This window comes from Amblyomma americanum, chromosome 6 (genome assembly GCF_052857255.1).
Source record: "Amblyomma americanum isolate KBUSLIRL-KWMA chromosome 6, ASM5285725v1, whole genome shotgun sequence".
Lineage (NCBI taxonomy): Eukaryota > Metazoa > Arthropoda > Arachnida > Ixodida > Ixodidae > Amblyomma > Amblyomma americanum.
The window spans coordinates 120,342,592-120,407,397 of NC_135502.1; the positions used below are offsets into that span (position 1 = coordinate 120,342,592).

Below are 64,806 nucleotides of genomic sequence, written 5' to 3' on the forward strand. Positions count from 1 at the left end.
CTAGATTTTCACAATGAAAGTATGAAGGCACCGAATATATAGAAAGTTGTTAAAAACAATTCAGAAATAAGTAAAGCAATGAGTGACGTGCATTCAAAACAGTGCGTCCCCTGTGCTCTTGCATGTACATCACTTCTGTGTCAAAGCTGGGCACAGAGGTTAACACTTTATCTTCTTGAGTAGCAGACACAACATAGACGTGAAAGTGCTCATCAAAGTAAATGGTTTCAAGCAGTCTCCCCAACAGCAGCAATACCTTGTTGATGTAAAATATTTCACGGAGTTGAACAAAACTTGGCAGGGAATCATTACGGACATATTCCACAACAACACATCCGGCCTCGTCTGTCTTCCCATCCATACAAACTGAGCTTACAGTGTATGAATGAGTAGTTTCAAGGTTATGCTCAGAAATGAACTGCTTGATTTTTTCAGGGAGGTTTGCAGAAATGACAGGCAAACATTTGGTCGTGTCTGGCGCTGTTTTGCTGGCCTCCACTGCCAATGAGAAACACTGAAAATATTGGTGCCTTACAGCCAAGCTATAGGCGAGGTTCTTAGAATTGTGTATTCTGCGAGCAATGTCCTTAAAATATTGATGCTTTGCTTCAAATCGCATTGCCCAAAGCCGAGTCAAAGGCCCAAAAATTTCAATCCAAGATGGATAATGAATCATATAATGCATCTTACAAGGAAAAGTCACGGCTGGAAACAAGGCCTTGAAGTCCAGAAGAAAGAAGTGAATCTTCCTCTGCAAGTAAGCAATCAATGAAACAGAAATTTCTGGGCACATTATTATGTCCATGGTTTCGCGGAGAAGCAAGTAGAGATGCCAAATTTCATTGTCCAATGGCACACACTCTCCAACAAAAAAGGCTAGGTGGCGAAAGAGGCAGAAATTCTCTGAAGCTGAGCCTTTCATGGTGGCCTTTCCTTGCAAAAACTGCTTTTGGATGGCTCCTGGCTTATTTCGCGTTTCCCTTGGATCATACGTCCAATGAGCAATTGATTTGTTCAACTGGTCAAGAGAAAAGGAACCTTGTGAAATTAAAGAAGAAATGTGTTTAAGTACAAACGGTATGACACCCTCATGCATATCATGCATAACATCAGTGGGAAAGTGCTGCGTTGGATTGAATCCCTGACTAGTGATAGAACACGCTTGCTTAACTCCGTACAGTGGCCCAGTTGGCAGGCCGGCATTCAACATATTTATGTGGTGTTGATGTCCTGGTGGAGTGCGAAGTGAAAAATCACTCTCCAGATATTTGTACGTAATTTCATGGTGAAGTGCCATGCAAAACCTACAAATTCTACCATGACTGAAACTTTGCTGAAAGCCACCAATCCTATGGGTAGAAAGGTTGTCATCGGTAAAGACAAAGATGGACCCTTTCACACGGCTTTCATTAACAAATACGCCATCACTTTCCAAACTGTGAATATCTTCAAGCAGTGGTGCAAGAATTGCAGCCATGCCATATGTTTTCACATGTTTGTCTTCAACTAAAAGAGCCAAGTGAATGTGCGACAAAGTTGATCGTAAACGTTTGCTGAAATTAAGCAGTGAGAAGTACACTGCCATTATCTTATGCTTTCCTCGTTTGCTGCCCAGAGGGTTCCAGACTTCAAATTCATCACTGTACAGTTGTATGCAAATCTTAGTGTCATCACGAGCAAAGAATGTATGTTCACGAAAAGCCTTTCCATCAAACACAGAGCACAAGTGGGTAGTATGTTTCAAGTAACCATTGAAATTGTCTGAAAATGAAGGCTTTTCAAGAAGAATTTGGAGGACTTTGCACAAGGGCACAAACTGCATGCTATCAATCTTCCCATTTTTCCTTCCTAGCACCACAGTACGGGGTTCAACAAGTGACAGATGCATTTTCCAGTACATAAACCTGCCATGCCGTGTCAAGAGCTGCTCAGTTTCAGGGCTGCATAAGAGCTGTTTAACATTTGCGATCTCTTCTGTGGTGGAGTACCCATCTTCAATAACAGATTTAAGAAAAGAAATCACGTCATTTGCTATTTCATCCACGGTCGACTCTGTCAGCCTCCTTCCTTCTTTTCACTTAATTAGCAGCATTGCCAGTTGCTTCACATATTCACTTCTCTCACTCTGCGCCTTGTCCTGGTCTCCATCCTTTGGGGGCGTTTCTTCAATGTCTTCCAATGGAGCACACTCACTTTGTCCTTGGTCCAGAGGAAGTTGTGGTGCAACCATCGCTGCTGTTTCTCTTTTAATTATTTCAGCATGATTCCTGTATACATGTCACTTGTATGAAGTGAAGACTTTGAAAGTATTCATGCAGCCATTTAGGCCACACACCCAGTTTGCCTCGTGTCCATGCATTAGCCACAGGTGCCTGAAAAGGCATCTCAAGGAAAACCTCTGGCAGTCACACCTACGGCAACGAAAAAAGCGGATGCCTGGCATCTGCAAAGCAAACAAAGCACATGTTTTGATTAGTATTGGTTTTACTCAGCTCTTTGTATGAAGCTATGCAAAGTAAGAGGTATTATAAGAAATATATCATGTGCTAGGCAAAAAAATTTAAGTTAACATAACTTCCGGCCTCACCACCGCCATTCTCGCAAGACGAAGCCACCGAACCTTTTCGTCTACTGCAACTCGCTGAACCTCGCACAAAGAAGACAACCACAACGAGCCACGACCTGCCTCGAGGCGAGCGCGTGCTTTCCGCTCCTCGAGCCCGGCCATGAACGGGCATTTTCGGCTACGGCAACTCGCACAAAGAAGACAACCACAAAGAGCCATGACCTGTCTCGAGGCGAGCGCGCGCTTTCCGCTCCTCGAGCCTGGCCGTGAACGGACGTTTTCGGCTACTGTTTCACTTAAGGAGCGAAGCGTAAGTAAAAGAAAGCGGACGTCGCTCGAAAAAGTGGTGCGGATCAGATGCATGGAAAGGAGAACAGCGCTAGAGCGACATAGGAAAAAGCGTAGATGCTGCAGGATACTAACCCGTGCCCAGTATCCCCTTCACAAGAATACATCAGAGCAACCGAGAACAAGCTGTTGCGGATACTTGCAAAAGTGGAATCAACGCGTGAAGGCAGAGGAAGAGAACGGCGCGCGCTCGGAACCCGAACACGTGTTGCACCTTAAACTACAACTACACAGGTGGTGCGATGTGCTGTTTCGCGCAGCGAAGCCCTGTGCCGCGCATGAACGCGCAACTGATGTTCAGCGCTGTCACTGAGCGGATTTCAAAACCACGCTATAACCGCTATTGCCTTTCGCGCGGCCCCATAACAAATGATATGGCTTTACAATTTCTATGAAAGCCAGACAAGCTACATTTCTCTATACATGCCTATAGAAGGCTACATGCCTACGAAAGGTTACATGTCTCGTTAGCTGAGCAAAGCTCTGCCTCTGGACTTTGGCAGCTGTACCAGCTTAACTAGTGAGCTTGTATTCCTCCGAGTGCATTGTAAACAGCGCTCTCTTCAGCATTTTGCCTCGGAATTCCGGAAGGCGCTATCCTCTGGTGTAAAAACTAATACGTGAAGAATAACGCATTCAGGATGCGAACCACTGTAATACCCAATCGAAAGCAGAATGCTAACACATTGCCCCACACACACACACAAAAAAAGAGGCTGAAATCTGTTGGCCGCGCTCCTCGTCGCTCTTACAAGCAGTATTTTTAAGCAGACAGCACCAACAACGTCGCGTCGTGCGTGTATACAGTCTATATTAACATACCTTGCAATCTGTTCCAATGACAAATATGTTGCACTGGTTCCGCAGTCGTGAAATTCCTTGCTGCTTGAAGTTTGTCGCCTTCTCTTCGATTACAGCAAAAAAAAAAAAACTTGCAGTGATGCGATATGGTTTCAGGATCCTCCGTCACCGCCGATGACGCCGAAACGAACTCCACGCGCTTTCAGTGAACGACGGTCCGCCCCGAGACGCTGAGCACTACAATCACATTCTATATTGCATGCGGCTAAAATCCTTTCACTGGTGCACTTGCCGAAGAAGAAATACACGCAGCTGTTCACCGCGCCGCTTGAGGCTCGCCATTTTTTCTCTCTGCGCACCTTGTCTATTTTTTTTAGTCAGTGCCTCCTTCAGACAGTGCCTGCAGCATGAGGGATCCCAGAGGCCTCCGGTCTCTTTCCTTTCTCTCTCTCCCCCCACATTGTGTAATAATGTAGCGCTACCTCGCGTCCACCATGCCGATCTTCCCTCTGACAGACACTACTTGCTCAAATGTGGGTACTTCTGAATCTCATGATTATTTTAAAAAATAATCATAAAATACTACCTGCAACAATAAATTTGATGACTGCTGATGTTACAAAAAAAAAAAGAACTTGCGCGGTTATGTACTAGGCTAGCGTTACCTCTCGCTCCTTCAGAGAAACAGACGGACACATGAACGGACATGTGCACGGCGCTGCGGACGCAGCAGTCGTTATTCGCATCGCTGATCACGTGACGTTCTTCCCGCCCGCGGAGCCCGCGGTACGCCATTCCGTCCTTGTCGCGCTGAGTGATGCGCTTGGTGGTGTCGGACGGTGACAGCGCAAGTTTTTTGTGGTAGAGTGCTTTTGAGCCCCGTCGGACTCTTGCGGCGCAGAAATGCCTCCTATGCGCGTCATGGTTTCTGCTCCTCATGTGAATGCAAGGAGGACGTTCACAATCCGGGAAGGCTCATTTTCATGCTTGACAGAAGCAGTCACGTCATGCCCCGTGTTGGGAGGCATCATCGACCTTTCTGGAGTGAAATTTTAGGTGAGCACCCTTTCATTGTGACCGCGTTTTATCACATACTTGCGAGTATGCTTGCTAGTATGCTAACCCCAAAGCGCATATGCGAGTATGGTTTACGTGTTATAATAGTTTTTCACGGACACGCATGCGCGAGAGAGTTCGCGACGGCTCTCAACAGATAGACCAGTGGATGCGCACGACACTTTAACACTGCCAAATTACTGTCGCAGCGTGGTGAAGCTGTTGCTTTATTCGATGTGGATTTCGCGGCACTTGCGCAGCGCGCCCGCTCCTAATGTTTTGGATTTGGGTATTTCATTGTTTCTGAGCGTAGGTTAAAGCGTGCTGTAGTGTCTCGTTCCTCAGCCCATTTCTAAAGTTCCGTATTTAGGTGTTTTAATTGCTTGTGAGTGTGCAGATTATAGCGCGCTGTGGTGTCTCGGTCCTCATCGCCCCAGCTGTCTTCTGAAGTTCCGGATTAGGGTATTTATGTGCTTGTGTGCATGCAGATTAACGCGTGCTGCTGCGCCTCTTGCCTCTCTCAGCGTCTTCGTCCGATTCTAAAGTTTCGGATGGTATTTCAGTGTTTGGGAGCGCGCAGATTAACACCTGCTGCGGCGCCTCCTCCCTCTCGCAGCGCGGCCGCCGGCTTTAACAGTTTGGGAGTTGGGTACTAGAGAGCGTTTCGGCTGGTTACGAGGTGTTGCGGTTGTTGGTGAAGCTTCTTCAAAGAAAGTAGGCAGGCCCCAATGTTGCCTGGTATTATACGTACACGTATCTCAAAATTCTTTCACTCAGTATATCAGAACATTAACACACCTACGCAGCTGCATGCGCCGAAATTTCGCACTAGGGAGAATCGTAATCATCCTGCAAACTTTTTCCAACTCGCAGCGCTTTGTGGAGGTGCAGCTCGGAGAATATTAGGCGACGCCGTCGCTATACTAAGCTGCATCGCGGGACATGAGCGATTACCGCTATAGTGCGGCTGGCCGTGAAGTACAAAGGACATATTCTTCGGCGTCTTTTTCCTTCCTGGGCATTCCTGCGGGTTGTGCAAAGCTTGCAGTCCACCACTTTGACGTCATGAAATCACATTTTGTGGCTGCTGAATATGTAGAAACACCAGTTGGCGTAATCTTTACTGGAATTTTTTCGTAGATTTTGGATGGCCATTTTCAAGAATATGTTGACCTGGCAGCGGGAGATGAAATTCCTGACATGGCTAAAGTCACTGTACTAATTAATGATACTCAAGCCCCGGGTCATCCACCTGAGCCACCGCCTTTGGTATGTGACTAACAGCAAGTACCTGAATGTCATTGTGCAATATATTACACCACTTCATACTTGCTCATTTCTCGTACAATTTGCTTATTGAAATTAACAAAATTTCTAATGAAGTGCATTATACAGGGAAATATTGAGTGCATCATCGTATTTTTAAAAAAAGTGAATTTTATACTTATGTGGTGATCATTGGTATGGACCTCCTTCATGTTTACAAACAAACGAGTTGGTGTAGGTGGCGCTGCAGTCGCTAGCGACCTCGTGGTAGTCAAAAGGCTGCGAAGCTACATTCAGTTACAGTGCGACCAAGCTAGCGAGAGTGAGCTGTATGTGCTTTTTTTGTCTGCTTGATCGACCATGCTGTCGGCGAGCGATTATGTCGTGAGCCTGAGCGGTGCGGACCAAAAGCAGTACATGGAGAAGCTCCATTTATACGGTGCGCAGCGTCCGGACCCGTACACCGTACCGGAAAGCGAGTGGGTACAAGGCGCAGAAGGGAAGCGTCGGTGTCCGCCGGTGAAGATGAGCAACGTTGTTGTATATCTGCTGTTTTCGCCGAGCAAATTCACTGCGGAAAACGTTGAGAACTACAAAGCTCTGGAGGCTTACAACTACTTTGAGTCAGGTAAGTGGCTGATGTGTCTTCTCGTACGTAAACAAGCAGGGCGCGCAGACCGCTCAGCATGGCGCGAACCAAGCATTCCGCACAGTATTTCATGGTTATAGCACCATCGCATGGCACTTACGACTGCACGGCAGATAAGTGTAGGTAAGCACGGCAACGGTAGCAGCGCCAACGCGCCGTAGGGACCGTATGGCTATGTAGTCCCTCGTTTTAGACGGTTGAAATCGCCGCGTTAATTGTGTGGCGTTTGTATCTGTTTTGTGCGTTTGTGGCATCGCTGTCGGTGTTACCTACAGCATTTCAAAGAACAAAAAGAAAATTATCATATTCCCGCTAGAATACTTGTCAACTGTTTCTTCTAATTGACTCGCTGCGGTAGCGCAGTAGCGGGATGCCTTCAGCCTGCGCGAGCAGCGGCGGCAACGCACACATCGTGTGCTGCGTGATGTGTGGACACGTTAAAAATTGCGCGTGCACGAATTTAATCTGGCGCCTTCCACGGTAGCTTGCGTACTGCGGGACACCTCCTAGACGCCAAACTCTGCAGACCAACCGGTTATCAGATAAGTCTATATCTGATGTAGGTACAGCTTCATAAGTCAGAAACTACCGTTCTCCTTTAAGGCTGGATATTTTATGCATTTTAATTTTTTTCCCTCGCTGTGCCTTTGGATGGGAACATTGGGATTACAAGTACATTTTTTAATCTCCTGGTGTTCTTCACTATCCTCCGTCTGCAGGACTGGTCCGAAAGTGTCGCCTGTGGAGGCCAGGTGTTGTGCAAATAAGTTTTGTGCGCGCCGAGGTCATGCCCTCGCAAACCGCGGCTGCAAAAGGCCACGATACATGGGTGTGTGTTAACGACACATCAGGACAAATACTGGCAGGCCACTGCCAGTGCAAAGCTGGGTAAGTTGACTTCTTCCACTAAATCCTTCTTATGTCAGGGTGATCATCGAGTGCTTTGTTATGCAGGCTAGGTGAAGTGTGCAGCCATGTTGCTGCACTACTGTTTGTGCTCGAGGCAGCGGCTCGGGAGCGTGCAGATGTCTCATGCACCTCGCAGCCATGTGCTTGGCATGCAGCTGTGTCCAAAAAGGTAAATTTAACATTGACATGAGAAAGCTTTATTGAAACAACTAATACCTGCATCATGTTATTATTGTACATAATTGTGTTACATTTTAGGCCACCATGGTCCCAGTTGACCAGCTCAACTTGAGCAAGCCCGGCAGGAAGGCACGAAAACTTTCTGCGGAAGCCAATCACACTTCTGAGACCTATGACGCGAGAGACATAGAAATATTTCAGCGCTTGAGGAAGGCAAGCTCAAGTGCTGTAGTTCTGAGAAGCATTCCGAAGACAGATTCAGAGGACACAGACTCTGCTTCAGAGGATGAAGAAATGTACACGTTTTTAAGGTACATTTCTCACGTTTCAGTGCCATCAAGTGTCTTCATGAAAGCATATTTGCCCAAAAACAGGAGCTTGCATGCATTAGTATGTTTTGTTATATGTTTGCTCATTTGCAAATTCTTGTTGCCACTGTCCACAATTCAGTAATAGGTCAGGATCAACCCAGGCTGTCCATGTTCTGCTATTGCTTGCTTTTATTTTATATAGACCTCTTTCTTGATACGTGAGTTTCTGTGCTGCATCAGGCAGCTAATGCTAGCAGCAGAATTTTTAAACCAACGTACAGGGGCGTCCATTTCTAGATTGAGCGCGCGAGCGGCATGTCATGGCTGCGCTCTTAAGGACGCTAGTCTGTACATTACACGTGTGCATCAAAGCAAAGTGGTATACGATTAGAAGCACCAGCTCTAGAACCTTTTACTCTTGTTCCACTTTGCTTTGATGCATAGCCATGTTGGACGCACTGGCAATCCGAAAAGCACTGCAGCACCTCTCGCATGTTCAAGCTAGGAATGGACAACCCTGTATATACTCTTTTGGAAAAACAATGTATCCCATAATTTCTGCTGCCTTTTGTGATCATGCGAGAAGTGAGTGCATGACTCTAGATCTCAAACACTAGCACATTCATTTGCAACGCAAGCTGTACAAGAAAAGAAACATGAATAGGAGTATCTATTAAAAGCAGTAACAATAGCAGAACACACTGCAATGCTAGAAGGTGGACATTTGAAACAAGTGAAATAAATGTACATGCACTTAGCTGCAAACAGTGCAAAAAGAAATGGCAGTGAAGTTTTCTTGCCATGGCAGAGTAGGCACTTTGTTAGGCCTGCATGTCTAGCCCTGAGATTATCGGCTGGTGCATGAAAGGTAGTTGGTAAATGACATGGCTAATTATACGTCACTTAGTGTTCCATCGACATGCTTAATGAGTGCTGCACCTTTGATAATTTTTGCAAAATATTTGATTGAGGTGAAATGAGATGTTCAACTTCAAAATATAGTCAGCATGCTTTGGGTGGAAAAAAATTATGCTTAATTTTTCACCCAGGAATGCTAGAAAAGCACGAAGCACAAAGGAAGACTTCCTTGAGGATATGTTTCTTCCGCTCAGTGAAATTGAGCGAATAGAAAAAGCCACGAGGCTAACAAGCAAATCACCGTTGTGGCATGAAGCTAGGTACGGAAGGCTCACTGGCACCACTATGCACAGGGTGAGAAATCATTTTTGTACTTGTAACTATTTGCTTGTAGTGAGAGCATAGGAGTAAGTGAATTAAAATAGCTGCATCTTTTTTTTTTAGATCCGAACACTGAAGGCAGACACAAATGTCCAGGGCCTTCTGGACAGCGTCCTGCAGCGGCGGCCCCCACTCAACATTGAGGCTGTTAGATGGGGTGCAGACAAAGAGAAGGTGGCCAAGGAGCAGTACCTGGAGTTCAAGAAAGCACGTCATGCCAACTTCGAGCTCCATGAAATTGGCTTTGTGATTGATACAGATGTATGTTTCTGTTCAATTCACATTCAGTTAGCGGCTTTGTAAGGAACTTGATCATGGTCTTGTTCATTTTATGTGGTGCATGAATTTACCTCAACAATATTTTTTCCCAGGCTCCCTTCCTTGGTGCAACCCCTGACGGTCTGTGGCACTGCAGTTGCCATGGTGTGGGCCTACTGGAGATCAAATGTCCCTGGTCTCTTAAGGAGCCCCACCACCAAGTATTGGAAGCCTCATACTTGAGTGCCAGTGGGACCCTTTTGGAGACCCACACGTATTTTACACAAGTGCAGACGCAGCTGCACTTTTGTAGAAAAGCTGTGTGCCATTTTGTGGTGTGGTTGCCGCACCAATTTGGAATTGTGGAGGTGCCATATAGCAGCCACTTCTTCAAGCCTCTTTTAGAAAAAGCTCGTGCTGTTTGGGCCGAGCATGTGCTTCCTGCTCTGTTGTAAGCTGGCCTGCAAATACTACTGGTCATGTTTTATTTTCATGCATGCAGTTCATTCATTCTTATCACTTAGCAGGCTGTGCTGCAAGGCTGAAGTACCAATAGACAAATCCTTGCATAAGATGTCCGACAGCCAAAATGAAGCTTCAAAATTTTGTTAATGACTGTGTGCAGAGGATGTTTGTAACATCGAAAAGCCAGAGTTTCCAACTGTAATAATGATGAATTTTTATGGCGCAACGGCATCTCTGGCCAAAAAGTGCCATGCCACAAGGTTTTTCTTTTTCTCAAGGTGGGGTCAAAGACCTATTTCTAAAGCATTTCATCCTAAAGAAGCCGAGCACCAGGCAGGGGAAGCTTGTACCCATTGTATCACCGGTGGGTATCAGGCGGCACTGGGGATCGAACCCCATGTCTCCCGCAAGCGGATGCTCAAACGACTAGGCCGCTGCTGCGTTAAAGTTGCCAACTGAAATTGCCTGAGCTAAGGCCACAGAAACTGCAAATGTTATAGATTGGCGCTGGAGTGAAACTTCACATGCCTCCCAAACTTGATGGATGTAATCATGAACCTGAAACAAATCTGTGGTATAAAATAATTACAACATGGTAACCTTGGAATACCTCTCCGGCTAGAAGCTGAGCATTTTGTTTAACCTCAGTTGCTATGCATACATCTAGTAATTTACTGCATCCAGATTTTTTTCAACAAATTTCAATGCTTTTCCCACGTAGTAACCCAGGATAGCGTTCAGTGGCCGGTTGGCAACTAAGAACTTCACTGTACACAACCTTTGCTCACTTGGGCATGGTATTTGACATTCAGCTTCAATGGGAAAGGAAGCTCCTGACTGTGGTGCGTTACAGATGCATGCAGTGGTTGCAGGTCCATTAGCCAATTTCATGTATGTGTTCTATGTTCACGTCAAAGCTCATGTTGCTACTGTGACCTTCAGACTGTTGCGACTGTTGAGCAGTGTTTATGTTGAGACTGTGCAGGAAGAGCTTGTTCTGAAAATCAAGGAGCCCGGTTGTACTAACTGTTGCCTCACTGAGTTTGCCTACATGTACTTAGAAAATGCCTGTATTTCTTGTAGCAGGATTATTTGTGTGAGCAAGTGGAAGAGGGCCAGGAACATGGCTTGTGTGTGCATCACAAAATGAGTGATTATGTTACTGCTTCAGCTCCAGTCTGGGATGTGGAGTTCTTTATTTTTGTTTTATCTTTGCTGCTTTAGTTACTAGCATATCCAGAAGACCCACCATAATTTCTGCTGCTTTTCACATTGCAAGAACTTTGTTCGTTGATAAGGAACATTCTCAGAAATCTACTCAGTATTGCATCTCTTACAACAAAGCAGTTGCAAACAAGGGTGACCAGCCAGATTTTGCCTGCTTGCCTCTTGAGCCGTTAAAAATTCAGTAAGTGCCTGGGTTCCTTTTTGCTGCATTGAGTTAACGATAGCTGTATATTAGCATGGTTTTTCGAGCACACCAAGTTAGCACATAACTGCCCCTTTGCAGTCATGAGGCCGAAATATAGCAGCCTGGCTGTTTTTAATGTGGCCTCACGGCATAAAGTTTTTCCACTTTCCCAGTCTTACTTGCCTGGCATTCATTACTGCGTGGCTCAGGCTGTGCAGATGGTCACAGAAATGTGCCTGCCAGAAAGCAGTCGCAGTCTTCTGCCATACTTGCAGTATATTTCAGAAGCAGAAACCAGAAGTGGTGCTATTTTTTATTTATAAATACTGAAGGCCTTGACAGGCTCTTACAGGAGTTTTGTAAAAAAAAAGCATACAACCTTGAAGTCATACAAATCAAATCTTTATTTTCCATCAGGTGCTACAGATGGAGGGGCTATGGAAAAAAAGCTGCCACTTGGCAGCTTGACGAGTCCGCAGATCCATATATAAGGCAGCGTCTAGACAGCACCAGAGCATAAACAAGCGATAAACAAATCAAGGCACTTGAACAGAGCAAAATAAAAGAAAAAGTCCTGAGCCAGACCAATCAAACACCATCAGCACAAAAGAATAAACAAGCGATAAGCATATCAAGACACTTGATAATTGCAGAAGAAAAGAAAAAGTCCTGAGCTAGATAAAACAAACACCAGAATAGATGAAGTCACGTTAGTCAATGAGCAAACAGGTCTCGAAGTGTAACAGTGGAACAACTAAATAAATCAAAATTCAGTGACTGATGATAGTTTAAAAGAGATGGCAGAGAAAAACACAAACGCTCCATACCAGAATTCAAGCATGGTACAGCAACCTTCCAGTTTTCTCCACGTCTAGTATTATAACATTTCTCATTTCTTTCTAAATGTGCCAAGGCATCGAGGCTATGAATATTTTTTTTCACTTCATACTTAAACCTAGCACTCAAACGGTAGCGGTATAGCTTGTGAGCTGTAATAACATGTGCCCTGTGAAAGAATTCTGCAGTGGTTGCATTATAACCAGCATTGTACACGTGGCGTAGATACCGTTTTTGCATATGGAATATTTTTTGTGTGTTAGAGAAAGTAGTAGTGCCCCAGACAAGTTGGCAATACTTGACATGTGGATAGAAAAAAATTATAAAGCATTATTTTGGTTTTAGTAGAAAGCATGTATCGGAGACGACCGACTACACCGGTTATTCGAGCAAGTTTGGCTAATACAAAATTCACATGCGATTCCCAGGGCAGATTGGCAGTGAATATAACGCCTAGACATTTAAACTGGTCAACAATGTCAACAGGATGAGAGTTTAAAACAGTATCGGCATGAGGAGGAACAGGTTTATTTTTTGGCCGGAAGAGAACTGCTTTTGTTTTATTTTCGTTAATCTTTATGTAATTGGATAAGGACCATTGCTGCAGTTTGACTATGGTATCATTGCAATCAGTGATAAGTTTATCGATGTTATTACCAGAAAAAAATATGCTGGTATCATCTGCGAAAATAATAAATTTGGCGTTCTGATTAATGTTAACAATGTCATTTATACACAGGTTAAATAGCAAGGGGCCCAATATGCTGCCTTGTGAAACACCACAAGGCAGTGGCAGCACTCGTGATCGTGAGTTGCTTATTTGGACTACTTGACATCGATGAGATAAATATGATTGCAATAACTGTAATCCACACCCTCGTATACCGTGAAAGTCCAGCTTCAGCAGAACATCATGATTGACGAGGTCGAATGCCTTGGAAAAATCGACAAATAGGCTGAGTACTATTGCCTTGCATTCAAACTGTGTTAAAATATACCCTTTCTGGTGAAGCAGAGCTAATTCTGTAGACGTATTCTTCCTAAACCCAAACTGGTGTTTTGTTATTATCTCACAGTGATGAACAAAGTTTACAAGCCTACAGTGTATTATTTTTTCAAGGGGCTTAGAAAATATAGGTAAGACAGACACCGGATGGTAATTGCCCAATTCATTTCGGCTTCCCTTTTGAAAAAGCACTACTACTTTTGCGGTTTGCATTTGCACTGGAAATGTCGATGTCATCAGACATTTATTAAAAATATGCGTTAAGACTGGTGCAATGACATCTGCGACATACTTGACTGGTTTTATTTGAATTTCGTTGATATCCCTACTGCTGCTGCTGTTTAATTTTTTATTGTTGAAATTACTTCCTGTACATTCACTGGCTGTAGAAATATTGATTTTGCATTCCGCATGCTGATATATTGACATGCATTTGAGGAGCTTCCTGGCATACTAATATTTGTAAAAAAATTATTGAAAGCATCAGCCAGTTCCGCCTCGTACAAAACTTTGCCATCAATCATTAGTTTATAAATGCAGGTACGTTGGTTATTGCGACGCAATAGCATGTTTAATTTGTCCCAGAGCAATTCACTCGGCACACACATCTAAAACAACACAAGCAAAGACACAGCAAAATCTTCGCATGTTGACACGCCTCAATTTGCTGCTCCTTTTTATTCGATATAGCGAAAAGATGCTGTGCCATGCTCTGCTTCATATTCATGCAAGTCGAGGTTTCATGTTTGTGATAGCAGCACAAATTACAACAATGTCTGTTGCATGCCGCAGCATAGTGATGGACAGTCGGTCCCTGAGAATGTGGAACACTTTAATGCGGCCAATGGCTCTCTCCACATGAATACGCACTCTAGAGATGTGCCGGGCATCTTCCACTTCCTTAGCTGAAAGTTGCCTTTTGCCTCTTGTCAAGGCTGGCACTTCTAACCTGGCACCTCGATGGGCAACATCTTCTCTGATTAAAAACCCTCTGTCAGCCAAAACAATGTCTCCTTCCTGAAGTTTGTCCAAGAAGCCCGACTTCAATATGATCTCCTTGTCTGATGCCCGCCCTCCCCAGCATTTCGTGACAAAGCTAATAGCACCGCATGGCGTGATGCTGACCATGAATTTGATAGTATTGGAACTTTTATAATGGGAATAGGTTTTAGACCTAGCAGAATACCCTAATGGTTTTTGAATTCGTACTTCGGTGCAGTCAATTATGGCCATGCATGTCGGATACTTCCTGCGCACGATCATGGGCATTGTTCTGCATGCGTCCTCCCGTGAAGGCCAAATAATGAAACGCTTCAGTTCAGAAGCTATGATTGGTATGTTCTTTACCATTATCCTTGCCACTGTTGTTTCTGAGAGCCCGAAACGATGACTGATGTCAATGTTCAGCAGCGCAAGCCTTAGTTTCATTAGCACAACTAGAACAGCATCTGCTACAGTGCAGCGATTTGGAATATAAAGAGCCACATTTTTAAAAAGTGAAACAAAAAAGAGGAAAAGCGCTTTGCTTGGCAGTCCTGTGTACACACTCACACACTGCTCCGTGATACAGTTTGCAGAGAAGCGTCCCTGCTGCACATTCTGCTCTGCTTCTGCAGCCCTCTCTTTGGAATAATGCAGTGCTTTTTTTAGGACATCAATATCTCGCTCCTGCTTTTTGTTTTCTTTTTCAAGAGTAGCAGCTCTTCTTTCCAAAGCTTGATATGCTGGCTCTGAAACAAGAGCATTGGCTATAAATGATGCACGCCACACGTAACTGCAAAACACTTACTGCAAATGTAGCATGGTACTGCTACGAGCAGCTCGTCCCCCATGCTTGATGTAGCAGATGGCATCTCTTCATCCCTCCATGATGCATGTGCAGCTGCGAGGCCTGCATATGAATGAGCTGAATGGTTCATTGAGATACTCGTGTTTTTACTTTCTTACCTTCAGCACCGGCATGCTGTGAATAAGTAGCTCCCATGTCAAGCTGAGAGGACTCATCCTGAGAATCTGAAATAATGTAACTAGCATGATGCATACAATAATAAAAGATGACCTGCTGTGTTAATAAAGTGCTGTCTTAATTAGAACTGAACCACAACCAGCTCACCAACATCACTGATGGCTTCGTCAGCTTCCATAACTTGATCATCTGATGAGGGTGCTGACAAAAAAAAATGAAATGCAAAAGCATCAGCAAGTGTAGGAAGCTTGAGTGCTAAAGATTGCAGCCGGGGAAAAAGCAGTAAAAATACATGATACATTTAAGTGCAGGCTTATAATCTACTTACAAGTGTTCATTGGTTCCTGCACTTCTCGAGCGAGGGCTCGGGCCTTGGCGCGCTGCAGGCGAGCAGCTGCTGCAGTCCTTTTGTTCTTCTTGTGCGCGAATATTGTCGGCACATAATCGGGGTGGTGAGGATCGTCTCATGGCTCTCCTGTGTACCAAGGATGAAATTACATTCTGCGCTTTTAGAGTGCGTTATACAGTTACGAGCTGTACCCGCCGCGAACGCTCGGTGGTTAAGGCGCTCGGCTACTTAGCTGTGAATAGACCATGCACGTGGTAAAGAAAAAATCGGATGGGATCGAGCAAATGGTTATCAGTTAACACGTGCACTCTCTTCATCATGAAACCAAGGAAAGCAGTTCGAGGTGTACACGGCTAAACTTGTTAGCGATCCCTTTCGTACGGGTTAAATTGCTAGATTAGCCGCGACAACAAAACCATCGCCGAGTGCAACTTTGTTCGTTCGCGCAGCCGCTGACTACGCATATCTACAGTTGTGTATGTGACACGGCTTGTTCTAGCAATTGTTTGCACAGGTTAACACATCCTAAGCCTGCGACAACAAATAAAATGCCTTCGCATCACACAAATGCTTTGTTGTCTGCGTGCACGTATGTAGTGTACGTACGTACTACATTCGGAATCGCACCCTACATACAAACACAGTGCTAGATGCACTTACATGTCGCGAAGAAAGTCAAATTAGAGTTAATGGTGACTCTTGCGCAGGCACATCACAGTGTGTAAAGTTGCATCAGCTTCAGCTTACCTGTGACGAAGTGTTTTCCGCATATTCGATGAGCCGGCATCGGTATCCATCCTTCGCGCTTCACCGCGGCCGCCCACTGCTTACGGCGACCTTCTTGGACTCGAAACCTGTGGAAGCTTACTGAACTTCCCTTTATGTGTCTTTCAGTGCACGCCACGGCAACACAGCTAGTCGGCATGGTGATTTTGCTTTTTTCCGAGCACCCCGAACCATACACTAACTGCGGTAGGCAGGGGAGTGAGGCGTTGTTTAGCCTACCACGCGAAAGTCACTATCGACGGCAGCGCCACCGCATCTTCGTGACGTCGCAGAGTGAAGTAGGTCCATAGCTTGGGTGTATTGGCTTTCATATTTTTGTAGCGATAGCTACTTTACGGTGGCATTTTGAGCCTTCAGCGGGGGGGGGGGGGGGGGGGCGCCGTGGCGGTGGCAGCGCCACCACACCGTGGCTGTGTCGCCACGCTGTCACGTGGTTCGTTGCGTGGTTGGTCACGTGACCAAGTTCCTCTCAGCCAGCTGTCGCTATCGCGGCAACCCAAGTTTAACCACAGCTAAACCACGGTCAATTTTGTAGTGATAGCTACATTACGGTAGCATTTCGAGCCTTCAGCATGGCGGCGCCGCCACGCTGTCACGTGGTGCGGAGTAGCAGCCGGCGAAGCGGCGCCTTGGCTGGTCACGTGACCAAGGTCCACTCAGCCAGCTGTAGCTATCACGTCATTCCAGGTTTAACTAGAGCTAAACACCGCCAATTTTTTGTTTTTTCTGTCCACAAGCATTTAGGATGCCTATTTATAGTTTACATTTTCTTTACGCATTTTTAAAATTAGTGATTGAAAGCACTGTCTGACCAAAATGCTTTTTGCTTCAAAAGCGAAAGTCAGAACTTGGGTTGCCAGTTTCATAGTAAATGCATATATCAAAAATAGCTGTTGTCATTACATGTTTGCAGTTATTTGTTGCTTGTTACTTGTATTTATTGCTGAAAAATCAGGAAGCATTATCAGTCATTTTGTAATAGTAATATCATTTCTCATTGCTTGCTTCAGAACACAGTGCTTGAGATGGAACACAATATGCCTGTTCACAATAACATTGGAGCTGAACCAATGCAAGAACCTGTGCACTGTGATCTGTAAGTTTTATTGATGGTTGAACTAAAATGCATGGGGTCATTATGCTGCTCAGCTTTCTCTAACTACCTTTTCTAATTTGTGACTGTTGTACTTGCACTAATGAGAATATTTGTGTTTAAAAAATTATTTCGGTTTACCGATTGCCAATAATGCCAATAATAAATGCCTCAATAAATTCATCTTGAATGCAATTTAGCTACTTTGGCTGTTTAAAGCACCAGTTGAATAAACAGAAATGATAAGTCCAGATATGCATATTGAACTCTAAAAACTAAAGCGTCTTCCCTGTCAGAACACAACAGGAAAATTTTCGGGCCAGTGCTGTAGGAAAATGAGAGCAGTAGTAAGAAAAAAATCGGGCCGCTGCGTGTGCCGCTTTCTTTCATATAAACATGTGAAGTTGTGATGTCAATTTATTAGGGAAAAAAAATATCGGCAGTTAAATAACCTTGTAATATGAAAATAAGACACTAACCAGCAGCTGAAAGTGCTGGGGTTCTGCCATAAAGTATTTTCTTGTTGAAGCCCCTCATCGGGTCTTCCAATCCTCCCTCCTCCTCTAATCCTCGGCACATCTGAATTCTGGTCTCTGCTACATTTTCTGGATTGCTAGACAACTTAGAATGGATTCTATTTTATGCTGTCTTCCTGCCACTTTTTTCTGTTGGATTCTTTTTCATAAAGTGAATAGACTTTCTAAGATTACTGGAAACAAATACAAAGGGTTAAATTAAATCATATTTTAGGTTGCCATTTCCACACAACAATGGAAAAGCCTTTGAATTGCCCAGCTTCGGTGGACTTCATGATTTGATCACGTCTGGCAAGCCGCTGACTTCATCTGTGCAGAGAAAGATTGTGGATCTTCTATTCCATGCTATGCTGAAGTACACAGTGTAAGTTAATGAAGCATGACTCATTGTTGCATCAGGGGGGCCCATAGAGTACCATGAGTATGTAAAACGCTATACATTTTTGCATTCCAGACTTGTCATACTGGCATTTCTGTTTCAGTGTGAAGTGTTAACCTCATTTCGCACAATTCATTTTCTCAACTCATGGAGCCTCTAATCAAAGTAGCCAAAGTGAATATATATAGTGGATAAACTTCCATGTTATTAAATGTTTATGCAGTAAACCCTTGCAATTTAAAGTACCTTTTGAAGATTCAGAAAAATCGTGCTTAGAGCATTGTCTTGGCCACCCTTATATGGTGTCATATACCGTTACTTTAGACACATGATGAATAGCGCCAGTTAGTTGGATTGCATTTTGCTACAGGGAGCAAATCCCAATTTACATGAATTAAGCTACATATTTAACATAATGCCCACATAGTACCGAATTTAAAAAGGTTGTGCTGGACACATCAGTGGCTACTTCCGTTATTGGGGTTTAACGTCCCAAAGCAACTGAGGCTTGAGAGACGCTGTATTCGAGGAGTCTGAAAATTTCGACCACCTGGCATTTTAACATGCACCGACATTGCACAGTACACAAAGGCCTCACTTTTTGCTTCTATTGAAAGGCAGCCGCCGCGGCCGGGATCGAACCCCCGTCTTTGGGGTTAGCAGTCAAGTGCCTTACCGCTGAGCCGCCGCGACGGGTTACATTTTAACAGTCTTTGGCAAACTTTTCATTGCATGCTCTGCCACCATGGTAGTCATTCTGATTTTCATTGGTATTCCAGTTAACAATAAAACGGCCATATTCTAATAAATTTGTGCTTAAAACATTCCTTGTAATGTTTCTTAGAAACATGTTATGTTAATGTTTCATTCGTCTCTAAAAATAGCATTGCTTTCTGTACAGGGTGCCTACGAGGGACTTCTATGCTAGAGTTACACATCTTCTCCTTCAGAAGTACCCACAACTGACGGACGTCGTGGGAACTGGATCAGTAAGGAAACTCCCTTTGAGTGTTTCAGTGTTACAAAATATGATGTAGCTCCTTTTTGTATTATGTGCTTTGTTGGCATGCCAATTTGCCTTGAATGATTTTAATCTCACAGTGATTTCTTGTGCACGTTAGAGGTTCAGTCGAGTGCTTTCAGTTGTGAGCCATTTTGAACTGTGTATACTGAACAGTGCTGCTTTGTATTTATTTTCACCTGTTTCTTTTAAAGGATTCCTGGAAAGTTTCATTGCGGTATAAGTTTAAGAATCAGCGACGACGGCTTTCAGAAGATCCACTAGTAGCTGAAAACAAGAGAAAATTTGGTTCACAAAGAAAACAGGCTCAAGGCTTCACTTCAACCGAATTGAAGAGGCACACAAGACCAAAGCTAGTGAGAAACCTCTCGAGTTATAATCCTGTGACTTGAGCATTATTTACTAGGATTATTTGCCTTGCATCCTGGAAGTATACATGCAGTTGCACTCGGTCATATTCGTAATGAACTAATTGTGTATGCTTCCTAAATACTTTTCTTCTTTTCCTGCATGCACTTTATCATGTGTCATTCATAACAATTTTAGACTAATGCCATTTTCTACTAGTATGCACCAATGAAGGTAAACTTCAAGCTTTTCCTGTTCTAAGCATTCATACTCTACAGGAGGTGTGAAAACATTGTCGTGATTTGTTTTGCAATTTCACAAGCTGGAAAGCAAATCAAGACCACTTGTGCGAATCCGAGAATGCAACATTTTGAATCAAATCATAGTAGCAGATGTTGCTTGCATGAAACATACATTACAGGTCAGCATTTAAAGGGTGTATTAGGAGTAGGCATCCAGAGGTCCAGAAGAACCTATTTTATTGTTTAGAAGCTTGTCTGAAATATTGCAGGATATAAAGCATACAGCCATTTTGGGAGAAGATGACACCACTTTGGCAGCTCATGAAGAATGGCTTTTAGCTGAGGCAAAGAAAGGAGATCCTGATGAAAGTGGCATACGAGAGAGAATGACTCTGACTACAAAGAGCAGGCTGCAAAGTATCAGAACGATGAAAATTGAAGATGTGAAAAAGCTGTACCCATATATGATGCAGCCAGAGAGGGTAAGCGATGGGCCTAATCTTTTTGCTTATGCATGAAGGATACCTAAAATACAATTTTGTAGCTCAAAATGTTTCGTCACATGCCCTAACTACTCACGAGACGGTGCCATCTGATAGATTTAGTAATTAAGGTGAATTAGAGTGGGAAAAGGTAGTTTTGCATGAAAGGTAAAAGAACATTACTAGAATCATTGGTAATCTGAATGGTGCTCATTATTTGCTGGCATGTTTAGCCTTTATTGACAAGACTTTATACTGACTATTTTTACTGGCTTAGGTTCACAGAAGGTTAAGAGCTGCATTATCTGCAAGAGCTAGGTTTTAACTGCATTAGTTCAAGAAACAGACTTCATAGCTAATGTACCAATGATGTAATGAATGGCATGATTTTCCCACAAAAAACACTACATAATATTATAGAGAAGGGGCTGGAAGCTGGAATTCTTTGAAGGGCACAGAGCATATGAGCAAGTGGTAAGGGGAAAACTCGGGCACTAGCCAACAGTTCAGCAAGAGAGCTTAGCAAGTCGATTCCTCTTTCCGAACTGTTGGCTAGTGCCTGTTGTTTCTTTGCTTTATTTTTGTTGCTTAAGAATATTTTGTTTTCCATTATTACGTTTGATATTTCTTAATAGTGCTGTGAAGTAATTAACTTAAAACAAATATGCATGAACTCTTTTTCTCTCATGTAGTTCATTGAGGACTTCAAACGACTCATAAGGTCGGATGTGACTGATTGCATCAGCCGTGGCATTGACGCTACGGTTGCTCTTGTACGACAGGAGGCTGTTGCTTGCAGTGAGCCGTTACTACAGCTTTTGCAAGCGACATTACCAATGGACCCAGCACGACGCAGGACATGACGTACGTGCTGAATTAGAAATCAAGTACAAAATTATTTCAATATAAATGTGCAGAATATCCTTTTTGTGCTTTATTTTTTTCACTTATAGGATGAAAGCAGAAGTGACATCCAAGTGGCTTAAAGTACTTTTTTTCATGTTTAGATTATTACATATATTATAATAACTGGTGCCTTAAAAAATATTTTCGATGTAATTGCCTCACAAATATAGAATTGGTGATATGACTTGTTCAGAAGCATATATAAAAACATTTTTAGATCCAAAAAATTCGAGTTTGCAGATATTTATGCAAATGTAAATGCTGCAAACTTGTATGCTATTCTGAGTGTCTTGCAGGATGACGTTATTTCGAAAATATCTGCCAAATATTTTGCACGATTTTTGTGCTACGTTTTTTGGAGTGAATGTGGCCCTAGTTGCAAGACAAGCTCAAAGAGAACTTTCTTGTTAAAAACAGCCTGTGATAGCATTTATTGCAGTGACATAGGTTTCTGTAAAAGAAATGAACTAGTCAAGTGCAAAGTGTATGCTATCTAATGTTGTGTGGATTTCACGTGACTTGTCAATACTTGTCAAATACTAGAGGAAGCCAGCAGCCACTGACCTCAGGAAAACCACAGGAAATGTTTTTATTTTTTGCATTGGTTGTCAGTGTGAAATAGTAATATAATCATCGAGATAAATATTTATAAAGTGGAAGAAACAAGTGTGTGTCACCAGTAGGATCCAAAATGTGGGAAAGGCAAACTGTGTCATGGCATGGTTTTTCTTTTTCGAGTTGGTATTGCAGCTGGATGGTATATTTGATCATACTTTTTTTTCAGACCTCCTTTCTCTCGCAGCCTTGAAGATAATAGCCCTAAATGTCAAAGAACCAAAAGCTTTTCATATGTTTGTGCAAGAAGGTGTAAGTACTGCCACCTTTATATTTTTAGGTTTACTTTCCAGTCGGGGAATTTCACTTCTGAATACAACTTAAGCATTCTTTTTTAGAGAAAATGGCACCAGTTGCATTTTTACTGCTTCGAATCCAATATTTCTGTTATCCATGCAAAGATGATGCCTTTATTTTGGTTTTTAAGAGCAGTTCTTAAAGATGAATATGCATACATCCAAATAATGACCATTGTGTATTTATTTTGAAAGTATCAGATAAATCCTGTTATGGCCTATGATATCTTAATGGTATAAAATATTGTATTATGGATGATGCAAGCTTTAAAGTAGCCAGACACCTAGTACAAACTGCTGCAGTTAGCCACCTAAATTGTAAACTTGTTTCTCACTGCAGGGTCAAGATATGCCAATCACACCTTGTGTACTGTACTCTGGAGAGTCCATTGAAGATGCAGACTACTTTTACCTCGTCGTGGAACGCAAGCGCCTGTTTTTTACGTGCAATGCAGAAGGACTAATTGTGTTGCTTGGAGCCTACTGGCTGTTCAACCTGTGTTATTCCAGTGATGCATTTAACACGCTAGTTGTCTTGGAGCGCCTGTACCTAAAGATGAACGTGACAACACCCAGAACAGTTGTCACGAAGTTTTTAAACAAAGTTGTGAAAAAGCATTCAGTGGTAAATGCTGACTTCCAAAAACTTAATGCAAGGAACAGAAACCAAGTGCTACTTTTTTTGGTATCATCTAAGAAGGTCAGCCAACTCAGCTGTTTGGTGTTAATTTTTTTGCGGGTGCTACAAGTGCCTTGTTTCAGTGGCACATTTTATAGCTGCTTTATAAACTCAGCGCTACATCCATTTCTGCACAGTGGCTGAGCAACTCGGTATAAAGCGTGAGAGACTATAGTATCCGCAAGCATGCTTTTGGAGTGCAGGCTTGGGAAGTGTCATGTTTCTGCATAGATATCAAATATTGCTCCATGTTCTGTGAGAAACATTCTTCATATTCACCCATTTATACAATGCAGTAAGCAGGATGTTGCTGCAAGCCGACTTGGGAGTAAGGTGCGGAGGATGTCTGGATAATGGTCTTGCCTGTGGAATAAAAGTAGGTTGCATTTTCCACCCATATGGTTTCTTTTATGTGTGCTTTTTCATTTTTAACTAATTTCTTTGCAACACTACACAGTTGCATATACTGTGCCAGTTCCTAGCTTTTGCTTTGCGAAAGACTTGTGGAGTCGCTCGTTAAGCACAAATTTGGAATTGTCACAGGAACACACCTGCCGATTGGGAAACACCCTACCTTGAAGGGTGCAGTTTCAGCACCTCTAGCAAAAGGGTGTGGTCCCAGCACCCCAATTAGAAGGGTGCAGATGCAACACCCAAGCCAAAGGGGTGTTAATATACACATCCCTAGGGTGCTCCCCATGCGACAAGCCATTTACACCCTTAGGGGTGTAAATTTTTTTATTGTGCACAGTAAAAAGTTTTACACCCTTAAGGGTGCTAAAAAGGTGCTCCGGTAATATGCACCCTTTGGAGCACCTTTATGACACCCTTATTTTACCATATACACCCTCCATCACTGTCTAAAAGGGTGCTTCTCCTCCAAGCACCCTTCATTTTGTGTGGGGTGTAGAAAGGGTGTAAGAAGGCTACATAAAATGACCGTATATTTATATATGCATTGGCTTGTAAGGCTCGTGTGTACCAGAGATACAACCAAGAAAGCGGCAGCCACTGATAAAGAACCAATATTTAACATTAGTTCGAACAGATGTCCATATCTTTACATTTATAGTTGGTAGTTTTTTTCACTTGCCATTCTAAACACAAGTGTTTTTCTCAAGCAGTTTTTAGGATCGTGTAACATATATGCGCACTACCAGTCTGTCAGAATCACTTACGCTGAACAACTCACAAAACATTTTTCCTCGATTACATCTCTTAACTGTTTTGTGATATTTAAGAGCCTTACATTTATCTTCTGTCATTATAGTAAAAAACAATATAATCTGAGGGCCGCATCTAACAGTACAGATGAAAATTGACGAAATCTATTTCGATAAAAATGATTTTATTCACCAGAAAAGTGAACCATAAGAAGTGGAATCAAGAACAAATGCAACATAATACATACAAACATTCACAGAAAAATTAACACTTTGTAATTGAAGAACATGTAATGAAAAAAGATCAGTAAGTGCAATGCATATGTAGAAGCATGCAGCCGACAATTCAGGATTTCAAATGATGAAAGCTTAAAAATTGCTGTGTCCTAGATTTTCACAATGAAAGTATGAAGGCACCGAATATGGCAGGAAGTTGTTAAAAACAATTCAGAAATCAGTAAAGCAATGAGTGACGTGCATTCAAAACAGTGCGTCCCTGTGCTCTTGCATGTACATCACTTCTCTGTCAAAGCTGGGCACAGAGGTTAACACTTTATCTTCTTGAGTAGCAGACACAACATAGACATGAAAGTGCTCATCAAAGTAAATAGTTTCAAGCAGTCTCCCCAACAGCAGCAATACCTTGTTGATGTAAAATATTTGATGGAGTTGAACAAAACTTGGCAGGGAATCATTACGGACATATTCCACAACAACACATCCGGCCTCGTCTGTCTTCCCATCCATACAAACTGAGCTTACAGTGTATGAATGAGTAGTTTCAAGGTTATGCTCAGAAAAGAACTGCTTGATTTTTTCAGGGAGGTTTGCAGAAATGACAGGCAAACATTTGGTCGTGTCTGGCGCTGTTTTGCTGGCCTCCACTGCCAATGAGAAACACTGAAAATATTGGTGCCTTACAGCCAAGCTATAGGCGAGGTTCTTAGAATTGTGTATTCTGCGAGCAATGTCCTTAATATATTGATGCTTTGCTTCAAATCGCATTGCCCAAAGCCGAGTCAAAGGCCCAAAATTTTCAATGCAAGATGGATAATGAATCATATAGTGCATCTTACAAGGAAAAGTCACGGCTGGAAACAAGGCCTTGAAGTCCAGAAGAAAGAAGTGAATCTTCCTCTGCAAGTAAGCAATCAATGAAACAGAAATTTCTGGGCACATTATTATGTCCATGATTTCGCGGAGAAGCAAGTAGAGATGCCAAATTTCATCGTCCAATGGCACAAACTCTCCAACAAAAGAGGCTAGGTGGCGAAAGAGGCAGAAATTCTCTGAAGGTGAGCCTTTCATGGTGGCCTTTCCTTGCAAAAACTGCTTTTGGATGGCTTCTGGCTTATTTCGCGTTTCCCTTGGATCATACCTCCAATGAGCAATTGATTTGTTCAACTGGTCAAGAGAAAAGAAACCTTGTGAAATTAAAGAAGAAATGATGTGTTTAAGTACAAACGGTATGACACCCTTATGCATATCATGCATAACATCAGTGGGAAAGTGCTGCGTTGGATTGAATCCCTGACTAGTGATAGCACACGCTTGCTTAACTCCGTACAGTGGCCCAGTTGGCAGGCCGGCATTCAACATATTTATGTGGTGTTGATGTCCTGCTGGAGTGCGAAGTGAAAAATCACTCTCCAGATATTTGTACGTAATTTCATGGTGAAGTGCCATGCAAAACCTACGAATTCTACCATGACTGAAACTTTGCTGAAAGCCACCAATCCTATGGGTAGAAAGGTTGTCACCGGTAAAGACAAAGATGGACCCTTTCACACGGCTTTCATTAACAAATACGCCATCACTTTCCAAACTGTGAATATCTTCAAGCAGTGGTGCAAGAATTGCAGCCATGCCATATGTTTTCACATGTTTGTCTTCAACTAAAAGAGCCAAGTGAATGTGCGACAAAGTTGATCGTAAACGTTTGCTGAGATTAAGCAGTGAGAAGTACACTGCCATTATCTTATGCTTTCCTCGTTTGCTGCCCAGAGGGTTCCAGACTTCAAATTCATCACTGTACAGTTGTATGCAAATCTTAGTGTCATCACCAGGAAAGAATGTATGTTCACGAAAAGCCTTTCCATCAAACACAGAGCACAAGTGGGTACTATGTTTCAAGTAAACATTGAAATTGTCTGAAAATGAAGGCTTTTCGAGAAGAATTTGGAGGACTTTGCACAAGGGCACATACTGCATGCTATCAATCTTCCCATTTTTCCTTCCTAGCACCACAGTACGGGGTTCAACAAGTGACAGATGCATTTTCCAGTACATAAACCTGCCATGCCGTGTCAAGAGCTGCTCAGTTTCAGGGCTGCATAAGAGCTGTTTAACATTTGCGATCTCTTCTGTGGTGGAGTACCCATCTTCAATTACAGATTTAAGAAAAGAAATCACGTCATTTGCTAATTCATCCACGGTCGACTCTGTCAGCCTCCTTCCTTCTTTCCACTTAAGCAGCAGCATTGCCAGTTGCTTCACATATTCACTTCTCTCACTCTGCGCCTTGTCCTGGTCTCCATCCTTTGGGGGCGTTTCTTCAATGTCTTCCAATGGAGCACACTCACTTTGTCCTTGGTCGAGAGGAAGTTGTGGTGCAACCATCGCTGCTGTTTCTCTTTTAATTATTTCAGCATGATTCCTGTATACATGTCTCTTGTACGAAGTGAAGACTTTGAAAGTATTCATGCAGCCATTTAGGCCACAAACCCAGTTTGCCTCGTGTCCATGCATTAGCCACAGGTGCCTGAAAAGGCATCTCAAGGAAAACCTCTGGCAGTCACACCTAGGGCAACGAAAAAAGCGGATGCCTGGCATCTGCAACGCAAACAAAGCACATGTTTTGATTAGTATTGGTTTTACTCAGCTCTTTGTATGAAGCTATGCAAAGTAAGAGGTATTATAAGAAATATATCATGTGCTAGGCAAAAACAGTTAACATAACTTCCGGCCTCACCACCGCCATTCTCGCAAGACGAAGCCACCGAACCTTTTCGTCTACTGCAACTCGCTGAACCTCGCACAAAGAAGACAACCACAACGAGCCACGACCTGCCTCGAGGCGAGCGCGTGCTTTCCGCTCCTCGAGCCCGGCCATGAACGGGCGTTTTCGGCTACTGCAACTCGCACAAAGAAGACAACCACAAAGAGCCATGACCTGTCTCGAGGCGAGCGCGCGCTTTCCGCTCCTCGAGCCTGGCCGTGAACGGACGTTTTCGGCTACTGTTTCACTTAAGGAGCGAAGCGCAAGTAAAAGAAAGCGGACGTCGCTCGAAAAAGTGGTGCGGATCAGATGCATGGAAAGGAGAACAGCGCTAGAGCGACATAGGAAAAAGCGTAGATGCTGCAGGATACTAACCCGTGCCCAGTATCCCCTTCACAAGAATACATCAGAGCAACCGAGAACAAGCTGTTGCGGATACTTGCAAAAGTGGAATCAACGCGTGAAGGCTGAGGAAGAGAACGGCGCGCGCTCGGAACCCGAACACGTGTTGCACCTTAAACTACAACTACACAGGTGGTGCGATGTGCTGTTTCGCGCAGCGAAGCCCTGTGCCGCGCATGAACGCGCAACTGATGTTCAGCGCTGTCACTGAGCGGATTTCAAAACCACGCTATAACCGTTATTGCCTTTCGCGCGGCCCCATAACAAATGATATGGCTTTACAATTTCTATGAAAGCCAGACAAGCTACATTTCTCTATACATGCCTATAGAAGGCTACATGCCTACGAAAGGTTACATGTCTCGTTAGCTGAGCAAAGCTCTGCCTCTGGACTTTGGCAGCTGTACCAGCTTAACTAGTGAGCTTGTATTCCTCCGAGTGCATTGTAAACAGCGCTCTCTTCAGCATTTTGCCTCGGAATTCCGGAAGGCGCTATCCTCTGGTGTAAAAACTAATACGTGAAGAATAACGCATTCAGGATGCGAACCACTGTAATACCCAATCGAAAGCAGAATGCTAACACATTGCCCCACACACACACACAAAAAAAGAGGCTGAAATCTGTTGGCCGCGCTCCTCGTCGCTCTTACAAGCAGTATTTTTAAGCAGACAGCACCAACAACGTCGCGTCGTGCGTGTATGCAGTCTATATTAACATACCTTGCAATCTGTTCCAATGACAAATATGTTGCACTGGTTCCGCAGTCGTGAAATTCCTTGCTGCTTGAAGTTTGTCGCCTTCTCTTTGATTACAGCAAAAAGAAAAAACTTGCAGTGATGCGATATGGTTTCAGAATCCTCCGTCACCGCCGATGACGCCGAAACGAACTCCACGCGCTTTCAGTGAACGACGGTCCGCCCCGAGACGCTGAGCACTACAATCACATTCTATATTGCATGCGGCTAAAATCCTTTCACTGGTGCACTTGCCGAAGAAGAAATACACGCAGCTGTTCACCGCGCCGCTTGAGGCTCGCCATTTTTTCTCTCTGCGCACCTTGTCTATTTTTTTTTAGTCAGTGCCTCCTTCAGACAGTGCCTGCAGCATGAGGGATCCCAGAGGTCTCCGGTCTCTTTCTTTTCTCTCTCTCCCCCCACATGGTGTAATAATGTAGCGCTACCTCGCGTCCACCATGCCGATCTTCCCTCTGACAGACACTACTTGCTCAAATGTGGGTACTACTGAAACTCATGATTATTTTAAAAAATAATCATAAAATACTACCTGCAACAATAAATTTGATAACTGCTGATGTTACAAAAAAAAAGAACTTGCGCGGTTATGTAATAGGCTAGCGTTACCTCTCGCTCCTTCAGAGAAACAGACGGACATATGAACGGACATGTGCACGGCGCTGCGGACGCAGCGGTCGTTATTCGCATCGCTGATCACGTGACGTTCTTCCCGCCCGCGGCGCCCGCGGTTCGCCATTCCGTCCTTGTCGCGCTGAGTGATGCGCTTGGTTGTGTCGGACGGCGACAGCGCAAGTTTTTTGTGGTAGAGTGCTTTTGAGCCCCGTCGGACTCTTGCGGCGCAGAAATGCCTCCTATGCGCGTCATGGTTTCTGCTCCTCATGTGAATGCAAGGAGGACGTTCCCAATCCGGGAAGGCTCATTTTCATGCTTGACAGAAGCAGTCACGTCATGGCCCGTGTTGGGAGGCATCATCGACCTTTCTGGAGTGAAATTTCAGGTGAGCACCCTTTCATTGTGACCGCGTTTTATCACATACTTGCGAGTATGCTTGCTAGTATGCTAACCCCAAAGCGCATATGCGAGTATGCTTTACGTGTTATAATAGTTTTTCACGGACACACGTGCGCGAGAGAGTTCGCGACGGCTCTCAACAGATAGACCAGTGGATGCGCACGACACTTTAACACTGCCAAATTACTGTCGCAGCGTGGTGAACCTGTTGCTTTATTCGATGTGGATTTCACGGCACTTGCGCAGCGCGCCCGCTTCTAATGTTTTGGATTTGGGTATTTAATTGTTTCTGAGCGTACAGGTTAAAGCGTGCTGTAGTGTCTCGTTCCTCAGCCCATTTCTAAAGTTCCGTATTTAGGTGTTTTAATTGCTTGTGAGTGTGCAGATTATAGCGCGCTGTGGTGTCTCGGTCCTCATCGCCCCAGCTCTCTTCTGAAGTTCCGGATTAGGGTATTTATGTGCTTGTGCGCATGCAGATTAACGCGTGCTGCTGCGCCTCTTGCCTCTCTCAGCGTCTTCGGCCGATTCTAAAGTTTCGGATGGTATTTCAGTGTTTGGCAGCGCGCAGATTAACACCTACTGCGGCGCCTCCTCCCTCTCGCAGCGCGGCCGCCGGCTTTAACAGTTTGGGAGTTGGGTACTAGAAAGCGTTTCGGCTGGTTACGAGGTGTTGCGGTTGTTGGTGAAGCTTCTTCAAAGAAAGTAGGCAGGCCCCAATGTTGCCTGGTATTATACGTACACGTATCTCAAAATTCTTTCACTCAGTATATCAGAACATCAACACACCTACGCAGCTGCGCCGAAATTTCGCACTAGAGAGAATCGTAATCATCCTGCAAACTTTTTCCACCACGCAGCGCTTTGTGGAGGTGCAGCTCGGAGAATATTAGGCGACGCCGTCGCTATACTAAGCTGCATCGCGGGACATGAGCGATTGCCGCTATAGTGCGGCTGGCCGTGAAGTACAAAGGACATATTCTTCGGCGTCTTTTTGCTTCCTAGGCATTCCTGCGGGTTGTGCAAAGCTTGTAGTCCACCACTTTGACGTCATGAAATCACATTTTGTGGCTGCTGAATATGTAGAAACACCAGTTGGCGTAATCTTTACTGGAATTTTTTCGTAGATTTTGGATGGCCATTTTCAAGAATATGTTTACCTGGCAGCGGGAGATGAAATTCCTGACATGGCTAAAGTCACTTTACTAATTAATGATACTCAAGCCCCGGGTCATCCACCTGAGCCACCGCCTTTGGTATGTGACTAACAGCAAGTACCTGAATGTCATTGTGCAATATATTACACCACTTCATACTTGCTCATTTCTCGTACAATCTGCTTATTGAAATTAACAAAATTTCTAATGAAGTGCATTATACAGGGAAATATTGAGTGCAACATCGTATTTTTAAAAAAAGTGAATTTTATACTTATGTGGTGATCATTGGTATAGCTTGGGTGTATTGGCTTTCATATTTTTGTAGCGATAGCTACCTTACGGAGGCATTTTGAGCCTTCAGCGGGGGGGGGGGGGGGCGCCGTGGCGGTGGCGGCGCCACCACCCCGTGGCTGTGTCGCCACGCTGTCACGTGGTTCGTTGCGTGGTTGGTCACGTGACCAAGTTCCTCTCAGCCAGCTGTCGCTATCGCGGCAACCCAAGTTTAACCACAGCTAAACCACGGTCAATTTTGTAGTGATAGCTACATTACGGTAGCATTTCGAGCCTTCAGCATGGCGGCGCCGCCACGCTGTCACGTGGTGCGGAGTAGCAGCCGGCGAAGCGGCGCCGTGGCTGGTCACGTGACCAAGGTCCACTCAGCCAGCTGTAGCTATCACGTCATTCCAGGTTTAACTAGAGCTAAACACCGCCAATTTTTTTGTTTTTTCTGTCCACAAGCATTTAGGATGCCTATTTATTGTTTACATTTTCTTTCCGCATTTTTAAAATTAGTGATTGAAAGCACTGTCTGACCAAAATGCTTTTTGCTTCAAGAGCGAAAGTCAGAACTTGGGTTGCCAGTTTCATAGTAAATGCATATATCAAAAATAGCGGTTGTCATTACATGTTTGCAGTTATTTGTTGCTTGTTACTTGTATTTATTGCTGAAAAATCAGGAAGCATTATCAGTCATTTTGTAATAGTAATATCATTTCTCATTGCTTGCTTCAGAACACAGTGCTTGAGATGGAACACAATATGCCTGTTCACAATAACATTGGAGCTGAACCAATGCAAGAACCTGTGCACTGTGATCTGTAAGTTTTTTTGATGCTTGAACTAAAATGCATGGGGTCATTATGCTGCTCAGCTTTTCTAACTACCTTTTTTAATTTGTGACTGTTGTACTTGCACTAATGAGAATATTTGTGTTTAAAAAATTATTTCGGTTTACCGATTGCCAATAATGCCAATAATAAATGCCTCAATAAATTCATCTTGAATGCAATTTAGCTACTTTGGCTGTTTAAAGCACCAGTTGAATAAACAGAAATGATAATTCCAGACATGCATATTGAACTCTAAAAACTAAAGGGTCTTCCCTGTTAGAGCACAACAGGAAAATTTTCGGGCCAGTGCTGTAGGAAAATGAGAGCAGTAGTAAGAAAAAAATCGGGCCACTGCGTGTGCCGCTTTCTTTCATTTAAACATGTGAAGTTGTGATGTCAATTTTTTAGGGAAGAAAAAAATATCGGCAGTTAAATAACCTTGTAATATGAAAATAATACACTAACCAGCTGCTGAAAGTGCTGGGTTTCTGCCATAAAGTATTTGCTTGTTGAAGCCCCTCATCGGGTCTTCCAATCCTCCCTCCTCCTCTAATCCTCGGCACATCTGAATTCTGGTCTCTGCTACATTTTCTGGATTGCTAGACAACTTAGAATGGATTCTATTTTATGCTGTCTTCTTGCCACTTTTTTCTGTTGGATTCTTTTTCACAAAGTGAATAGACTTTCTAAGATTACTGGAAACAAATACCAAGGGTTAAATTAAATCATATTTTAGGTTGCCATTTCCAGACAACAATGGAAAAACCTTTGAATTGCCCAGCTTCGGTGGACTTCATGATTTGATCACGTCTGGCAAGCCGCTGACTTCATCTGTGCAGAGAAAGATTGTGGATCTTCTATTCCATGCTATGCTGAAGTACACAGTGTAAGTTAAGGAAGCATGACTCATTGTTGCATCTGGGGGGCCCATAGAGTACCATGAGTATGTAAAACGCTATACATTTTTGCATTCCAGACTTGTCATACTGGCATTTATGTTTCAGTGTGAAGTGTTAACCTCATTTTGCACATTTCATTTTCTCAACTCATGGAGCCTCTAATCAAAGTAGCCAAAGTGAATATATATAGTGGATAAACTTCCACGTTATTAAATGTTTATGCAGTAAACCCTTGCAATTTAGAGTACCTTTTGAAGATTCAGAAAAATCGTGCTTAGAGCATTGTCTTGGCCACCCTTATATGGTGTCATATACCGTTACTTTAGACACATGATGAATAGCGCCAGTTAGTTGGGTTGCATTTTGCTACAGGGAGCAAATCCCAATTTACATGAATTAAGCTACATATTTAACATAATGCCCACATAGTACCGAATTTAAAAAGGTTGTGCTGGACACATCAGTGGCTACTTCCGTTATTGGGGTTTAACGTCCCAAAGCAACTGAGGCTTGAGAGACGCTGTATTCGAGGAGTCTGAAAATTTCGACCACCTGGCATTTTAACATGCACCGACATTGCACAGTATACAAAGGCCTCACTTTTTGCTTCTATTGAAAGGCAGCCGCCGCGGCCGGGATCGAACCCCCGTCTTTGGGGTTAGCAGTCAAGTGCCTTACCGCTGAGCCGCCGCGACGGGTTACATTTTAACAGTCTTTGGCAAACTTTTCATTGCATGCTCTGCCACCATGGTAGTCATTCTGATTTTCCTTGGTATTCCAGTTAACAATAAAACGGCCATATTCTAATAAATTTGTGCTTAAAACATTCCTTGTAATGTTTCTTAGAAACATGTTATGTTAATGTTTCATTCGTCTCTAAAAATAGCATTGCTTTCTGTACAGGGTGCCTACGAGGGACTTCTATGCTAGAGTTACACATCTTCTCCTTCAGAAGTACCCACTACTGACGGACGTCGTGGGAACTGGATCAGTAAGGAAACTCCATTTGAGTGTTTCAGTGTTACAAAATATGATGTAGCTCCTTTTTGTATTATGTGCTTTGTTGGCATGCCAATTTGCCTTGAATGATTTTAACCTCACAGTGATTTCTTGTGCACGTTAGAGGTTCAGTCGAGTGCTTTCAGTTGTGAGCCATTTTGAACTGTGTATACTGAACAGTGCTGCTTTGTATTTATTTTGTCCTGTTTCTTTTAAAGGATTCCTGGAAAGTTTCATTGCGGTATAAGTTTAAGAATCAGCGACGACGGCTTTCAGAAGATCCACTAGTAGCTGAAAACAAGAGAAAATTTGGTTCACAAAGAAAACAGGCTCAAGGCTTCACTTCAACCGAATTGAAGAGGCACACAAGACCAAAGCTAGTGAGAAACCTCTCGAGTTATAATCCTGTGACTTGAGCATTATTTACCAGGATTATTTGCCTTGCATCCTGGAAGTATACATGCAGTTGCACTCGGTCATATTCGTAATGAACTAATTGTGTATGCTTCCTAAATACTTTTCTTCTTTTCCTGCATGCACTTTATCATGTGTCATTCATAACAATTTTAGACTAATGCCATTTTCTACTAGTATGCACCAATGAAGGTAAACTTCAAGCTTTTCCTGTTCTAAACATTCATACTCTACAGGAGGTGTGAAAACATTGTCATGATTTGTTTTGCAATTTCACAAGCTGGAAAGCAAATCAAGACCACTTGTGCGAATCCGAGAATGCAACATTTTGAATCAAATCATAGTAGCAGATGTAGCTTGCATGAAACATACATTACAGGTCAGCATTTAAAGGGTGTATTAGGAGTAGGCATCCAGAGGTCCAGAAGAACCTATTTCATTGTTTAGAAGCTTGTCTGAAATATTGCAGGATATAAAGCATACAGCCATTTTGGGAGAAGATGACACCACTTTGGCAGCTCATGAAGAATGGCTTTTAGCTGAGGCAAAGAAAGGAGATCCTGATGAAAGTGGCATACGAGAGAGAATGACTCTGACTGCAAAGAGCAGGCCGCAAAGTATCAGAACGATGAAAATTGAAGATGTGAAAAAGCTGTACCCATATATGATGCAGCCAGAGAGGGTAAGCGATGGGCCTAATCTTTTTGCTTATGCATGAAGGATACCTAAAATACAATTTTGTAGCTCAAAATGTTTCGTCACATGCCCTAACTACTCACGAGACGGTGCCATCTGATAGAATTAGTAATTAAGGTGAATTAGAGTGGGAAAAGGTAGTTTTGCATGAAAGGTAAAAGAACATTACTAGAATCATTGGTAATCTGAATGGTGCTCATTATTTGCTGGCATGTTTAGCCTTTATTGACAAGACTTTATACTGACTATTTTTACTGGCTTAGGTTCACAGAAGGTGAAGAGCTGCATTATCTGCAAGAGCTAGGTTTTAACTGCATTAGTTCAAGAAACAGACTTCATAGCTAATCTACCAATGATGTAATGAATGGCATGATTTTCCCACAAAAAACACTACATAATATTGTAGAGAAGGGGCTGGAAGCTGGAATTCTTTGAAGGGCACAGAGCATATGAGCAAGTGGTAAGGGGAAAACTCGGGCACTAGCCAACAGTTCAGCAAGAGAGCTTAGCAAGTCGATTCCTCTTTCCGAACTGTTGGCTAGTGCCTGTTGTTTCTTTGCTTTATTTTTGTTCCTTAAGAATATTTTGTTTTCCATAATTACGTTTGATATTTCTTAATAGTGCTGTGAAGTAATAAACTTAAAACCAATATGCATGAACTCATTTTCTCTCATGTAGTTCATTGAGGACTTCAAACGGCTCATAAGGTCGGATGTGACTGATTGCATCAGCCGTGGCATTGACGCTACGGTTGCTCTTGGACGACAGGAGGCTGTTGCTTGCAGTGAGCCGATACTACAGCTTTTGCAAGCGACATTACCAATGGACCCAGCACGACGCAGGACACGACGTACGTGCTGAATTAGAAATCAAGTATAAAATTAATTTCAACTACATGTGCAGAATATCCTTTTTGTGCTTTATTTTTTTCACTTATAGGATGAAAGCAGAAGTGACATCCAAGGGGCTTAAGGTACTTTTTTTCATGTTTAGATTATTACATATATTATAATAACTGGTGCCTTAAAAAATATTTTCGATGTAATTGCCTCACAAATATAGAATTGGTGATATGACTTGTTCAGAAGCATATATAAAAACATTTTTAAATACAATAAATTCGAGTTTGCAGATATTTATGCAAATGTAAATGCTGCAAACTTGTATGCTATTCTGAGTGTCTTGCAGGATGACGTTATTTCAAAAATATCTGCCAAATATTTGGCACGATTTTTGTGCTACATTTTTTGGAGTGAATATGGCTCTAGTTGCAAGAGAAGCTCAAAGAGAACATTCTTGTTAAAAACAGCCTGTGATAGCATTTATTGCAGTGACATAGGTTTCTGTAAAAGAAATGAACTAGTCAAGTGCAAAGTGTATGCTATCTAATGTTGTGTGGATTTCATGTCACTTGTCAATACTTGTCAAATACTAGAGGAAGCCAACAGCCGCTGACCTCAGGAAAAGCACAGGAAATGTTTTTATTTTTTGCATTGGTTGTCAGTGTGAAATAGTAATATAATCATCGAGATAAATATTTATAAAGTGGAAGAAACAAGTGTGTGTCACCAGTAGGATCCGAAATGTGGGAAAGGCAAACTGTGTCATGGCATGGTTTTTCTTTTTCGAGTTGGTATTGCAGCTGGATGGTATATTTGATCATACTTTTTTCAGACCTCCATTCTCTCGCAGCCTTGAAGATAATAGCCCTAAATGTCAAAGAACCAAAAGCTTTTCATAATATGTTTGTGCAAGAAGGTGTAAGTACTGCCACCTTTATATTTTTAGGATTACTTTCCAGTCGGGGAATTTCACTTGTGAATACAACTTAAGCATTCTTTTTTAGAGAAAATGGCACCAGTTGCAATTTTACTGCTTCGAATCCAACATCTCTGTTATCCATGCAAACAAAGATGATGCCTTTATTTTGGTTTTTAAGAGCAGTTCTTAAAGATGAATATGCATACATCCAAATAATGACCATTGTGTATTTATTTTGAAAGTATCAGATAAATCCTGTTATGGCCTATGATATCTTAATGGTATAAAATATTGCATTATGGATGATGCAAGCTTTAAAGTAGCCAGACACCTAGTACAAACTGCTGCAGTTAGCCACCTAAATTGTAAACTTGTTTCTCACTGCAGGGTCAAGATATGCCAATCACACCTTGTGTACTGTACTCTGGAGAGCCCATTGAAGATGCAGACTACTTTTATCTCGTCGTGGAACGCAAGCGCCTGTTTTTTACGTGCAATGCAGAAGAAGGACTAATTGTGTTGCTTGGAGCCTACTGGCTGTTCAACCTGTGTTATTCCAGTGATGCATTTAACACGCTAGTTGTCTTGGAGCGCCTGTACTTAAAGATGAACGTGACAACACCCAGAACAGTTGTCACAAAGTTTTTAAACAAAGTTGTGAAAAAGCATTCAGTGGTAAATGCTGACATCCAAAAAACTTAATGCAAGGAACAGAAACCAAGTGCTAGTTTCTTAGGCATCATCTAAGAAGGTCAGCCAACTCAGCTGTTTGGTGTTAATTTTTTTGCGGGTGCTACAAGTTCCTTGTTTCAGTGGCACATTTTATAGCTGCTTTATAAACTCAGCGCTACATCCATTTCTGCACAGTGGCTGAGCAACTCGGTATAAAGCGTGAGAGACTATAGTATCCGCAAGCATGCTTTTGGAGTGCAGGCTTGGGAAGTGTCATGTTTCTGCATAGATATCAAATATTGTTCCATGTTCTGTGAGAAACATTCTTCATATTCACCCATTTATACAATGCAGTAAGCAGGATGTTGCTGCAAGCCGACTTGGGAGTAAGGTGCGGAGGATGTCTGGATTATGGTCTTGCCTGTGGAATAAAAGTAGGTTGCATTTTCCACCCATATGGTTTCTTTTATGTGTGCTTTTTTCATTTTTAACTAATTTCTTTGCAACACTACACAGTTGCATATACTGTGCCAGTTCCTAGCTTTTGCTTTGCGAAAGACTTGTGGAGTCGCTCGTTAAGCACAAATTTGGAATTGTCACAGGAACACACCTGCCGATTGGGAAACACCCTACCTTGAAGGGTGCAGGTTCTTCACCCCTAGCAAAAGGGTGTGGTCCCAGCACCCCAATTAGAAGGGTGCAGATGCAACACCCAAGCTAAAGGGGTGTTAATATACACATCCCTAGGGTGCTCCCCATGCGACAAGCCATTTACACCCTTAGGGGTGTAAATTTTTTTACTGTGCACAGTAAAATGTTTTACACCCTTAAGGGTGCTAAAAAGGTGCTCCGGTAATATGCACCGTTTGGAGCACCTTTATGACACCCTTATTTTACCATATACACCCTCCATCACTGTTTAAAAGGGTGCTGTTCCTCCAAGCACCCTTCATTTTGTGTAGGGTGTAGAAAGGGTGTAAGAAGGGTACATAAAATGACCATATATTTATATATGCATTGGCTTGTAAGGCTCGTGTGTACCAGAGATACAACTAAGAAAGCGGCAGCCACTGACAAAGAACCAATATTTAACATTAGTTCGAACAGATGTCCGTATCTTTACATTTATAGTTGGTAGTTTTTTTCACTTGCCATTCTAAACACAAGTGTTTTTCTCAAGCAGTTTTTAGGATCGTGTAACATATATGCGCACTACCAGTCTGCCAGAATCACTTACGCTGAACAACTCACAAAAAATTTTTCCTCGATTACATCCCTTAACTGTTTTGTGATATTTAAGAGCCTTGCATTTATCTTCTGTCATTATAGTAAAAAACAATATAATCTGAGGGCCTCATCTAACAGTACAGATGAAAATTGACGAAATCTATTTCGATAAAAATGATTTTATTCACCAGAAAAGTGAACCATAAGAAGTGGAATCAAGAACAAATGCAACATATTACATACAAACATTCACAGAAAAATTAACACTTTGTAATTGAAGAACATGTAATGAAAAAAGATCAGTAAGTGCAATGCATATGTAGAAGCATGCAGCCGACAATTCAGGATTTCAAATGATGAAAGCTTAAAAATTGCTGTGTTCTAGATTTTCACAATGAAAGTGTGAAGGCACCGAATATATAGAAAGTTGTTAAAAACAATTCAGAAATCAGTAAAGCAATGAGTGACGTGCATTCAAAACAGTGCGTCCCCTGTGCTCTTGCATGTACATCACTTCTGTGTCAAAGCTGGGCACAGAGGTTAACACTTTATCTTCTTGAGTAGCAGACACAACATAGACGTGAAAGCGCTCATCAAAGTAAATAGTTTCAAGCAGTCTCCCCAACAGCATCAATACCTTGTTGATGTAAAATATTTCACGGAGTTGAACAAAACTTGGCAGGGAATCATTACGGACATATTCCACAACAACACATCCGGCCTCGTATTTCTTCCCATCCATACAAACTGAGCTTACAGTGTATGAATGAGTAGTTTCAAGGTTATGCTCAGAAATGAACTGCTTGATTTTTTCAGGGAGGTTTGCAGAAATGACAGGCAAACATTTGGTCGTGTCTGGCGCTGTTTTGCTGGCCTCCACTGCCAATAAGAAACACTGAAAATATTGGTGCCTTACAGCCAAGCTATAGGCGAGGTTCTTAGAATTGTGTATTCTGCGAGCAATGTCCTTAAAATATTGATGCTTTGCTTCAAATCGCATTGCCCAAAGCCCAGTCAAAGGCCCAAAATTTTCAATGCAAGATGGATAATGAATCATATAGTGCATCTTACAAGGAAAAGTCACGGCTGGAAACAAGGCCTCGAAGTCCAGAAGAAAGAAGTGAATCTTCCTCTGCAAGTAAGCAATCAATGAAATAGAAATTTCTGGGCACATTATTATGTCCATCATTTCGCGGAGAAGCAAGTAGAGATGCCAAATTTCATTGTCCAATGTCACACACTCTCCAACAAAAAAGGCTAGCTGGCGAAAGAGGCAGAAATTCTCTGAAGCTGAGCCTTTCATGGTGGCCTTTCCTTGCAAAAACTGCTTTTGGATGGCTTCTGGCTTATTTCGCGTTTCCCTTAGATCATACCTCCAATGAGCAATTGATTTGTTCAACTGGTCAAGAGAAACGAAACCTTGTGAAATTAAAGAAGAAATGATGTGTTTAAGTACAAACGGTATGACACCCTCATGCATATCATGCATAACATCAGGGGGAAAGTGCTGCGTTGGATTGAATCCCTGACTAGTGATAGCACACGCTTGCTTAACTCCGTACAGTGGCCCAGTTGGCAGGCCGGCATTCAACATATTTATGTGGTGTTGATGTCCTGCTGGAGTGCGAAGTGAAAAATCACTCTCCAGATATTTGTACGCAATTTCATGGTGAAGTGCCATGCAAAACCTACAAATTCTACCATGATTGAAACTTTGCTGAAAGCCACCAATCCTATGGGTAGAATGGTTGTCACCGGTAAAGACAAAGATGGACCCTTTCACACGGCTTTCATTAACAAATACGCCATCACTTTCCAAACTGTGAATATCTTCAAGCAGTGGTGCAAGAATTGCAGCCATGCCATATGTTTTCACATGTTTGTCTTCAACTAAGAGCCAAGTGAATGTTCGACAAAGTTGATCGTAAACGTTTGCTGAAATTAAGCAGTGAGAAGTACACTGCCATTATCTTATGCTTTCCTCGTTTGCTGCCCAGAGGGTTCCAGACTTCCAATTCATCACTGTACAGTGGTATGCAAATCTTAGTGTCATCACCAGCAAAGAATGTATGTTCACGAAAAGCCTTTCCATCAAACACAGAGCACAAGTGGGTACTATGTTTCAAGTAACCATTGAAATTGTCTGAAAATGAAGGCTTTTCAAGAAGAATTTGGAGGACTTTGCACAAGGGCACATACTGCATGCTATCAATCTTCCCATTTTTCCTTCCTAGCACCACAGTACGGGGTTCAACAAGTGACAGATGCATTTTCCAGTACATAAACCTGCCATGCCGTGTCAAGAGCTGCTCAGTTTCAGGGCTGCATAAGAGCTGTTTAACATTTGCGATCTCTTCTGTAGTGGAGTACCCATCTTCAATAACAGATTTAAGAAAAGAAATCACGTCATTTGCTATTTAATCCACGGTCGACTCTGTCAGCCTCCTTCCTTCTTTCCACTTAAGTAGCAGCATTGCCAGTTGCTTCACATATTCACTTCTCTCACTCTGCGCCTTGTCCTGGTCTCCATTTTTTTGGGGGCGTTTCTTCAATGTCTTCCAATGGAGCACACTCACTTTGTCCTTGGTCGAGAGGAAGTTGTGGTGCAACCATCGCTGCTGTTTCTCTTTTAATTATTTCAGCATGATTCCTGTATACATGTCTCTTGTATGAAGTGAAGACTTTGAAAGTATTCATGCAGCCATTTAGGCCACACACCCAGTTTGCCTCGTGTCCATGCATTAGCCACAGGTGCCTGAAAAGGCATCTCAAGGAAAACCTCTGGCAGTCACACCTAGGGCAACGAAAAAAGCGGATGCCTGGCATCTGCAAAGCAAACAAAGCACATGTTTTGATTAGTATTGGTTTTACTCAGCTCTTTGTATGAAGCTATGCAAAGTAAGAGGTATTATAAGAAATATATCATGTGCTAGGCAAAAAAATTTAAGTTAACATAACTTCCGGCCTCACCACCACCATTCTCGCAAGACGAAGCCACCGAACCTTTTCGTCTACTGCAACTCGCTGAACCTCGCACAAAGAAGACAACCACAACGAGCCACGACCTGCCTCGAGGCGAGCGCGTGCTTTCCGCTCCTCGAGCCCGGCCATGAACGGGCGTTTTCGGCTACTGCAACTCGCACAAAGAAGACAACCACAAAGAGCCATGACCTGTCTCGAGGCGAGCGCGCGCTTTCCGCTCCTCGAGCCTGGCCGTGAACGGACGTTTTCGGCTACTGTTTCACTTAAGGAGCGAAGCGCAAGTAAAAGAAAGCGGACGTCGCTCGAAAAAGTGGTGCGGATCAGATGCATGGAAAGGAGAACAGCGCTAGAGCGACATAGGAAGAAGCGTAGATGCGGCAGGATACTAACCCGTGCCCAGTATCCCCTTCACAAGAATACATCAGAGCAACCGAGAACAAGCTGTTGCGGATACTTGCAAAAGTGGAATCAACGCGTGAAGGCTGAGGAAGAGAACGGCGCGCGCTCGGAACCCGAACACGTGTTGCACCTTAAACTACAACTACACAGGTGGTGCGATGTGCTGTTTCGCGCAGCGAAGCCCTGTGCCGCGCATGAACGCGCAACTGATGTTCAGCGCTGTCACTGAGCGGATTTCAAAACCACGCTATAACCGCTATTGCCTTTCGCGCGGCCCCATAACAAATGATATGGCTTTACAATTTCTATGAAAGCCAGACAAGCTACATGTCTCTATACATGCCTATAGAAGGCTACACGCTTACGAAAGGTTACATGTCTCGTTAGCTGAGCAAAGCTCTGCCTATGGACTTTGGCAGCTGTACCAGCTTAACTAGTGAGCTTGTATTCCTCCGAGTGCATTGTAAACAGCGCTCTCTTCAGCATTTTGCCTCGGAATTCCGGAAGGCGCTATCCTCTGGTGTAAAAACTAATGCGTGAAGAATAACGCATTCAGGATGCGAACCACTGTAATACCCAATCGAAAGCAGAATGCTAACACATTGCCCCACACACACACACAAAAAAAGAGGCTGAAATCTGTTGGCCGCGCTCCTCGTCGCTCTTACAAGCAGTATTTTTAAGCAGACAGCACCAACAACGTCGCGTCGTGCGTGTATACAGTCTATATTAACATACCTTGCAATCTCTTCCAATGACAAATATGTTGCACTGGTTCCGCAGTCGTGAAATTCCTTGCTGCTTGAAGTTTGTCGCCTTCTCTTCGATTACAGCAAAAAAAAACTTGCAGTGATGCGATATGGTTTCAGGATCCTCCGTCACCGCCGATGACACCGAAACGAACTCCACGCGCTTTCAGTGAACGACGGTCCGCCCCGAGACGCTGAGCACTACAATCACATTCTATATTGCATGCGGCTAAAATCCTTTCACTGGTGCACTTGCCGAAGAAGAAATACACACAGCTGTTCACCGCGCCGCTTGAGGCTCGCCATTTTTTCTCTCTGCGCACCTTGTCTATTTTTTTTTAGTCAGTGCCTCCTTCAGACAGTGCCTGCAGCATGAGGGATCCCAGAGGCCTCCGGTCTCTTTCCTTTCTCTCTCTCCCCCCCCATTGTGTAATAATGTAGCGCTACCTCGCGTCCACCATGCCGATCCTCCCTCTGACAGACACTACTTGCTCAAATGTGGGTACTTCTGAAACTCATGATTATTTTAAAAAATAATCATAAAATACTACCTGCAACAATAAATTTGATAACTGCTGATGTTACAAAAAAAAAAGAACATGCGCGGTTATGTAATAGGCTAGCGTTACCTCTCGCTCCTTCAGAGAAACAGACGGACACATGAACGGACATGTGCACGGCGCTGCGGACGCAGCGGTCGTTATTCGCATCGCTGATCACGTGACATTCTTCCCGCCCGCGGCGCCCGCGGTTCGCCATTCCGTCCTTGTCGCGCTGAGTGATGCGCTTGGTTGTGTCGGACGGTGACAGCGCAAGTTTTTTGTGGTAGAGTGCTTTTGAGCCCCGTCGGACTCTTGCGGCGCAGAAATGCCTCCTATGCGCGTCATGGTTTCTGCTCCTCATGTGAATGCAAGGAGGACGTTCCCAATCCGGGAAGGCTCATTTTCATGCTTGACAGAAGCAGTCACGTCATGGCCCGTGTTGGGAGGCATCATCGACCTTTCTGGAGTGAAATTTCAGGTGAGCACCCTTTCATTGTGACCGCGTTTTATCACATACTTGCGAGTATGCTTGCTAGTATGCTAACCCCAAAGCGCATATGCGAGTATGCTTTACGTGTTATAATAGTTTTTCACGGACACACGTGCGCGAGATTTCGCGACGGCTCTCAACAGATAGACCAGTGGATGCGCACGACACTTTAACACTGCCAAATTACTGTCGCAGCGTGGTGAACCTGTTGCTTTATTCGATGTGGATTTCGCGGCACTTGCGCAGCGCGCCCGCTTCTAATGTTTTGGATTTGGGTATTTCATTGTTTCTGAGCGTACAGGTTAAAGCGTGCTGTAGTGTCTCGTTCCTCAGCCCATTTCTAAAGTTCTGTATTTAGGTGTTTTAATTGCTTGTGAGTGTGCAGATTATAGCGCGCTGTGGTGTCTCGGTCCTCATCGCCCCAGCTCTCTTCTGAAGTTCCGGATTAGGGTATTTATGTGCTTGTGCGCATGCAGATTAACGCGTGCTGCTGCTCCTCTTGCCTCTCTCAGCGTCTTCTTCCGATTCTAAAGTTTCGGATGGTATTTCAGTGTTTGGGAGCGCGCAGATTAACACCTGCTGCGGCGCCTTCTCCCTCTCGCAGCGCGGCCGCCGGCTTTAACAGTTTGGGAGTTGGGTACTAGGAGCGTTTCGGCTGGTTACAAGGTGTTGCGGTTGTTGGTGAAGCTTCTTCAAAGAAAGTAGGCAGGCCCCAATGTTGCCTGGTATTATACGTACACGTATCTCAAAATTCTTTCACTCAGTATATCAGAACATCAACACACCTACGCAGCTGCGCCGAAATTTCGCACTAGGGAGAATCGTAATACTCCTGCAAACTTTTTCCACCTCGCAGCGCTTTGTGGAGGTGCAGCTCGGAGAATATTAGGCGACGCCGTCGCTATACTAAGCTGCATCGCGGGACATGAGCGATTGCCGCTATAGTGCGGCTGCCGTGAAGTACAAAGGACATATTCTTCGGCGTCTTTTTGCTTCCTGGGCATTCCTGCGGGTTGTGCAAAGCTTGTAGTCCACCACTTTGACGTCATGAAATCACATTTTGTAGCTGCTGAATATGTAGAAACACCAGTTGGCGTAATCTTTACTGGAATTTTTTCGTAGATTTTGGATGGCCATTTTCAAGAATATGTTGACCTGGCAGCGGGAGATGAAATTCCTGACATGGCTAAAGTCACTGTACTAATTAATGATACTCAAGCCCCGGGTCATCCACCTGAGCCACCGCCTTTGGTATGTGACTAACAGCAAGTACCTGAATGTCATTGCGCAATATATTACACCACTTCATACTTGCTCATTTCTCGTACAACTTGCTTATTGAAATTAACAAAATTTCTAATGAAGTGCATTATACAGGGAAATATTGAGTGCATCATTGTATTTTTAAAAAAAGTGAATTTTATACTTATGTGGTGATCATTGGTATAGCTTGGGTGTATTGGCTTTCATATTTTTGTAGCGATAGCTACTTTACGGTGGCATTTTGAGCCTTCAGCGAGGGGGGGGGGGCGCCGTGGCGGTGGCGGCGCCACCACCCCGTGGCTGTGTCGCCACGCTGTCACGTGGTTCGTTGCGTGGTTGGTCACGTGACCAAGTTCCTCTCAGCCAGCTGTCGCTATCGCGTCAACCCAAGTTTAACCACAGCTAAACCACCATCAATTTTGTAGTGACAGCTACATTACGGTAGCATTTCGAGCCTTCAGCATGGCGGCGCCGCCACGCTGTCACGTGGTGCGGAGTAGCTGCCGGCGGAGCGGCGCCGTGGCTGGTCACGTGACCAAGGTCCACTCAGCCAGCTGTAGCTATCACGTCATTCCAGGTTTAACTAGAGCTAAACACCGCCAATTTTTTGTTTTTTCTGTCCACAAGCATTTAGGATGCCTATTTATTGTTTACATTTTCTTTACGCATTTTTAAAATTAGTGATTGAAAGCACTGTCTGACCAAAATGCTTTTTGCTTCAAAAGCGAAAGTCAGAACTTGGGTTGCCAGTTTCATACTAAATGCATATATCAAAAATAGCTGTTGTCATTACATGTTTGCAGTTATTTGTTGCTTGTTACTTGTTGTATTTATTGCTGAAAAATCAGGAAGCATTATCAGTCATTTTGTAATAGTAATATCATTTCTCATTGCTTGCTTCAGAACACAGTGCTTGAGATGGAACACAATATGCCTGTTCACAATAACATTGGAGCTGAACCAATGCAAGAACCTGTGCACTGTGATCTGTAAGTTTTTTTGATGCTTGAACTAAAATGCATGGGGTCATTATGCTGCTCAGCTTTCTCTAACTACCTTTTCTAATTTGTGACTGTTGTATTTGCACTAATGAGAATATTTGTGTTTAAAAAATTATTTCGGTTTACCGATTGCCAATAATGCCAGTAATAAATGCCTCAATAATTTCATCTTGAAGGCAATTTAGCTACTTTGGCTGTTTAAAGCACCAGTTGAATAAACAGAAATGATAAGTCCAGATATGCATATTGAACTCTAAAAACTAAAGGTTCTTCCCTGTCAGAGCACAACAGGAAAATTTTCGGGCCAGTGCTGTAGGAAAATGAGAGCAGTAGTAAGAAAAAAATCGGGCCGCTGCGTGTGCCGCTTTCTTTCATATAAACATGTGAAGTTGTGATGTCAATTTATTAGGGAAGAAAAAAATATCGGCAGGTAAATAACCTTGTAATATGAAAATAATACACTAACCAGCTGCTGAAAGTGCTGGGTTTCTGCCATAAAGTATTTGCTTGTTGAAGCCCCTCATCGGGTCTTCCAATCCTCCCTCCTCCTCTAATCCTCGGCACATCTGAATTCTGGTCTCTGCTACATTTTCTGGATTGCTAGACAACTTAGAATGGATTCTATTTTATGCCGTCTTCCTGCCACTTTTTTCTGTTGGATTCTTTTTCATAAAGTGATTAGACTTTCTAACATTACTGGAAACAAATACAAAGGGTTAAATAAATCATATTTTAGGTTGCCATTTCCAGACAATAATGGAAAAGCCTTTGAATTGCCCAGCTTCGGTGGACTTCATGATTTGATAATGTCTGGCAAGCCGCTGACTTCATCTGTGCAGAGAAAGATTGTGGATCTTCTATTCCATGCTATGCTGAAGTACACAATGTAAGTTAAGGAAGCATGACTCATTGTTGCATCTGGGGGGCCCATAGAGTACCATGAGTATGTAAAACGCTATACATTTTTGCATTCCAGACTTGTCATACTGGCATTTCTGTTTCAGTGTGAAGTGTTAACCTCATTTTGCACATTTCATTTTCTCAACTCATGGAGCCTCTAATCAAAGTAGCCAAAGTGAATATATATAGTGGATAAACTTCCACGTTATTAAATGTTTATGCAGTAAACCCTTGCAATTTAAAGTACCTGTTGAAGATTCAGAAAAATTGTGATAAGAGCATTGTCTTGGCCACCCTTATATGGTGTCATATACCGTTACTTTAGACACATGATGAATAGCGCCAGTTAGTTGGGTTGCATTTTGTTACAGGGAGCAAATCCCAATTTACATGAATTAAGCTACATATTTAACATAATGCCCACATAGTACCGAATTTAAAAAGGTTGTGCTGGATACATCAGTGGCTACTTCCGTTATTGGGGTTTAACGTCCCAGAGCAACTGAGGCTTGAGAGACGCTGTATTCGAGGAGTCTGAAAATTTCGACCACCTGGCATTTTAACATGCACCGACATTGCACAGTACACAAAGGCCTCACTTTTTGCTTCTATTGAAAGGCAGCCGCCGCGGCCGGGATCGAACCCCCGTCTTTGGGGTTAGTAGTCAAGTGCCTTACCGCTGAGCCGCCGCGACGGGTTACATTTTAACAGTCTTTGGCAAACTTTTCATTGCATGCTCTGCCACCATGGTAGTCATTCTGATTTTCCTTGGTATTCCAGTTAACAATAAAACGGCCATATTCTAATAAATTTGTGCCTAAAACATTCGTTGTAATGTTTCTTAGAAACATGTTATGTTAATCTTTCATTCGTCTCTAAAAATAGCATTGCTTTCTGTACAGGGTGCCTACGAGGGACTTCTATGCTAGAGTTACACATCTTCTCCTTCAGAAGTACCCACAACTGACGGACGTCGTGGGAACTGGATCAGTAAGGAAACACCCTTTGAGTGTTTCAGTGTTACAAAATATGATGTAGCTCCTTTTTGTATTATGTGCTTTGTTGGCATGCCAATTTGCCTTGAATGATTTCAATCTCACAGTGATTTCTTGTGCACGTTAGAGGTTCAGTCGAGTGCTTTCAGTTGTGAGCCATTTTGAACTGTGTATACTGAACAGTGCTGCTTTGTATTTATGTTGTCCTGTTTCTTTTAAAGGATTCCTGGAAAGTTTCATTGCGGTATAAGTTTAAGAATCAGCGACGACGGCTTTCAGAAGATCCACTAGTAGCTGAAAACAAGAGAAAATTTGGTTCACAAAGAAAACAGGCTCAAGGCTTCACTTCAACCGAATTGAAGAGGCACACAAGACCAAAGCTAGTGAGAAAAACCTCTCGAGTTATAATCCTGTGACTTGAGCATTATTTACCAGGATTATTTGCCTTGCATCCTGGAAGTATACATGCAGTTGCACTCGGTCATATTCGTAATGAACTAATTGTGTATGCTTCCTAAATACTTTTCTTCTTTTCCTGCATGCACTTTATCATGTGTCATTCATAACAATTTTAAACTAATGCCATTTTCTACTAGTATGCACCAATGAAGGTAAACTTCAAGCTTTTCCTGTTCTAAACATTCATACTCTACAGGAGGTTTGAAAACATTGTCATGATTTGTTTTGCAATTTCACAAGCTGGAAAGCAAATCAAGACCACTTGTGCGAATCCGAGAATGCAACATTTTGAATCAAATCATAGTAGCAGATGTAGCTTGCATGAAACATACATTACAGGTCAGCATTTAAAGGGTGTATTAGGAGTAGGCATCCAGAGGTCCAGAAGAACCTATTTCATTGTTTAGGAGCTTGTCTGAAATATTGCAGGATATAAAGCATACAGCCATTTTGGGAGAAGATGACACCACTTTGGCAGCTCATGAAGAATGGCTTTTAGCTGAGGCAAAGAAAGGAGATCCTGATGAAAGTGACATACGAGAGAGAATGACTCTGACTGCAAAGAGCAGGCTGCAAAGTATCAGAACGATGAAAATTGAAGATGTGAAAAGCTGTACCCATATATGATGCAGCCAGAGAGGGTAAGCGATGGGCCTAATCTTTTTGCTTATGCATGAAGGATACCTAAAATACAACTTTGTACTCAAAATGTTTCGTCACATGCCCTAACTACTCACGAGACGGTGCCATCTGATAGAATTAGTAATTAAGGTGAATTAGAGTGGGAAAAGATAGTTTTGCATGAAAGGTACAAGAACATTTCTGGAATCATTGGTAATCTGACTGGTGTTCATTATTTGCTGGCATGTTTAGCCTTTATTGACAAGACTTTATACGGACTATTTTTACTGGCTTAGGTTCACAGAAGGTGAAGAGCTGCATTATCTGCAAGAGCTAGGTTTTAACTGCATTAGTTCAAGAAACAGACTTCATATCTAATCTACCAATGATGTAATGAATGGCATGATTTTCCCACAAAAACACTACATAATATTATAGAGAAGGGGCTGGAAGCTGGAATTCTTTGAAGGGCACAGAGCATATGAGCAAGTGGTAAGGGGAAAACTCGGGCACTAGCCAACAGTTCAGCAAGAGAGCTTAGCAAGTCGATTCCTCTTTCCGAACTGTTGGCTAGTGCCTGTTGTTTCTTTGCTTTATTTTTGTTCCTTAAGAATATTTTGTTTTCCATAATTACGTTTGATATTTCTTAATAGTGCTGTGAAGTAATAAACTTAAAACCAATATGCATGAACTCATTTTCTCTCATGTAGTTCATTGAGGACTTCAAATGGCTCATAAGGTCGGATGTGACTGATTGCATCAGCCGTGGCATTGACGCTACGGTTGCTCTTGGACGACAGGAGGCTGTTGCTTGCAGTGAGCCGATACTACAGCTTTTGCAAGCGACATTACCAATGGACCCAGCACGACGCAGGACACGACGTACGTGCTGAATTAGAAATGAAGTATAAAATTAATTTCAACTACAAGTGCAGAATATCCTTTTTGTGCTTTATTTTTTTCACTTATAGGATGAAAGCAAAAGTGACATCCAAGTGGCTTAAAGTACTTTTTTTCATGTTTAGATTATTACATATATTATAATAACTGGTGCCTTAAAAAATATTTTTGATGTAATTGCCTCACAAACATAGAATTGGTGATATGACTTGTTCAGAAGCATATATAAAAACATTTTTAAATCCAATAAATTCGAGTTTGCAGATATTTATGCAAATGTAAATGCTGCAAACATGTATGCTATTCTGAGTGTCTTGCAGGATGACGTTATTTCAAAAATGTCTGCCAAATATTTTGCACGATTTTTGTGCTACGTTTTTTGGAGTGAATATGGCCCTGGTTGCAAGACAAGCTCAAAGAGAACTTTCTTGTAAAAACAACCTTTGATAGCATTTATTGCAGTGACATAGGTTTCTGTAAAAGAAATGGACTAGTCAAGTGCAAAGTGTATGCTATCTAATGTTGTGTGGATTTCATGTCACTTGTCAATACTTGTCAAATACTAGAGGAAGCCAACAGCCACTGACCTCAGGAAAAGCACAGGAAATGTTTTTATTTTTTGCATTGGTTGTCAGTGTGAAATAGTGATATAATCATCGAGATAAACATTTATAAAGTGGAAGAAACAAGTGTGTGTCACCAGTAGGATCCGAAATGTGGGAAAGGCAAACTGTGTCATGGCATGGTTTTTCTTTTTCGAGTTGGTATTGCAGCGGGATGGTATATTTGATCATACTTTTTTTTCAGACCTCCTTTCTCTCGCAGCCTTGAAGATAATAGCCCTAAATGTCAAAGAACCAAAAGATTTTCATAATATGTTTGTGCAAGAAGGTGTAAGTACTGCCACCTTTATATTTTTAGGATTACTTTCCAGTCGGGGAATTTCACTTGTGAATACAGCTTAAGCATTCTTTTTTAGAGAAAATGGCACCAGTTGCATTTTTACTGTTTCGAATCCAACATCTCTGTTATCCATGCAAACAAAGATGATGCCTTTATTTTGGTTTTTAAGAGCAGTTCTTAAAGATGAATATGCATACATCCAAATAATGACCATTGTGTATTTATTTTGAAAGTATCAGATAAATCCTGTTATGGCCTATGATATCTTAATGGTATAAAATATTGCATTATGGATGATGCAAGCTTTAAAGTAGCCAGACACCTAGTACAAACTGCTGCAGTTAGCCACCTAAATTGTAAACTTGTTTCTCACTGCAGGGTCAAGATATGCCAATCACACCTTGTGTACTGAACTCTGGAGAGTCCATTGAAGATGCAGACTACTTTTACCTCGTCGTGGAACGCAAGCGCCTGTTTTTTACGTGCAATGCAGAAGAAGGACTAATTGTGTTGCTTGGAGCCTACTGGCTGTTCAACCTGTGTTATTCCAGTGATGCATTTAACACGCTAGTTGTCTTGGAGCGCCTGTACCTAAAGACGAACGTGACAACACCCAGAACAGTTGTCACGAAGTTTTTAAACAAAGTTGTGAAAAAGCATTCAGTGTAAATGCTGACTTCCAAAAAGCTTAATGCAAGGAACAGAAACCAAGTGCTAGTTTATTTGTCATCATCTAAGAAGGTCAGCCAACTCAGCTGTTTGGTGTTAATTTTTTTGCGGGTGCTACAAGTGCCTTGTTTCAGTGGCACATTTTATAGCTGCTTTATAAACTCAGCGCTACATCCATTTCTGCACAGTGGCTGAGCAACTCGGTATAAAGCGTGAGAGACTATAGTATCCGCAAGCATGCTTTTGGAGTGCAGGCTTGGGAAGTGTCATGTTTCTGCATAGATATCAAATATTGTTCCATGTTCTGTGAGAAACATTCTTCATATTCACCCATTTATACAATGCAGTAAGCAGGATGTTGCTGCAAGCCGACTTGGGAGTAAGGTGCGGAGGATGTCTGGATATTGGTCTTGCCTGTGGAATAAAAGTAGGTTGCATTTTCCACCCATATGGTTTCTTTTATGTGTGCTTTTTTTCATTTTTAACTAATTTCTTTGCAACACTACACAGCTGCATATACTGTGCCAGTTCCTAGCTTTTGCTTTGCGAAAGACTTGTGGAGTCGCTCGTTAAGCACAAATTTGGAATTGTCACAGGAACACACCTGCCGATTGGGAAACACCCTACATTGAAGGGTGCAGGTTCAGCACCCCTAGCAAAAGGGTGTGGCTCCAGCACCCCAATTAGAAGGGTGCAGATGCAACACCCAAGCCAAAGGGGTGGTAATATACACATCCCTAGGGTGCTCCCCATGCGACAAGCCATTTACATCCTTAGGGGTGTAAATTTTTTTACTGTGTAGTGCTGCGTCAGCGCCTGGTGGGGACAAGGCGAATCATCAGTGATAACTGTAGAAAATTAACACAAAACTGCGGCAGTATGCCGTGTGTTTCGAGCGCGGTTGGTTGCGAGTGAGACGCAGCAGAGTCCCAGCGGCAGCGAACGTTCAAAACACGCGGGTTGTTTGCGGCGCAAAACACGCCTCCAGCTGTCTCAAGCGAAGCGGCTTAATGGTAGAGACGTCCCCGCGCAATATGCCTTATCAAGACAGCGGTCTTTGTTTTCCGAAATGTTCGCTAGCTACACAGAGCACGACCATTCGATCATGGTCATCATCAGCACGACACAGACGCCGGACGAATGCGAGGCAAGCGGAGCATTGAGAGGGTCGCGCCGGAAGCGGGCCTGCACATGCGCGTGGCGATTTCGAGCTTTCGTCTGGTTTGGCTAGGCGGCGCTGACACGCAGTTCTTGTGTGGCGCGCTCCGTTTACTTCTGTCCGCACCTGTACATAGACCACCCCGTGATATTTGCTCTATGGCTGGTAAATAATTTATAATTGTCTTTCTCCTTGTTGTTTCAGTATTATCAACCGAACGATGGCTGCGACGTGTAGTTGGTTTTCAGGTCATGTCAAAAGCAAAAAAACTGGTAATATAACTGCTGCTATGGAATTTGTTGTCATCCCAGCTTTTGAAACAGGCTGTTTTAGGTGTTGCAGTGAATTAAAATTGCATATCAACATTTATATTGTAGCCTTTTCTATGCCTCAGCAGACCTAAAGGCCAACTAGACATCACAGCCATCATTCAGCTGATCAAGCTTAGACAACATCAGAGAAGGAAATGGAATTATAAATTATTTAATGATAGGCAAATACCACTTGGGGATTCATGTATTCTAATGTCTAATGCAGGTTTAAAAAAATGTGACCAAAGTTACGTTTTTATAGTCCTTAAAACTTATTTTTTAGGTGTTGTCTATTTCACTGTTCTCAATTTGCAGAGGTAGGAGTGTTCAGTACTGCTTACTTTCTTTTTTTTGTTCTCTTTTCATTCATTGGTTGGGCACTGTTTTCCTCTATTATTTTGTGTTCTGTAATCGCATAGTGCATCCCTTATTTTTTGTTTGTACACCACTTCTGTTCAGTGTTTTTTTTTGTGGCAGGCCTCATGACAGCTGACAGCTTTCCTTTCATTTCTGCCTTCTCCTCTGACGGTGCTCATGGTACTAGACAAAATATAGTTTACTGAAAGACTGAATTCTAAATTGTACAGCATCATTAAGGTGCCCTCTTCCTTTTTAGCACATGCCATTAATGGTGATGCCTACTGTTGCCAAGAATCATACAATGACACAAATTTGTTTCACAAGTGCAGGGCATGCTTTGCTCTCATGTAGAGTTTGTGCATTTACAGTGTATAGTTTGTACATGTTCTCTTAGTTGGTGACTGACACAGTGGCCTCATTGGCTGACTTTTATATTATTATGAAGGTTAGAATTTGTTTTTCTCACTGCTGATGAGCTTTACAGGAGCTTATGATGCCTTCAACGGTCATGTCTTTTTTATTGCTTTAGTTAGGATACTGAGGCTGAAATGAGCGAGCATCTGAGGCCAAAATACCAGTATATTTTCGTGCCGTTTGTCGGCTTTCTTTATGATGTGCATAACTGTTCAAGTAGGAAATAATTTCAGGTCTTAGTGGTCCTACATTTGCTTTTGGTTTTCAGCCTTTATGCACGATGTCAGATTTTGGAGGATAGTTTGTCACATCCTTCATCATTGAAGTAGGTAGCACAATGTACCAGCCGTGACAATTGGTCATTATAACTAAGCACTCCACCCTCCCTTTATGAACACACAAAAGCTGAGATCTGATGGCAACTTTGATGAGTATTGACACCTGAAGTTGTCTTGTTACAAGCATAATGTTACGGACCACTTTAAAATTTCCTTATGCTATTGGATTCAAATCATGTTTTTGCTTGCTGTCAAATTCGCTCAACGGCACTTTCATTGTGAAAATTGGTATAACACTTGGAAAAGGCAGCCAGGTCCTTCATTGAATGTGAGTGGTGCACACTGGAATCCTGCTCCTGCAGCAAATCATGTGGGTCATATTGGAGGTTGTGTTAAAAGTAATGAAGCATAGATATGAAAATGGTGATACACAGTTATTCCCATTTTGTGGCCCTTGACCAATTTCTGTCTTTTAAAGGCACTGTACTAAAAAGAAACTGAAGTGCACTGGAGCCGCTGGAAACCTTTTGTGTGAAGAAAAGGCATACTGACTGTGCTCATGACAATTTCATGATTGTGCAAAATTTCAAAATGATCATTTTACTACCTCTTTATGAACATGTACTCTCTAGTGTCACATAAGGTGTAATGACAAAACTTGTTTCTAATTTTTATTTGCACTTCAGTTTTGTTTCTTTTTATATTTTGTGTTTCTTAGCATGAACATCCTAGGCCATGCACTCCTGTATTACTTTGTACAAGGAAACAGTGGCAAGTCAAGTGTCTGCGTGTGGGCCCCTCGTTGAACACTATTATAGGACACTGAGTTGTTTGCCTTGGACTATATCAATAGCTCATGCGATTCTAGCTGAAAAAATAAGTAATGTTTTGTTCAATTTTGACTACAAGAACTTTGCTAACTAGGCAGCATGTTGAGGACACATTAGATTTACTGCAGGTCAACCGACATTAGTGCCTTGCTTGACAAGGGCATGGGCAAGAACTGCAATTAGAAAATTTCTCTTTCCAGTCACTGCGAAGACGCCGCAGTGGCTGAGTGGTTATGGCACTCGGCTACTGGCCCGAAAGACGCGAATTCAATCCCGGCCGCGGCGGTCAAATTTCGATGAAGGCGAAATTCTTGAGGCCCGTGTACTGTGCGGTGTCAGAGCACTCTAAAGAACCCCAGAGGGTAGAAACTTCTGGAGCCTTTCATTACGGTATCTCTCATAGCCTGAGCCGCTTTGTGACGTTAAACCCATAGAAACCAAACCATAAACCAAACCAGTCACTGCGTGTTGATTTAAACACTGGCAGTGCTCCTACTATTCTTATTTTCAGTATTTGCTACCACACATGCTAATCTGCGATTTTCAAGGATGATGACAATTTTTTTCAATAATTGTGCAGTTAAAGTTGCATGTTCTAAAATTCCAAGCAAGCAGTTGCCTTATGTACTTCACACTGCTATCAGAACTCACCACTATTGCATGACACCATCAACGTCAAGGTGCAAGTCTTGTGTTGGTAATAAACGAAATGAATTCTTACTTTCTTGCTTCAAGAGGCGTTAAAGCATACTGCTCTTGTTGCTGTGAAGCATAGAAATACAATTATTATCATATTCCTGGCTGCAAATATGGCTAAGAATTTTTATATGCGTGTTCTTTTTCCTTTAGGTGTATCTGAATTCAAGGTAGAGAAGGAATGTATGACACCGTGAAGGGATCCCAAAGGATGCAGTATTGCACAAGAGAACTGCCATTCCCATCTGGTCAACAGAAGCCGTTATACAATGCAGTTCCAGTGTGAAGTGCTCAGGAGGTTACAGCAGAAGGCAAGGAAAAGGTTCTCCACAAGGCTAAGCATGGAGGGCTGGGATAGTCGGTTCTGGGAAGAACTATGAGACATCATTCCAGCGCACAAAAAATGTCCGGTGTCCGTGGTGTCTATCCTCTTCGTTCGTGTATTTTTGTGCGCTAGAGTGTGAAAAATGGATGCACTGAGAGGCTATTGCTAGCTGTAGCTGGATTTATCTCAAGGGCATATACTCACTCCGTCAGTGTATGTGAGAATTACGACTCAGGTTTGTTAGTGGTTTATAATATGAAAGCGCCAAAACAAAGGATAATGCCAAACATATAAGACGTGATCAAATAATTGTTGGTGTTGTCTTCATGTGAAAGTTTGTTTACAGGAGGTTAATTGATGGGTTCAATTAGCTCGTGTGAGGATAAAAGCAGCTTAAAAGCCTAGGCTCTATGTGCAGTGCGGCAGTGAATAATCAGTGAAATTACTCATAATGAAAACATTTAGTGAATATGTACTTCTCATGCCATGGAAACAGAAGACGGACGGTACTTAGCAGTCATTTGCCCTGAGGCTTGGATTTTAGGTACTGAGGCCTAAGCGATGCTGATTCAGTATAGGCATTCGTGGGTGCCGCCACATTTGCCATCATCCATGAATCCTCTCGTTGCCTCGACTTAACAACGAAAATTTGTATGTTATAACTTGTATCCATCACTGAAAGCATTTTGCATGAAAATAAGCTTGAATTGAATGCTAGCTGGCCTATTGTTTAACTGTCAGATGCCATGATGGAAGTGACTGCTAGAGTCCATCATGTAGCCCATAATGAGCCCCTGTTTGCCCTTACCTTCTCTGCTCTCTTCTCTAGCTGTTATGCATACAGTTTTACAAGTCGCGTTCTAACTTCGGCTACTTCAGTTTACATGTAAAAAGATTTTGGCTGCTTTTTACTCAAGCATAGGTGTGCTTGAGCACTCTTTTGCTAGCTTTGCTGCATGCTTTGTAAAATTAGTTTGTAGCATTCAATATGACAAAGCATATCTTAGCCATTTTTTCCACACTTAGCAGGGACGGCCCAGTGGGGCCTGTAGAGATGGCTCGAAGCGGTTGCAATACTTTGTTGCATACATGTTGGGAGGAATCATGCGGCTTGTGAGTTACGTATATCTGTGGCAGTAAACATTGCTACTTTGGAAAAGGCGCCGGTCTGCCATACAATGTCAGCGAAGCTTAACCAACCCCACTTGGTCTAAACTAATTTGGAGCCCTGCACTACAGTGTCCTGAAGCCATTATTGTTTTCTGCCTTGCTGTGAGAAGCGGCTCTTGCAAGAGATCTGCCTGCTTAGAACCAAGTCAACTTGTTAAGCTTATTCACTTATCTCATAATCAACTCGGGCATTTTTTCTAACTGAAACCCTAACGCCTGGATGCACCAAAAGAAGTGCATCTCACTGGAACACAGGGCGTGCTATGCACTATAGTGGGCAATGCACAGTACGCAGAATCTAGTGTGGGTTTTGTATGTGTGCAAGTGTCTGCAGGTACTCTGCAGTCAACTACACCAGATGCTCAGGATGTGTATAGCAAGCCATACCTAAACAAAACTCATGTGCCTCAGGCAGCTTTGGTTTCAATACATTCAACAGGAAAAGTAATCTGGCAGCTTCGTTTTGCACATCTGTTGGGGTTTTACCAGTGCCAGAGTTCATCGCATCTTGTTTAGGGTTTCCTTTCGAGTCATTAACATTCCACCCTTGTCATTTTGTATGTGGCATTCAGCTGAAAATAAATTTCAGCAGTCGGCTTTTTATGCTTTGCTGCCACATTTTTGGAAGAAATGAACAGGAATGGTCTTCTAAATAGCCGCAGCCAGCCATGCAGTGCTTTACAGTTCTGCACCCTGTGCGCATAAAAAGTCTAAATACATGGATTTTGTCACCCTGAAATATACTCGCATAAGATATTTTTTTAGTCGAACTACATCATATCTCCTTTTTGTGCCCATCTTTATGGGCATCTTGTAATCATTTCTGTAATTCTTTAATGTCTCTTAATTTTTGTTTTCTGCAGCAGTAGAATTTCCATATCAATTTATTTCTATAGGCTACCAAGTATTAGTATCTCTGAACCTGGTAATGAATCAAATTACCGGAGATGCTAGAGTGCTGTTGATTGTCTCAGAAAGCCTGACTGTGTTAGAAGGATTGTCATGCTCAATATCAGCTGCAATGCCAAAATATGATAGGAATTCAGAATAAGATGCAGGCGTAAGCAACTGTGTTGTAAATATAAGCAGTTAGCTATGAATACAAAAGAAAAACAACACAATTATTCACATTTTCATTCACACAGCATGATGAACAGGGGTACGGGAGGAGGCACCTTAAAGTGTTTTTCGGTGTCTTCCCCCTTGTCCGTGTTCATCGTTGTATTGTGTGAATGAAAGTGTGAAATACTTGCTCATCCAGACACTGATTTCAAGCAAATTAATGCAAGTGTGGTGCTTTATGTGAGTAGCATTGATTGACTTTAAAGCAGAAGACAGTTGATTTACTGCAGAGGCATTGCAAGTCGTATTGAATGTATACTGTATGTTTGCACCACTGAGCTAAATTTAATAGCAGTATTTGCTGGTTGTCTTTGCACTGTGATTATTATAGTGTATTTCACACAAATTCGTCATTTTGTTCTGTTGTTCTTCAGGCATTGTGGCTACACAGCTGGAGTCAAGCTGCTATCAGATAAATTCAACCTATTCGACTTTGTCAGAAAAGATGCACGCTATGATGCTAGGGGCCTCCATCTTGACTATACTGCCAATTTTGTCTACCAATGAAGCTAAGGATGCTTTTGTGCAAATGTGAGCATTTTTTCTTTGTTTACGATACGTGCTTGCTCTTCGTCTTCGGCAAGAACAGAAATGAAGTGGTTATGTGCATGCTCCAGTGTGCAATCATGTGAAAAATTATGACGCTGCGAGTGTGTGCCACACTATGCCTAACTGTGTGCAGGTGCCATCTGATGAAATACTCGTGTCATCAAGGCCGGCGCAGCGAGATTGATGGATGTTAGTGCACCTGACTCAACATCAGGAGTGCTTGCCGTTTTACACCATTTGGCATGCATTCGCTGGGATCTCTTAATTTTTTTCACGATAGTATGTCCAAACTCACAGCATATCAATCAAGACATTCTACAGTATACCAACCACACCAAATCGAATGGTACATCGACCACACGAGGAAACACCAAACGAAACCACTTCAGAGCCGGTATCAGACAACCGGCTCACAGCACAGAAAACCAGACCAGAACACACTACAGCACACCACGTTACGCCCCATCAGGGCCCGTGTCTGAAAATCCTGGTCTGGTCGGAACACCAGAAATGGACTGGTGTTTTTTTCGACTGGGTATATGGCATTTCTTTCAATTGTGCCTTTGAACTACTGGCAACGTATTGATTCCTTTTAATATAATTTTGATGCATAGTGTTTTGTTCAGCTGTAGTTTAATTTGAGCCCTCTACATCTGGTGGGTCCACTTCAGATTAAGTTGGGACTTCGAAATTGCCTCATGTTGCATTTGGATTTGTAGACCTGAAAGCTTCATTTTGTACAAGTGTATTTGAAAGAGGATTTGCTGTATATAATATCTAGCATACTACAAGAAATTAGCACAAGCATTAGCCTTGCTGTTCATAGTGGCAGATGATGGTTATGCTCTTACATCACTCATTTAGCTCCAGACTACAATTTTGCCATGGTTCAAGGTAGCCTTAAAGTAATGGCTTCACTTTTTCTCCCTTATCTTAATGTTTGGGAAGCGTATGCCATTGAGTCGTGCATAAAAGGAAGTTAATATGATGATGCAAAGATGGGCGTTTAGAAGAAAACAGAGAATTCTGTTATCATTAAGCTGAGTCACACCACTGTGATCTTATGTCTCTTTGAGTCCTCTGTATTATCCTGTTCTTCATCCTTCTGATTTTTTGTTGACTTGCACATGGTTCCCCGAAGAGGGAGCTTTATGAATGGTTCAATGTATGGTTTTCATGGCATCGTTCACTTTGTATTATCTGTATAATCTATTTCAGATCAAAAAGCTAGCACTCATTGGGAGTGAGCCAGCTTATGAGGCTGTAAAACTTATTATGAAGACAAGTGAAGAATCATGTGGCCCTTATGTACACATTGAAGGGGCGGGGCAAAAAAGAAGCATTTAAGAACCTATGGCTGTACAGCGCAAATTTTAGTGGGTACATGTGAATCTTAAGAAGGTTATAAAGACTTTGTGAACACACCATCTAATTGCACAAAAAAGCTACTTTCAATCTACTTGGTGTGGTTTTCAGCACATCCGTTATCAATTACTGAGTAGCCATCCAAATTTAAAGGACTATAGGTACCAAATTTTTGCTTGTGCGTTTTCTTCTTTCAAACCATGCGTTAGACATTCTATACATGTACGATCACTAAATAATTTATTATTTAATTTCTTAGTGGTGGTTCAAAAGTGCAAACACACACGGACCAAGAAACGAGACACACACACCAGCAGTGATCTTACCACTGATGTTTTATTAGGTAGAAGCACATCATATATATACACGCGGAAAAACAGCGCACATGTGCGATGTCAACAAGACTATCAGTGCTAGGAAAAGGTAAAAAACCGATTTAAAAGCATGTGTGTATCTACAAACCGCTAGCCACTATGTAGCATATTCATTTCCCGAAGCGATAATGTAACAGATGGCGTATTCAAGCACCCATTACATTTTCTGACAATATGAAACGCCTCAGCTACTTCTCTAGTGCGCTGGTCAGAATATGCGAACAAGACATCAGTATCGTCAAAAAATGGCGTACATTTGCACGTAAAACAATGCTTAGCTAGGTTAGTTTCTTAAAGAATTAGCGTGTTCCATGAGCCGCACGTTAACGCAGTGGCCAATCTGGCCTATGTAGGTAAGGCCACAGGACAGGGATTTGATACACTACACCAGTCTTACAAGGAACATATTTATTTTCATGATTTATGTTGCAAGCATTTCTTCTGCGCCCTTCATGCTTTCTTTGAACTGCCGCATCCACTCTTTCTAGCTTGTTATGTACAGGGTACAGAACCTTTACCCTATGCTTGCTCCGCACTCTTTTTAATCCGGTGCGACAGCATGTGGACATATGTAATAACCAATACCTTTCTTCTCCCTTCTTCCGAACCCATTTCCAGCCCCGAGGTACTTGCCGACGATTTCAGCTCACGGAGGACTTTGTCTGCACTCGAAACGAGAACTGAGTCCCAGAAACCAGCTTCCCTACATCTGTCTATTTGGGCTAAGACACTGGGCATCATTTTATGACAAGATTTCTTTACTGCCATGCCTAAGCATCCCGTAACGATGCCACTTTTTACAAGCTTTGAATGAAAGGGCCTGTAATTCAAAATGGGCTTTTCACTTCTAGGGGAATACTGCCAAAAGGCATATTTGGGTTCGAAAGAGGATTTTAAATCAAGGCATTGCAAGACTTTTTCTTGAGGGTCTTCATGTGTGACCTTCAGCCCCGACCCATTACGTGCAAAAACATCAAGAACATTTGACACAAATTTGGGATTTACTGACCTAGCCAGCACCAGGTAATCGTCCACATAACAGAATATGCGTATCCAATAACCGGCTAGATCACTCTCAGCTTTCATATCAACCCGGCTTAGATAAATGTTACTGAGAATGGGAGCTACCTTGGCACCTATTCACACACCCGATGTTTGCATATAAGGTCGACCATCCCACTCAACAAGCCTGTTACTCAGGTAGTAAGATAACAGTTTCAGAAAGAAACCTGTTGTGATTCGACACTCATTTTGGAGCACGCATTCATTTCTGTCCTCCGTAATACATTGCTGAACATACTGGATTAGTTTAAAGTGTGGAACAGAATAAAACAAATCAACCACATCTATGCTTAAGCCATCACATAGTGCCAGGCTCTCATTTCGGTGGAAATCAGCTACTGCCTCAGAATTAGGTACGAGAAACGGATCCTTTACGCGAAGTGACGGCAAATGTTTTCAATGATAGGTAGGCACAACCAACTGCCAAGAATTGTGCTCAGAGATGATTGCGCGGAAGGGAACGTTAGGCTTGTGCGTCTTAACACTAAAGAAAATTTTTAGCCCCGATGTTCAGAGAAGGTGATGACTTTACCTTGGAAGTTTTAACTATGAAGGTATAGCAAAGAAAGTGAAGGAAGCTGAACAATAGGCGCTAGAAATTTTCTTTAGTCCTAAGATGCGCAAGGCTAAAGTTCCTTTCCGGGCAAGCGTATCTGAGCACAATTTTTGGCATTCGTTTGTGTCTACCTATCTTCGCAAACTTTTGTCGTCACTTCGCGTAAAGGATCCGTTTCTCGTACCTAATTCTGAGGCAGTAGCGGATTTCCTCCGAAATGAGAGCCGGACACTGTGTGGTGGTTTTAGCGTAGATGTCGTTGATTTGTTTTATTCTCTTCCACACTTTGAACTAATCCAGTAGGTTCAGCATTGTATTACGGATGAGAGCGATGAATGCGTGTTCCTAAATGAGTGTGGAATCACAACAGGATCCTTTCTTTAACGGTTATCTTACTACCTGAGTAACACGTTTGTTGAGTGGGATGGTCGTCTTTATACGCAAAAATCGGGTGTGTGCATAGGTACCAAGGTAGCTCCCATTCTCAGTAACATTTATCTAAGCAGGGTTGATATGAAAGTTGAGACTGATCTAGCCGGCTATTTCATATGCATTTTCTGTTATGTGGATGATTATCTGGTGCTGGCTAGGTCCGTGAATCCCGAATTTTTTGTCAAATGTTCATAGTTTTGCACGTAATTGGTCGGGGCTGAGGCTCACACATGAAGTCCCTCAAGAAAGAGTCTTGCAATTCCTTGATTTAAAATTTTCTTTCGAACCCAACCATGTCTGTTGACAGTATTCTCCTAGAAGTGAAAAGTCCCTTTTAAATTACAGGTTCTGTCAGTCAAAGCTTGCAAAAAGTGGCATCGTTACGGGATGCTTAGGAATGGCAGTAAAGAAATCTTATCATAAAATGATGCCCAGTCTCTTAGCCCAAATAGACAGATGTAGGGAAGCTGGTTTCCGGGACTCAGTTCTCGTTTCGAGTGCAGGCAATGTCCTCCATGAGCTGAACTCGTCTGCAAGTACCTCGGGACTGGAAAAGGGTTCGGAAGAAGGGAGAAGAAAGGTAGTGGTTATACCATATGTCCACACGCTATCGCACCGGATTAAAAAGAGTGGAGAGCAAGCATAGGGTAAAGGTTCTGTACCCTGCACCTAACAAGCTAGAGAGTGGGGGTGGCAGTTCAAAGAAAGCATGAAGGGCGCAGAAGAAATGCTTGCAACATAAATCATGAAAATAGATATGTTCCCTGTAAGACTGCCGTAGCGTATCAAATCCCTCAGTTCTGGGGCCTTACCTACATAGGTCAACTTGGCCGCTGCGGTAACGTGCGGCTCATGAACCACGCTAATTCTTTAGGAAAGAAATTAACCTAGCTAAGCATTGTTTCACGTGCAAATGTATGCCATTTTTTGACGATACTGATGTCTTGTTCGCTCATTCTGACCAGCGCACTAGAGAAGTAGCTGAGGCGTTTCATATTATCAGAAAAAAATGGGTGCGTGAGTATGCCATCTGTTACATTATCGCTTCGACAAATCAATATGCTACTTATTGGGTAGTGGTTCTGCAGATATTCACGTGCTTTTAAAGCAGTTTTTTCTTTGTACAAGCACTAGGAGTCTGGTTGACACTGCGCATGTGCGCTGTTTTTTTGTGTGTGTATATATGACGTGCTCCTTCCTAATAAAAATTCTGTAGTAAGTTCAGCGCTGGTTTGTGTGTCTCGTCTCTTACATGGTCCGTGTGTGTTGGCGCTTTTGAACCACCACTATGCATCAACACCAACTAGCGCAATATGCAGTATTTTTTTGCAATTTAATTTCTTCTTGACGCTGTTTCGGTTTCATCAGTCGAACGATGACTGTGACGTGTAGTTGGTGTTTAATTCACATGAGGCATAAAAAATCGGTTATATTATTGCTGACAGGTCATTTTTTGTCATTCCAGGTCTTGGAAGAGGCTGGAATAAACGTCGAAGTCAATAAAGCTACATATCAGCGATTGTATTAGTTTTTCTAGTTGCATCATGTGACCAAAACATCAACATGACGACAGTCGGCGTTCGGTCGATGAAACCAAAACTGCATGAGAGAAGAAATTCGATTATAAATTATTTAGTGGGGTTTTAGGCAAGTACTACCTGGTAATCTATGTATTTTATTATATAACGCATCATTTGACAGAAGAAAACACGCAATAAATTTAGGTGTCTATATTCCTTTAATGGCTCATGTACCTTTCGGTTATTCTTATTCTGGATATTTATGTTTATTATGGTTACGGATATTAACAGCAAACGAAATTTGCTGATATTTCAAGCATTGCACATTGTAGCATTGCATACGGCTATGAAGCATTTCCTGAGAGATGTGACTGTAATACTTTGGCAAGTTATTTTTATCCACCATACTGAATATCAATTTGATGTGTGTTTATTTGTTCAGTTTTACATCTGCTATGCAGCGCAGAATCCCAATAGCCACCATGGAAGGCAACAACAGAGTGGCGGCGTTCGTGCTGGGGGCGAGAGACTGGGATGGCGGTTGGAAAGTTCGCATGAAGGGGGCGGACCCTTCACCCCAGTGATTGGGGCTTTGTATGCAAGAATGACCAAAATGTCTTGCAAAAACAAATAAATAAATAAGAAGCATTCTTACTTGCATTGTAATTTCAGTAGTAACATGCATACAAAAAGTACTGAAGTGAAGAAAGCCTCTCTGGGTTGGCAAGGTGGGCCTTAAGTCTAGTTGGGTTGGTGGGCCCAAAGGCATACAGCTATTGGTTCTATATGGGTTACCTTTGTTGACTTTCCACAAGTTATCACCTAAGAAGCCCACTGGGACCGGAACGGCTAGACCACAGGGGCCCACTACGGGCTAGCCCACGGGTGCCCAGTACGGGCTAGCCCACGGAGGCCCGGCACGGGCCTGCCCAAGGGGATCCAGCGCGGCGCCTTGTGGGGTTATGCAGTAAGCCAACAGGGCAGCCCTTGAGGGTCCCCCCCGATGCCGAGTTGCAAATCCCGCACATATCCCACGTCGGGCCCCTATGGGCAGCCCGTGCCGGGGCCACAAGCACCCGCAGTTCAGAGCCCCATTTGTACTACTGGTGGTGCTAAAGGCAAAGCAGGGTGGCCTCGTAAATAATA

At 42.7% G+C, this 64,806-nt stretch overlaps 5 protein-coding genes and 2 pseudogenes across 5 annotated transcripts; 3 read left to right on the top strand and 4 right to left on the bottom strand.

Moving 5' to 3' along the window:
* The window catches only part of LOC144094404 (uncharacterized), a 5,090-nt pseudogene extending 2,647 nt beyond the window's left edge, over positions 1-2,443 (bottom strand).
* Positions 2,444-12,880: 10,437 nt separating this feature from the next.
* Positions 12,881-15,727, bottom strand: LOC144094053 (uncharacterized). The gene is made up of 5 exons (XM_077627913.1): positions 15,597-15,727; positions 15,416-15,469; positions 15,250-15,315; positions 15,092-15,193; positions 12,881-15,032 (listed from the first exon to the last, which is right to left on the bottom strand). Exons 1-5 carry the CDS (start codon positions 15,604-15,606, stop codon positions 14,026-14,028), a joined length of 1,239 nt encoding a protein of 412 aa, XP_077484039.1. The 5' UTR covers positions 15,607-15,727; the 3' UTR covers positions 12,881-14,025.
* Positions 15,728-17,440: 1,713 nt separating this feature from the next.
* LOC144094405 (uncharacterized) lies at positions 17,441-23,158 on the top strand. Its single transcript, XM_077628364.1, has 9 exons — positions 17,441-17,499; positions 18,247-18,396; positions 19,313-19,400; positions 19,627-19,788; positions 20,292-20,504; positions 21,197-21,302; positions 22,195-22,277; positions 22,662-23,021; positions 23,138-23,158. Exons 1-9 carry the CDS (start codon positions 17,441-17,443, stop codon positions 23,156-23,158), a joined length of 1,242 nt encoding a protein of 413 aa, XP_077484490.1.
* A 125-nt stretch (positions 23,159-23,283) lies between these two features.
* Positions 23,284-26,995, bottom strand: LOC144094406 (uncharacterized). The gene is made up of 2 exons (XM_077628365.1): positions 25,240-26,995; positions 23,284-23,363 (listed from the first exon to the last, which is right to left on the bottom strand). The coding sequence occupies exons 1-2, from the start codon at positions 26,993-26,995 to the stop codon at positions 23,284-23,286; spliced, it is 1,836 nt and encodes a 611-aa protein (XP_077484491.1).
* A 2,168-nt stretch (positions 26,996-29,163) lies between these two features.
* On the top strand, positions 29,164-37,067 carry LOC144094407 (sterile alpha motif domain-containing protein 3-like). The gene is made up of 10 exons (XM_077628367.1): positions 29,164-29,316; positions 30,455-30,583; positions 31,499-31,584; positions 32,333-32,482; positions 33,399-33,486; positions 33,713-33,874; positions 34,378-34,590; positions 35,283-35,454; positions 36,279-36,364; positions 36,753-37,067. Exons 1-10 carry the CDS (start codon positions 29,164-29,166, stop codon positions 37,065-37,067), a joined length of 1,554 nt encoding a protein of 517 aa, XP_077484493.1.
* A 311-nt stretch (positions 37,068-37,378) lies between these two features.
* LOC144094408 (uncharacterized) lies at positions 37,379-41,090 on the bottom strand (annotated as a pseudogene).
* Positions 41,091-43,261: 2,171 nt separating this feature from the next.
* On the top strand, positions 43,262-51,137 carry LOC144094409 (uncharacterized). Its single transcript, XM_077628368.1, has 9 exons — positions 43,262-43,414; positions 44,549-44,677; positions 45,593-45,678; positions 46,472-46,576; positions 47,493-47,580; positions 47,807-47,968; positions 48,474-48,621; positions 50,391-50,458; positions 50,847-51,137. Exons 1-9 carry the CDS (start codon positions 43,262-43,264, stop codon positions 51,135-51,137), a joined length of 1,230 nt encoding a protein of 409 aa, XP_077484494.1.
* Positions 51,138-64,806: the final 13,669 nt, after the last annotated feature.

What these genes read in the sequence shown, in the direction of transcription:
- LOC144094053 (XM_077627913.1), bottom strand. An exon ending in ACAGCATGCCGGTGCTGAAG is followed by an intron (nt 15,194 to 15,249) that starts GTAAGAAAGTAA and finishes ATTCATATGCAG; the next exon opens with GCCTCGCAGCTGCACATGCA. An exon ending in AGTACCATGCTACATTTGCA is followed by an intron (nt 15,033 to 15,091) that starts GTAAGTGTTTTG and finishes CTCTTGTTTCAG; the next exon opens with AGCCAGCATATCAAGCTTTG.
- LOC144094405 (XM_077628364.1), top strand. Translation starts at nt 17,441, where the DNA reads ATGCCTGTTCACAATAACATTGGAGCTGAACCAATGCAAGAACCTGTG. An exon ending in GAACCTGTGCACTGTGATCT is followed by an intron (nt 17,500 to 18,246) that starts GTAAGTTTTATT and finishes ATCATATTTTAG; the next exon opens with GTTGCCATTTCCACACAACA. An exon ending in ACAGGAGGCTGTTGCTTGCA is followed by an intron (nt 21,303 to 22,194) that starts GTGAGCCGTTAC and finishes CTTTTTTTTCAG; the next exon opens with ACCTCCTTTCTCTCGCAGCC.
- LOC144094406 (XM_077628365.1), bottom strand. Translation starts at nt 26,995, where the DNA reads ATGCCAGGCATCCGCTTTTTTCGTTGCCCTAGGTGTGACTGCCAGAGG. An exon ending in TCCAGCCGTGACTTTTCCTT is followed by an intron (nt 23,364 to 25,239) that starts GTAAGATGCACT and finishes TTTATTCCACAG; the next exon opens with GCAAGACCATTATCCAGACA.
- LOC144094407 (XM_077628367.1), top strand. Translation starts at nt 29,164, where the DNA reads ATGCCTCCTATGCGCGTCATGGTTTCTGCTCCTCATGTGAATGCAAGG. An exon ending in CACCTGAGCCACCGCCTTTG is followed by an intron (nt 30,584 to 31,498) that starts GTATGTGACTAA and finishes TGCTTGCTTCAG; the next exon opens with AACACAGTGCTTGAGATGGA. An exon ending in GCTATGCTGAAGTACACAGT is followed by an intron (nt 32,483 to 33,398) that starts GTAAGTTAAGGA and finishes CTTTCTGTACAG; the next exon opens with GGTGCCTACGAGGGACTTCT.
- LOC144094409 (XM_077628368.1), top strand. Translation starts at nt 43,262, where the DNA reads ATGCCTCCTATGCGCGTCATGGTTTCTGCTCCTCATGTGAATGCAAGG. An exon ending in GAACCTGTGCACTGTGATCT is followed by an intron (nt 45,679 to 46,471) that starts GTAAGTTTTTTT and finishes TGAATTGCCCAG; the next exon opens with CTTCGGTGGACTTCATGATT. An exon ending in GGCACACAAGACCAAAGCTA is followed by an intron (nt 47,969 to 48,473) that starts GTGAGAAAAACC and finishes GAAATATTGCAG; the next exon opens with GATATAAAGCATACAGCCAT.